The 72,089-nt window shown below is 44.0% G+C and overlaps 1 protein-coding gene across 1 annotated transcript; it reads right to left on the reverse strand.

The window, feature by feature from the left end:
* Positions 1 to 9,891: 9,891 nt before the first annotated feature.
* On the reverse strand, positions 9,892 to 33,638 carry LOC113017798 (beta-1,4 N-acetylgalactosaminyltransferase 2-like). Its single transcript, XM_026160903.1, has 8 exons — positions 33,584 to 33,638; positions 26,830 to 26,954; positions 24,965 to 25,135; positions 24,710 to 24,816; positions 24,088 to 24,125; positions 22,553 to 22,619; positions 10,296 to 10,409; positions 9,892 to 10,076 (listed from the first exon to the last, which is right to left on the reverse strand). Exons 2-8 carry the CDS (start codon positions 26,952 to 26,954, stop codon positions 9,892 to 9,894), a joined length of 807 nt encoding a protein of 268 aa, XP_026016688.1. The 5' UTR covers positions 33,584 to 33,638.
* Positions 33,639 to 72,089: the final 38,451 nt, after the last annotated feature.

Genomic DNA, 72,089 nt, shown 5'->3' on the forward strand with positions numbered 1-72,089 from the left:
CACTCATCAGCAGGTCCTCAGACTCCAGGACAATGTCCATCGTGCTGGAGGCCACGGACGCAGAAGGGAGCCGCATCACCATTCATCAACTGGCAAAAGTGTTGGACTCCCTGGTTCTGTTGAAAGAGGGGCTCTATGCCCTTGTGCTGGCGCAGGCTGACATTGGCCAGCTCAGGGTTGGCTCGCTGAGCCTCTTCCTCTGCCCAGAGTCGCCTAAATACACCTTTACGTCACGCACAAGTCACTTGCCCTCACTGCCTCAGATGGATCTCGCATGAGGTCAGATGATGAGGAGGTTGCTGCCACTACATCTTCAGCTCATGTGGCATCAGCTTCCCTTTCGCCCACTTCTAAGAGGAAACGTCATCTGCACCACAAGCGCTCCTCGCTGCGGTGGGAATCCTAGACTTCCCTTGAGTGCATGAGCAGTTACCCCCTGCTCGGAGGATGTAAAGACTGATACAACTGGGTATACGGGTCATGTGTATGTTGTGTGCAGCCATGGGCCAGTTGCAGACACACTGCTGGTCCTGTGCTGGCCCGGAACAGTTTCACCTCTGGCCCCAGATGTCAGCCTAATGTGTACCTTAAACAGTGCCATCATTGCCAGACCTGGCCCACATCTGGTTGATATACACCCTGCCATGACACCAGTCAGTCAGAAGTGCCAGCTTGATGCCGGATCCGGGCCAGACCTGTTTTCTATGAGCCTGGGCCACATAAACCAAACCACAATCAGGCCAGATGTGGCATGCCATCACATAGACAGTGCCATTTATGCCAGGCCTGGCCCATATCTGGATGACATACCATCTACCAAGCCAGAAGTCAGCCAGCAATGCTGGCTTGACACAAGATCAGGGCCAGACCTCTCTGCTATGCGGGCATCTATTACCTGCCACCTTTATATATATATAAAAACACCCAGCACGCCCATGCGGGCGGTTTTATCCTTCAAGCTCGGGTCCTCTACCAGAGGCCTGGGAGCTTGAGGGTCCTGCGCAGTATCTTAGCTGTTCCCAGGACTGCGCTCTTCTGGACAGAGATCTCCGATGTTGTTCCCGGGATCTGCTGGAGCCACTCGCCTAGCTTGGGAGTCACCGCACCTAGTGCTCCGATTACCACGGGGACCACCATTACCTTCACCCTCCACATCCTCTCGAGCTCTTCTCTGAGCCCTTGGTATTTCTCCAGCTTCTCGTGTTCCTTCTTCCTGATATTGCTGTCATCCGGAACTGCTACATCGATCACTACGGCCGTCTTCTTCTGTTTGTCTACCACCACTATGTCCGGTTGGTTAGCCACCACCATTTTGTCCGTCTGTATCTGGAAGTCCCACAGGATCTTAGCTCGGTCATTCTCCACCACCCTTGGGGGCATCTCCCATTTTGACCTCGGGACTTCCAGGTTATACTCGGCACAGATGTTCCTGTACACTATGCCGGCCACTTGGTTATGGCGTTCCATGTATGCCTTGCCTGCTAGCATCTTGCACCCTGCTGTTATGTGCTGGTTGTCTCTGGGGCATCTTTACACAGCCTGCACCTGGGGTCTTGCCTGGTGTGATAGACCCCAGCCTCTATGGATCTTGTGCTCAGAGCTTGTTTCTTGTGCTGCCATGATTAGTGCCTCTGTGCTGTCTTTCAGTTCCAGCTTTGTCCAGCCACTGGTAGGATTTCTGGATATCAGCCACCTCCTCTATCTGCCGTGGTACATACCGTGCAAGGGCCTGTCCTTCATGATGGTTCCTCGTCTCCCTCCTCTTTCTTGGGTTTCTGCTGCCTGAGGTATTCACTGAGCACTCGGTCAGTTGGGGCCATCTTCCCAATGTATTCTTGGATGTTCCTTGTCTCATCCTGGACTGTGGTGCTGATACTCACCAGTCCCCGGCCCCTTCCTTCCGCTTAGCGTACAGCCTCAGGGTGCTGGACTTGGGGTGAAACCCTCCATGCAATGGTAAGGAGCTTTCTTGTCTTTATGTCAGTGGCTTCTATCTCCTCCTTTGGCCAGCCTATTACCCCAGCAGGGTACCTGATCACGGGCAGGGCGTACGTGTTGATGGCCCGGATCTTGTTCTTACCATTCAGCTGACTCCTCAGGACTTGCCTGACTCTCTGCAGGTACTTGGTGGTTGCAGCTTTTCTAGCGGCCTCTTCATGGTTCCCATTCACCTGCGGGATCCCCAGGTACTTGTAACTGTCCTCTATTTCTGCAATGTTGCCGTCTGGTAGTTCAATCCCCTCAGTTCTGACTACCTTCCCTCTCTTTGATACCATCCGACTACACTTCTCCAGTCCGAACGACATTCCAATGTCATTGCTGTATAGCCTGGTAGTGTGGATCAGTGAATCGATGTCTCGTTCACTCTTGGCATACAGCTTGATGTCATCCATGTACAGGAGGTGGCTGACAACTGCTTCCGTTCCGTAGTCGGTATCCGTAGCCAGTCATGTTAATGATCTCACTGAGGGGGTTCAGGCCTATGCAGAACAGCAGTGGGGACAGAGCATCTCCTTGGTAGATCCCGCACTTGATGGTGACTTGTGCTATGGGCTTGGAGTTGGCCTCTAGTGTTGTACGCCACATCCCCATTGAGTTCCTGATGAAGGCTCTTAGGGTCCCATTGATCTTGTACAATTCTAGGCATTCCAGTATCCAGCTGTGGGGCATTGAGTCATAGGCCTTCTTGTAATCAATCCAGGCAGTGCACAGGTTGGTCAGTCTGGTCTTGCAGTCTCGGCTGATTGTTCTGTCTACCAGTAGCTGGTGTTTTGCGCCTCTGGTATTCTTGCCAATTCCTTTCTGTGTCCCGCTCATGTATTGACCCATGTGCCTGTTCATCTTAGCCGATATGATGCCTGACAGGAGCTTCCATGTAGTACTGAGGCAGGTTATTGGTCGGTAGTTGGAGGGGACCGGTCCCTTCTTGGGGTCCTTGGGGATCAGGACCGTCCGGCCTTCAGTTAGCCATTCCGGGTGTCTCTCGTTAACTAGCAGCTGGTTCATTTGTGCTGCCAGACGCTCGTGGAGTGCAGTCAGCTTCTTCAGCCAGTAGGCGTGAACCATGTCAGGCCCTGGTGCTGTCCAACTCTTCATACTGGAGACCCTTTCTTGGATATCTGCCACTGTGATGGTTACTGGACCCTGTTCAGGGAGGTCGCTGTGGTCTGCCCTCAGATCCTCTAGCCACTGAGCATTGCCGTTATGGGTTGCATCCTTCTCCCATATGCTCTTCCAGTATTGCTGGTTCTGTGGAGAACAGCTGGTTTATTCTCCTGCCTTCTATCTCTCTGGTGTACCTCCTCAAGCGGCTGGCCAAGGCTGTGAGTCTTTGCTTGGCAGTTTCCAAGGCCTCAGGTATGGATAGCTTGCTGTATTTCTTAGGCACCTTATTTGTCGCACGTTTCTGCAACTCCGTTAGTTGGCTAACCTCCCTCCGTGCTACTTTGATCTTGCCCTCTAGCCTCCTTCTCCATGGAGGGTACTGCCCCTTGTGGCTGTTCAACTTGTAGCCAAGCATCTCACTGATCACTGCTGCCGTATTGTAGATCAGCTTGTTAGTGTCGGTAATCGTGGTTGTAGGTATTGCCCGTAGTGCTGCATTAACATCATCTAGCAGACCTTCTGAGGGTACTTCACGTAATCTTGGTAACCTGCTACGGGGGATCCAGGTTTCAAGCTTGGCCATGATCCTATTTTTCAGGTCAGTTCCTCTCGCACTCAACGATCCTTCTCCTATCGCACTTGGGGCTATGTACCCAATCTCGGGTGGGGGTGATGATATCTCCCCCCTGACCTGGCGTCCTGACTCCTCCTTGCCATAGCATTTATGTTGTACCTCGTCAATCTCTAGCTGTGAGAGCAGTCCCTTCTTTCGAATGTTGGAACACTGAGCTACTAGTTGTTTCGCCGTCATTGTGGATGTTGGGTATCGAAGAATCCATAGGTCCCTCATCCTATTCATGTAGCCCCTTCCACCGGTGTTACTTGCGTAGTAGCATTCCAACAACACCCTGTTTTCGTCTCTTGCCCACCGATGCCTTCTTGTTCCAGTAGCCCACTTTTCGTCAGGGTGCCCTGGTTCCTCAACACCTGACGCGGACCTTGTTGATCCGGGCGACGTCCAAGCCGGCATGCCTTCATATTTATCTGTCTCGCTCATGTCTGCGGTAGGCTTGCTTAGCATAGGGGGTCTAGCCTTAGGACCCTTACTGGATACAGACGCCCCCAGGCAGGAATCGAACTTGCGATCCTCTGTTCCAAAGGCGTGTAGTTTAACCACTACGCTATCCAGCTGCTATATATATATATATATATATATATATATATATAAATAAAACCTGCCTCAGTACTACATGGAAGCTCCTGTCTGGCATCATATCGGCTAAGATGAACAGGCACATGGGTCAATACATGAGAGGGACACAGAAAGGAATTGGCAAGAATACCAGAGGCGCAAAACACCAGCTACTGGTAGACAGAACAATCAGCCGAGACTGCAAGACCAGACTGACCAACCTGTGCACTGCCTGGATTGATTACAAGAAGGCCTATGACTCAATGCCCCACAGCTGGATACTGGAATGCCTAGAATTGTACAAGATCAATGGGACCCTAAGAGCCTTCATCAGGAACTCAATGGGGATGTGGCGTACAACACTAGAGGCCAACTCCAAGCCCATAGCACAAGTCACCATCAAGTGCGGGATCTACCAAGGAGATGCTCTGTCCCCACTGCTGTTCTGCATAGGCCTGAACCCCCTCAGTGAGATCATTAACATGACTGGCTACGGATACCGACTACGGAACGGAGCAGTTGTCAGCCACCTCCTGTACATGGATGACATCAAGCTGTATGCCAAGAGTGAACGAGACATCGATTCACTGATCCACACTACCAGGCTATACAGCAATGACATTGGAATGTCGTTCGGACTGGAGAAGTGTAGTCGGATGGTAACAAAGAGAGGGAAGGTAGTCAGAACTGAGGGGATTGAACTACCAGAAGGCAACATTGCAGACATAGAGGACAGTTACAAGTACTTGGGGATCCCGCAGGCGAATGGGAACCATGAAGAGGCTGCTAGAAAAGCTGCAACCACCAAGTACCTGCAGAGGGTCAGGCAAGTCCTGAGGAGTCAGCTGAATGGTAAGAACAAGATCCGGGCCATCAACACGTACGCCCTGCCCGTGATCAGGTACCCTGCTGGGGTAATAGGCTGGCCAAAGGAGGAGATAGAAGCCACTGACATAAAGACAAGAAAGCTCCTTACCATGCATGGAGGGTTTCACCCCAAGTCCAGCACCCTGAGGCTGTACGCTAAGCGGAAGGAAGGGGGCCGGGGACTGGTGAGTGTCAGCACCACAGTCCAGGATGAGACAAGGAACATCCAAGAATACATTGGGAAGATGGCCCCAACTGACCGAGTGCTCAGTGAATACCTCAGGCAGCAGAAACCCAAGAAAGAGGAGGGAGACGAGGAACCATCATGGAAGGACCGGCCCTTGCACGGTATGTACCACCGGCAGATAGAGGAGGTGGCTGATATCCAGAAATCCTACCAGTGGCTGGACAAAGCTGGACTGAAAGACAGCACAGAGGCACTAATCATGGCAGCACAAGAACAAGCTCTGAGCACAAGATCCATAGAGGCTGGGGTCTATCACACCAGGCAAGACCCCAGGTGCAGGCTGTGTAAAGATGCCCCAGAGACAATCCAGCACATAACAGCAGGGTGCAAGATGCTAGCAGGCAAGGCATACATGGAACGCCATAACCAAGTGGCCGGCATAGTGTACAGGAACATCTGTGCCGAGTATAACCTGGAAGTCCCGAGGTCAAAATGGGAGATGCCCCCAAGGGTGGTGGAGAATGACCGAGCTAAGATCCTGTGGGACTTCCAGATACAGACGGACAAAATGGTGGTGGCTAACCAACCGGACATAGTGGTGGTAGACAAACAGAAGAAGACGGCCGTAGTGATCGATGTAGCGGTTCCGAATGAGAGCAATATCAGGAAGAAGGAACACGAGAAGCTGGAGAAATACCAAGGGCACAGAGAAGAGCTCGAGAGGATGTGGAGGGTGAAGGTAACGGTGGTCCCCGTGGTAATCGGAGCACTAGGTGCGGTGACTTCCAAGCTAGGCGAGTGGCTCCAGCAGATCCCGGGAACAACATCGGAGATCTCTGTCCAGAAGAGCGCAGTCCTGGGAACAGCTAAGATACTGTGCAGGACCCTCAAGCTCCCAGGCCTCTGGTAGAGGACCCGAGCTTGAAGGATAAACCGCCCGCAGGGGCGTGCTGGGTGGTTTTTTTTATATATATATATATACCTCGTCTGCGCGTGAGTCTGTTTCAAACATTGTGACAGAACTATCCAGCCAACATGGGCTCAGCGGGTCAGGATCCTGTGGCTCAGGCATTGGCTGCTCAGGAGGTGGCGTTAGCTCGTCACGAACAAATGCTAATGCAATTGAGGAATGAGATCGCTGCATTAACTCATGCTGCCGCCCGACTTACTCCTCTGGAGGCTGACGTACAGACAGGGAATCTCCCGTCTGCGAACGCAGCCCCTCCAGCCTCTCCGACTGCCGCTGCGGCAGCCAGTCCACCTCCGGGCGTTACACCTTCTCCGGAGGGACCCCTGCCTATGCCGGAGCCGTTCTCGGGTGAGTCAGACAAATGTGCCGGTTTCCTAGCGCAATGCTCATTGATCTTCAGAGAACAGTGACGTTTTCATAACAATGACGGAGCTAAAACAACGTTTTTCGTTCAACTGCTGAGAGATCGAGCACTGAAATGGGCTCAGGTCATATTGAATTCAGACCCTGAGATAACATATACAGATTTTTTATCTAAGTTTAAGACTGTGTTCTCCCAAGGCTCCGGCACTGAAACAGCTGCACTCCGCTTATTGAACTTCAAACAAGGTAAGCGGCGCATGTCTGACTATGCAATAGATTTTTGGATTCTGGACGAAGAAACAGGCTGGGGTCAGGAAGCGCTGAGAAGCGTGCTTTTGAACAACACATGGGAAGAATTAAAGGATGAATTAATCATGCGTGACCTGCCAACTTCTGTTAATGAATTAATGTCTTTATGCATTAAGGTGGATGAGCAGCTGCGGGCTCACCGGATGCAGCGACACTACACCTCCCATGAGGCACTGGGGCAACTGGGAGCGGGAGCTGCGCCCGAATCTGTTTTTTCCTGAGCACCTAGGGAGTGGGGGCAGTGAGGAAGAACCCATGCAGATAGGCAGCTCTCATCTCTCTGCGGCCGAGCGCATCTCTCTGCTGCCGAACAGAACTTTATTGACTCGGAATTAGGTCAATAGCTCTGTCTGAATCTGGACCTCTTGCCTCATGCCCTGCGTGTCACCATTTTGTCAGGACAGTGTCTTCCCGACATCACGCACGTTTCCGAACCTGTAACACTCACCCTGTCAGGCAACCATTCGGAAGAGATTTGTTTTTTTGTCTTCCGAGCCACTCAAACTCCGCTGGTTTTGGGGCACCCCTGGCTTCAACAACACAACCCACGTATCAATTGGCAGAAGGGATGTATCACTAGGTGGGGGGAGGAGTTCCACATGACTTGCCTAAGAGCTGCCTCGACTTCCAGCTGGGTGGCCTCTCCATCCGAGCCGCCTGTGACTTTCGACTTAGCCAATGTTCCCTCGGTTTATCATGACCTTGCTGAGGTTTTTCAGAAAGACCGTGCACAGTCACTCCCTCCCCACCATCCTTATGACTGTGCTATTGACCTGCTCCCCGGCACTCCGTTGCCAACCAGTCGTTTCTATAGCCTCTCCCTCCCTGAGTGAGAGGCTATGGAGAAATACATCTCTGAATCCCTTTTTGCCGGCATAATTCGCCCTTCCTCCTCTCCTGTTTCCGCGGGGGTTTTCTTTGTGGAAAAAAAGACAAAACACTCCGACCATGCATCGATTACCGCGGGCTGAATAAAATCACCGTCAAGAACAAATACTCGCTGCCCCTTCTCACCTCCGCCTTCGAACTCCTTCAGGGAGTAACCATTTTTAGCAAGTTGGATTTGAGAAACGCTTACAATCTGGTCCGCATTCGCGAAGGTGATGAGTGGAAAACTGCCTTTAACACCCACCTGGGGCATTTCGAGTATTTGGTTATGCCCTTTGGCTTAACCAACGTCCCGGCAGTTTTTCAGGCATTAGTTAATGATGTGCTTCGGGATTTTATTAACCGCTTCGTTTTCGTCTACTTAGACGACATTCTGATCTTTTCAAAATCCCATTCAGAACACAAAAACCACGTCAGGCAGGTTCTACAATGCCTCCTTGAGAATCGACTGTTTGTCAAGGGAGAAAAATGTGAATTCCATGTCTCCACAGTTGCCTTTCTAGGTTACATAATCGACCGAGGGAACCTCCATCCGGACCCAGCCAAGGTAAAAGCTGTTGTGGAGTGGCCAAAGCCTCCGAATCGACTCCAGTTGCAGTAGTTTCTTGGATTTGCAAACTTGTACAGGAGGTTTATTCGGGACTTCAGCTGAGTTGCCTTGACTCTCACTCAACTAACCTCTCCAAAAGTTCCTTTTAAGTGGACCGACGCAGCCAGTCTGCTTTTTAAGAACTTAAGAACCTGTTCTCTTCAGCACCCGTCCTGGTCCAGCCTGACCTCACATTACCATTCGTGGTCGAGGTCGACCCCTCTAACTCAGGCGTGGGGGCCGTGCTGTCACAGCAACAGACAGGTAAACTTCATCCATGTGCTTTCTTCTCCCACCAGCTATCCCCAGCGGAACGAAACTACGACGTTGGAGACCGAGAGCTGCTGGCAATAAAACTCGCTTTGGAGGAGTGGCGGCACTGGTTGGAGGGCACGGCTCAACCCTTCGTCGTTTGGACCAACCACAAAAACCTGGCCTACCTGCAATCTGCCAAAAGACTCAACGTGTGTTGGCGTGGTGTGCCAATACCTAGTGGATTGGGAGGGGTATGGCATGGAAGAGCGTTCTTGGGTCCCGCGAGCGGCCATTCTGGATAAGCGCATGCTGCTGGAGTTCCACCTTTCGCATTCGGGTAAGCCTGGTGCTCCCGTTGAGGGGGGTACTGTCATGGTCCCCGTGCCTCACTGGCTGACTCTGTGTTTGGCAACATGTTTTGTTTGTTTTTCCTTTGCGCTCTCTCTCCTCTGCCGGGGCAGTGCTCATTACGGGCTTCCACCCCTGGCCCACGCACCTGTGCTCACAGTCACACCTGCAGCCGATCCCAGCTGATTTGGAGCACTATTTATGATGAAGGACCTGTGTCATCCTTCACTGGATTGTTGAGCCATCAGCGTCAGTCGCTCTGAAACAGAATCTGTTTCTGAATCGGTATCTGTGAGTTTGAGACTATCCCTAACCTGGACTTCTTTCTCTGTGTGTATATAGGTCTACCCTGGACCCGAGCGAGCGTGTGTATGTTTGGAACCCACTGAGAGCGTGTATTGGATTAATCCCTGTTTCTCCCTGGACCCTGGAGCCCCAGACCCTTTCCCCCGCCGCACTGTATATATATCCTCACCTGGTGTCTCACTGTAAATAAACGCACTTTCTCTTTGCCAAGGATACCTGGTCTGCGCGTGAGTCCGTTTCAAACATTCTGACATAATTATTATATTCTTGTGGATTTCCTACATCTTTAGGATGATATTTCTAACTAATCAGTTACTAGTTCTTAACTAAGCAAAGTTTTTCAGCTGGAAACAACTAGGAATGAAGAAGAGTTTTGAGAGTATAGTGTTTGTTTGTTTGTTTGTTTGTTTGTTTGTTTGTTTTGGGGGGGGGGGGTTCCACAAGTGTAGGTTAATGAGAAAATGACAATGATGGAAGGAGACAATAATTCTGCCTCAACATAACTAATGTTCTTAATTGTATGCAATGATAAACAAGATGCAAATAATAAAGAAGCATTTAAATGAATATGGACTTGGCTTTTGACCCCTGATGAAGAGTACACTTCTACCTGTTCCCATGTCATACAGGACTGGTACATGAGGCTGCTGGATGGTAATGGGAAACACGGCTTCATAGTTTTCAAACTGGAAAGTGACTGAACACAAAAATAACATTTGTTTAGGTTCAGAACAAGCGGGACTTTTGTTTGAAGAAAAATAACAAAGAAGCAATTCAGGACTCATTATTTCAGTTATTTTAAATATAACACACAGGACTCATACATTAATGCTAATGTAAAATGCACACGACATTTTGCAAATTCAATTGTCATTTAAAAATGTGGGTTATAGCTCTTCACATTTTTGACACATACCAAGGTCTCCAGTGTTTATATGGTAGATGGTGCTGGTATAGGACACTTTGGCCAGCAGGTCATTGAGGACCGACAAGGTGCTAGACTCAATAGTCAGTTTTGTCTCTCCAGAACCTGTGAATTCAAACCAAACAACTTTACATTAGCTTTAAAATGAAGTTTAATTGCTTATGGCTAAGTGCCAATAGATGTGACAAATTATATATTATTCACAGTAATATAATACTGCTGGTAATTTCTCTGAAAGGACTTATAATATAACAGGAGTAGTCTTTAATTCAGAGTAATTTATTCTGACTAATTAGGAAAGTGGTTTTCCTAATTAAATTATTCACCCATCCATTCTCTTGTGCTTATCCTTATTGGGAGAACAGGGTGGGTCGCCACTCCGTCGTAGGCCTAACACATACATATAGACAACTATTGGCACTCACATTCACAGGCAGTTTAGAATCACCAGTTAACCTAACCTCATTAACTGCATGTGTTTGGCTTCTGGGAGGAAGCCAGAGTATACAAGAGAACCAGTGAAAACACAGAGAGAACATGCAAACTCCGCACAAAAATACAGTAGATGGTGGAGATGAATTTAGGACCTTCTTGCTGTGATGCAACAGTGTTAACTACCATGCTTCCGTGCTGTCCAGCCAAAATACATTAGTTACTGATAATTGACAATGAGAATATGAAGTCCTGAACTTTACTAAATAAGATTCATGTAAAACCACCAATGCTACGCTGATTGAGGAGACACAATGTCTGAAATTGTATGGAGCTATGGAGGCAAGTTAAAGGGAAAACCATTATAACTTAAAAGGTGTAAAAAAAAAAAAAGTTTTGCAGGGTAGGATTTTTTAAAAGGTGTCAAGATACCTTGTAAGTAAAAGAATACATGTATATGTCTTTGTCTTCTAACTTTTATCAGTCTTTTGAGATTACAATTTTTATTTTACACAGATGTTATCTAAAAAAAAGTAATATTGGCTAGCTTAATGTGCTACTGACAGGACTCACTCAAGTTAATCTGATCTTTGTGTTTAGTCAAGACTCTTGCCCATGCAAAAGATCACTCGTGTTTTGTGTTTGTTCAAGTCGAATTAGTCACTTGCCACAGTTTAAATTATTTGTAAATATCTCCAGATTGAATTAAGTTTTTAACTGATTATTCTGCTTTGTTTTGCCTGGGTCCCGCACTTGAGTCATGTTTAGGGCTGGGTATCGTCACTGATATCTAGAATTGATTAGATTCCGATTCACAAGGTCCTGAATAGTTTCGATCCACAATTTGATTCGATTCGATTGTAATCAGTGAAATTTTGCCTCAGTCAGAAATATTATAATTCTGATCAACTATCAGTACATTTCCATATTTTTATATGTATAAAAAGAAAGCTGACACTTGCAAGACTTAATCAAAGGTGTAAGCATCACAGCAGATGCCTTTGTGTCAAAAACACAGAAAAAGATGAAGGCGATTTTCCTGGCCTGGGATCTTATAGCAGATAACCTTATAAATATTCTGCAATAGATCAAAAACGTAAGAAAGTCATTAACATTTGAATATTACCTGATTCTGCTGAAGTGAAGCAGAGCAAAGTTACAGAGGTTTTATTAGTGACACAGCTAAGCATTTTGCAATTTTGCATATTTTTAAAAAGTTTAAATTTGTTCAGTAGCCTATTGAATAGCATGAATGACGTTTTCTTTTCGGAAGTAAGTAAAAGAAAAAAACTGTGGCCGACATCGCTGTAAACAATGGTAGACGCAGTAGCGGTTTTTGATATGGGTGACACGGGCGGTTGCCCGGGGCGGCATCATGGTGGGGGGTGGCATCACGGGCATCGGCAAAAAAATAAAATTGCTCGTACTCATGCTGCCCCGACGTCAGCCAGCGCATACTGGAGATGACACAGGGACTGATCGGTTTTCTATCGCACATTTGCTGAGAGTAAGGGCGCCCTCCGTTTGCGAGGTGCACCTGCTGCTTGCGACACAGGGAGGAGAGGGCGGGGCTGCAGACTTATAATTTGGAACTATGTTTTTTCGAAATTCTATATGCGAAAAGTGAACGCGAGAGCCCTGAAGTCAAAGTAAACTTTATTGTCATCTCCGCTACATACAGTCCAGTATATAGAGAGACGAGGCTCCAGTTACAACAGTGCAAGTAAACAAACAATAAATATAAGAAGAGTAAGAAAATAAATATACACTTTAGGACACGGGGTAAAGGGATCAATAACAATTTAAAATTTATAATTTACAGTTTGATGATTTAAAGTCTCACACACAACCCGTCGAAAGGGGAGGGGGGCGGCTGCTTCCAAATAGAGCACATTTCATTCATAATGTTGTAAATCCAAGTCCATTATGTACTCACGATCTGAATCCTGGGTTGTGTGAAATCCCAGAAATACACCTTAGACAAAGTGAATTTGTGAACTAAGATGTAGGTCTATTAGGTTAAGTTGTGGCGATCCTCAAGTTGTGTTCATACTGGAGTGCAAAATTAAAACCAGGAAGATGGACAAGAAAAGTTCAAAGCCATCAGTTGCTCAGTTTAGGAAAAAAAAATAGAAAAGGCAAGGCGGACAAACGAGCAAAAGATACAGGTAAGCAGATATGTCGTTGGATAATGGCAGGTCATCCTGAAACAATCAGCATCAGAATACTTTACTAATCCCTAAGGAAATTATGTGTGTTACAGTTGCTCCAAGAAGAAATGGTAAAAATAGTAACAGTAACAGACTAAACTCCAAACAATACATTATGTTACAGATGTTAATATTAATTAGTCATTGTCAATTGTTGTTTTGTCCTGTTCTCGTTGTATGACGAATTATGATGGCTGTTTGGTAGCCGTTTGCATACAATGCATACTCTCTCTCCCTCTTCATGGCCCCTGCCCCCAGCATACCCTCACCACGTCTGTCCAGAATTTTCTGCCACAACTGATCACCAGGTGGCGCAATTCCCAGCACTCCACCCAATTAACCCAAGAAGGCTGAGCACTCATATGGGCAGTCCAACATAGCTGGACTGGCCTTTGGGCATACTGGGCATTTGCCCAGTGGGCCGATGGTGATTTTTCATTTTTATTTTTGTTTGTTTGTTTGTTTTTGTAACAGTATAAACAACGATAGCTGGTGGATTGGCCAGATACTGGCCGATGTGTAAAAATAACTCAGTTGTTTGGTAGTGGTTTCTACGGCGGAGCTTTCACAGAGGCCAGCAAGTGAATGAGGGAAAGGGAGGGAGAAGGAGAGACCCGAGGCGGCTGCCCCGGTCCGAGTGTCAGGTGAACTAAACTGCAGGTAAGAAGTTATGACCTGCAGTCTATCTGGGTCAAATATAAACCAAGTTTAGGTGGAGTTTATTTTCGTTGTGCTGACTTTTTACCGTCAGTTACAATAACTTATACTGCGTTCTAGCTAGCATGATGGAGTTTCTATACAGCTGGGTGGGTGCTATGATGTTACTGATAGTGAACTTTATTTTATTCACAAGGTTAGTTAGTAGAGTTGCCAATCGTCCCGTATTCAGAGAAAATATTACACGTTTCGTATTGAGCTGAAAAGGAACACAGTATGTCCCGAACTTCAGCTACAATGGAAAAAGACACAAAGCTGGATTTATTGTGCATCTTTACGCTGCACAGCTGCCTCTTCTTCTCTCATTCTCTCCCCTCCCTCTCCTGTTCCTACTTCAATCATGAAACTGATCAATGATCAGCTGATCGGCTTTTCTCTCTTGTTTGTTTATCGCCCACTTTGCGCCAGAAAGAGGAAACCAGCGGCTGTCGCGTTAAACAACAGCAGCACGTTTGATCAGCTGTTGTTAGAATGTATTTAATATTACTTTCTAGTATCAGCTGATGTTTGTAAAAGCTGCTGGTCATGATATCGGTTTGGTTATCTGGTGAGAGGGAAACATGAAGATGAAACCAGGAGATGTCCTTACTGAATCATCAGAGCTGAGCAGGTGATGGAGAAACAGGTTTACCTTTTAGGTGACATTAATGAGTTGAAGGGAAGTTATGACCTGTTTCTGAGAGACAAATAACACCAGGATCCTTTTATTACATAGCTGACAGCTGGTAACTGTGCAGGGGCGGGTCTAGCAAAGTTTTGCCAGGGAGCCAGTTAGGGCATTAACAGGGAAAGGGGAGCACAAAGAAATAGTTGTCTTTCTTATCTTCATTTAAAACGTCTCGCTTTTAATAAATAATTATCTGAATATATATATATATATATATATATATATATATGTATATATATATTAGGGGTGCAACGATGCTCGTATCAATGTTGAACCGTTCGATACAGTGCTTTCGGTTCGGTACGCATATTTATCGAACAATACAAAATTTTTAATTTATTTTATCAACTTTCCTTCTGACGATGCTGTCTGTGTTGAGCGCTCAGTGGATCTGCGCTTGACAGTGCGGCCTAGGCGGAGTAGTCGATCACAGATTCACTGAGCGCAGGGAAAGATAGCCTGTCGTTGCAACTTGGCAAATTGAACCTCCCCCACCCTAATTCAGAGGTGGCGTTTGGAACTATTTTGGTCTTCATGTGACGTATGACCCTGAAGGTAAGCGCGGCATGGACTAAAGTAAAACAGTATGTTGGATGTGCCACGCAATGCTCAATTACATTGGTTGGAACTAGTGTGTTAGCGCAGTTAGCTCGTTAACGCGTTGGCCGTCCAGCCCCACGCACGGGGCGATCCGCGGTAGCTCGTTAACGGAGATTTGCCGTGTTGTGGCTTTAACATCATTTCAATTAGATTAACGCTGACAGCACTACTGGGAACACAACGAATATGACTGCACATTTACGCCGACAGCATCCTAGTGCAAAGACAAGTGGAAGCAGACAAAAACAACAAGCACGCATGCTACAAACTTTACCCGAGTCATTTAGACAGCCGTTAGCACATGATTCTCCTTATGGGGACCTGATATGTTTAATATGCTGCTGAGAATATAGCCCAGGAGAAGCGTATAGTATAGCTTTTATTTTGGAAAGAGACATTTCTCTGTAATAAACTCTCTTTACAAAAGATGAGTGATTTCTCAATCAGATAGATTTTTTTTTTTTTTTATTAATTTGTTGTTTCAGCAACATTAAATTTAAAAACTGTACTTTTGAGTTAAAATATATATTTATAATTTTAATAAATGACAAATTAAAAAGTCATGAACATTTTTTTTTGTATCGAAAAAATATCGAACCGTGACACGAAAGTATCGAACCGAACTGAACCGTGAATTTTGTGTATCATTGCACCTCTAATATATATATATATATATATATATATATATATATATATATATATATATATATATATATACATATACAAAAAACTTGAATTTTACAATGTTTATTTATCGGCCAGAAACAACAGGGGAGTCCAAATTCAGAGGCTGTGTCCACCTGAGGACCCGGCCTTCGCGATCTAAGTGGGCCGGGTCCTCCGACTGCCAGGTAGACCTCGAAATGAGCCACTGTGAAATTGGACAGTCTAGCCTTCAGAATTACGTCACCGTCTGCTCCTTGCTGTCTAAATATAACCGGATGCTGGCGTAAATTTTCGACCATGTAACACTTCTGTTTAATCAGTTTTCTGTTTGACGATTATTCAGCTGTGTGAAAACCCAGGAGGAACCCTCCCGAGGGATCAATAAAGTTTTATCCAATCTAATCTAACAACTTTAATCTCTGCCAAACCGATTTACTCACAAACAAATAAAACACTGACACAGGCCAAACAATAACATTTTTAAGTTAAGTGACTTAAATATCATGTTTAACCTGAGTAGCAAAAGACCGTGGGGGTTTGAAAATCATTTGCCGGGAGTTTGCTGTTCTTGTCGGCTCAGATATTTGAAGTTTACACAGCTACATTGTCACCTGAAAATATGTTAAAAGTTTATTTTGCGACCTAGAAAGAGTAATAAGAGTAATATTAAAACTAGGTAGCTGCGGTAATAGTAGCCATTGTTGGAAACTGGAATTGGCTGGACCAATCTGGGATATGGTTTTTCAATTTTGTTGTCCAGGTGGAAAATCGGGAGAAATTCGAGAGAATGGTCGCCAATGTTCCCTCTAATTTTTCATGTGTCTTAGCGAACACACAAACTCCCTGAGCGATCCCTTGGACCACTGTGACCAACAGCAGACTTGTGCACTGTGGTCACGCCAGCATCAAATCCGTCGAAGTTACATGGTTTATTAAAATAATCAAATTACAGCATTTACATTTATGTTAGACTACTTTTAATTAACTGCTTTAGCCCACTTACAATAAAAATTAATAAAAAAAATCTTGTTCATGAGCTGTGTAGTATGTTAACACTATTGGAAGTAAAAATAATTTGAACTCCAATTTCGAAAACACAACTTTTTTTTATTATTTTTTTATAAAGCTCTGATTTGTATTATGACTATAAGTCTGTGGTCTGGGAGAGAGTCCTGTAACTCTCTGTCTGCAAAATACAGTATACAATGACCAATGTTGAGCAATTAATTACATAGTTACTTCTTCAAAAAAGTTACTGAGTTTTGCAAACAGCAAAGTTTTTTGCACCTGTTTACCTAAAAATGCAGCCAAGACATTTTTTAAACAAACATTTCAAAATATTTACAGAACAATCAGCTGTTCTGCATCAAATCTGATGCCACACAAATTATTTGTGCCACTCCAAAAAATAATTTCTGTCCACTATGAGATAAAGGAGAACAACAGCCTGATACCTGCAGGCCTGACAACAGGAGATGTAGCACTCCTGTAACACCTGTAAAATTCAGCAGTCGCCTCATTGTTCTGACACACACAACAAAACTATTGACTACACTACACACTAACTAAACAAGATTTGCGCTAAACGTCTCAAATCACTCACATCTCAAAACACCGCCGTCACTCCTAAAACTTCCTCCCATTTCTTAACAACTAAATGCCATATAATTTTTTGATTTGACATGGTTCATTTTTCGACCAATAGGAAAGGGTGGGGGTTTTTTTGGTTTTGTTTTTGCAAAGGTGGAGAGTGCTTTTGAGCGTTTTCCTTATAAAGCGCCGTTTGTACCGTTTCTTCCCGCAGTAAATATAAACAACCAGGGCCGGACTGGGACAAAAAATTGGCCCGGGCATTTTGACTAGAGACCGGCCCACCAGGTATTACAGGAAAAGCCATAAAGCCTTTGGATGAAAGCAGATGCTGTTGTGACAATGATGTACACTGTCTTCTTGTATATTTAAGATTTCTATACATTTTACATCAGATAATGTAAGATTCAGATAATTATTTAATAAAAGCTAGACATTTTAAATGAGAATAAGAAAGAAATGTATAGAAAAACTTTGGTAGATCCGCCCCTGCACAGTTACCAGCTGTCAGCTACGTAAAAAAAGGATCCTGGTGTTATTTGTCAGAAACAGTTCATAACTTCCCTTCAACTCATTCATGTGACCTAAAAGGTAAACCTGTTTCTCCATCACCTGTTCAGCTCTTCATGTTTCCCTCTCACCACATATCCAAACTGATATCATGACCAGCAGCTTTTACAGCTGTGGCTCCAGCAAACATCAGCTGATACTAGAAATTAATATTAAATAAATTCTAACAACAGCTGATCAAGCTTAAATGTGCTGTTGTTGTTTAACGCGACATCCGCTGGTTTCCTCTTTCTGGCACAAAGTGGGCGATAAACAAACATGAGAGAATCAGCTGATTATTGATCAGTTTCATGATTGAAGTAGGATGTGAGAATGAGAGAAGAAGAGGCAGCTGTGCAGCAAAGACACAGGAAAAACTGCAGCTTCGTGTCTTTTTCCATTCTAGCTGAAGTACGGGACAAACTGTGTTCCTTTTCAGCTCAATACGAAACGCGTAATATTTCTCTGATTACGGGACGATTGGCAACTGTACTAACTAGCCTTATGAATGAAATAAAGTTCATTAACATAGCACCCACCCAGCTGTATAGAAATTTCGTCATGCTAGCTAGTACGCAGTATGTGTTACTGTAATTGACAGTAAAAAGTCAGCACAATGAAAATAAACTCCACCTAAACTCGGTTTATATCTGACCCAGATAGACTGCAGGTCATAACTTCTTACCTGAAGTTCAGTTCACCTGACACTCGGACCGGGGCGGCCGCCTTGGGTCTCTCCTCCTCCTGCTTCCCCTTTCCCTCATTCACCTGCTGGCCTCTGTGGAAGCTCCGCCATAGCCACCACCAAACAACTGAGTTACTTTTACACATCAGCCAGCATCCAGCTGGCCAATCCACCACCTCTCATTGTTTATACCGTTATAAAAAAAAAAAATCATCGGCCCATAAAGACGAAAAATCACCATCGGCCCATCAGGCAAATGCCCGGTATGCCCAATGGCCAGTCCAGCTATGTAAACAACGATAGTATTCAGGAAGAAAACCAAACATTGCATATATTTTTTTATCATAACCTTGGTTTTACGTGGCCTATCAACACAATTTAAAAACTGGTATAAAGTCCACACTTTTTCTGTCAGTTGTTCCGTCTGTCCTGCTCACATCTCCAATGGTTGTACACATTGTCATTAAAACGGTTTCACTCCACATCAGCCACACCGCTTTTCCAGCGAAAACACCGGTGTCAGCACATAAGGACGCTGTCATAGCCTGTCAACGACGTTGATTAGCTGCATATATACGAATGTAAATCACGTGATTGACTGGAGTATGGGATAAGGTGGCATCGTTTTAATCCCGGGAGCAGCCAGTCACTTACTGACTAACACTGCAAAACAGAATTGTAAAAGTTTTAATTTTAATTTAATTTCAGGATAAAAACGCAGATTTTTTGTGCGCAGAGACCGTGCCAGCAGTGCGCAATTGCGCACACGGGCAGCTTAGAGGGAACATTGATGGTTGCCCCGGGAGATTTTTAGGAGGGGGCACTGAAATTCGGGATTCTCTCTCGGAAAAATCAGAAGGGGCATGTACAGCGTTTGTTTTCATTCAAATGCTTTATAGCTTTTCCTATAATACCTGGTGGGCCGATCTCTAGTCAAAATGCCCGGGGCAATTTTTTTGTCCCAGTCCAGCCCTGACACAGACAAATGATAGTCAGGACCTTTTCCCCAACCCAAAGGCATAGAGAAGCAACTTCTGATCCACTGGATCTCAAAGTCTGGAAAGAAAACCTGGTGGAGGGTGGAGGATTCAAGTATACTCCCCCCATAGGTAGTGGGCCACCGTGGTTCAGGTGGTTGGGAAGCTCCTCTGTAACTGGAAAGTTGCTGGTTCAATACCCCAGCTCTCTCTGTCCTGGTCGTTGTGTACTTGGGCAAGACACTTTAACCTGCCGCTTACCAATGTTGGCCAGAGGGGCCGATGGCTTCTGTTAGTCTGCCCCCAGGTTACAACTGTGGTTTTTCTGTACCAGTGTGTGAATGTGAGAGAGTGAGTGCTATATAAATGCAATCCATTATTATAAGTGGATGGACCCATGTACAATAGGATGCAAAAGTTTGGGCAACCTTGTTAATAGTCATCATCATTTTCCTGTATAAATTGTTGGTTGTTACAATAAAAAATGTCAGTTAAATATATCATATAGGAGATATGATATATATATATATATATATATATATATATATATATATATATATATATACAGTGGGGCAAAAAAGTATTTAGTCAGCCACCGATTGTGCAAGTTCCCCCACCTAAAATGATGACAGAGGTCAGTAATTTGCACCAGAGGTACACTTCAACTGTGAGAGACAGAATGTGAAAAAATAAAATCCATGAATCCACATGGTAGGATTTGTAAAGAATTTATTCGTAAATCAGGGTGGAAAATAAGTATTTGGTCAATAACAAAAATACAACTCAATACTTTGTAACATAACCTTTGTTGGCAATAACAGAGGTCAAACGTGTACTATAGGTCTTTACCAGGTTTGCACACACAGTAGCTGGTATTTTGGCCCATTCCTCCATGCAGATCTTCTCGAGAGCAGTGATGTTTTGGGGCTGTCGCCGAGCAACACGGACTTTCAACTCCCGCCACAGATTTTCTATGGGGTTGAGGTCTGGAGACTGGCTAGGCCACTCCAGGACTTTCAAATGCTTCTTACGGAGCCACTCCTTTGTTGCCCGGGCGGTGTGTTTTGGATCATTGTCATGTTGGAAGACCCAGCCTCGTTTCATCTTCAAAGTTCTCACTGATGGAAGGAGGTTTTGGCTCAAAATCTCACGATACATGGCCCCATTCATTCTGTCCTTAACACGGATCAGTCGTCCTGTCCCCTTGGCAGAAAAACAGCCCCATAGCATGATGTTTCCACCCCCATGCTTCACAGTAGGTATGGTGTTCTTGGGATGCAACTCAGTATTCTTCTTCCTCCAAACACGACGAGTTGAGTTTATACCAAAAAGTTCTACTTTGGTTTCATCTGACCACATGACATTCTCCCAATCCTCTGCTGTATCATCCATGTGCTCTCTGGCAAACTTCAGACGGGCCTGGACATGCACTGGCTTCAGCAGCGGAACACGTCTGGCACTGCGGGATTTGATTCCCTGCCGTTGTAGTGTGTTACTGATGGTGACCTTTGTTACTTTGGTCCCAGCTCTCTGCAGGTCATTCACCAGGTCCCCCCGTGTGGTTCTGGGATCTTTGCTCACCGTTCTCATGATCATTTTGACCCCACGGGATGAGATCTTGCGTGGAGCCCCAGATCGAGGGAGATTATCAGTGGTCTTGTATGTCTTCCATTTTCTGATGATTGCTCCCACAGTTGATTTTTTCACACCAAGCTGCTTGCCTATTGTAGATTCACTCTTCCCAGTCTGGTGCAGGTCTACAATACTTTTCCTGGTGTCCTTCGAAAGCTCTTTGGTCTTGGCCATGGCGGAGTTTGGAGTCTGACTGTTTGAGGCTGTGGACAGGTGTCTTTTATACAGATGATGAGTTCAAACAGGTGCCATTCATACAGGTAACGAGTGGGGGACAGAAAAGCTTCTTACAGAAGACGTTACAGGTCTGTGAGAGCCAGAGATTTTCCTTGTTTGAGGTGACCAAATACTTATTTTCCACCCTAATTTACGAATAAATTCTTTACAAATCCTACCATGTGGATTCATGGATTTTTTTTTCACATTCTGTCTCTCACAGTTCAAGTGTACCTCTGGTGCAAATTACTGACCTCTGTCATCATTTTAAGTGGGGGAACTTGCACAATCGGTGGCTGACTAAATACTTTTTTGCCCCACTGTATATATATATATATATATATATATATATATATATATATATATATATATATATATATATATATATATATATATATATATATATGACATTCAGTTAAATATATCATATAGGAGACACACACAGTGATAAGTGAAATGAAGTTTATTGGATTTACAGAAAGTATATATATATATATATATATATATATATATATATATATATATATATATATATATATATATACTTTCTGTAAATCCAATAAACTTCATTTCACTTATCACTGTGTGTGTCTCCTATATGATATATTTAACTGAATGTCATTTAACTGACATGACCTTTATTGTAGCAACCAATGATTTATACAGGAAAATAATGACTATTAACAAGGTTGCCCAAACTTTTGCATTTCACTGTAGCTTCTTTGAGGCTGAGGCCAGCTAGCCCCCATGGGCAAAGCCCTGGCTATCAGGTGTGGCTAGAGAAATTGAACTCAGAACCTTGAGTCTTACAGTCCAGGCCACTAAACTAAACCCAGTCATATTTCAAGAACACTGAACAAGAGGTATCCAACATCCATCCAAGCTCTGCACTGAGGTAATACTCATATGATCAAACTTCCTGTATTCAGGGGTTGGTCCCACAGATCAACAAGTGCAATCCCCTACCTTCCCTCTCTTTGTTACCATTCAAATAAACTTCTCCAGTTTGAATGATATCCCAATGTAATTGCTGTAGATGCTGTATTGGCATGGATGAGTGTATCAATGTCTCGATCAGTGTATCAATATCACGTTCACCCCTTGCATATAGTTTACCTATGTTTCATCCAAAATAATTATATAAATATTAGCATTTTCTGTACAATGTTGATCCTTCTATCGGGGACATAGGAACAAAAAACATTGAAACAAAGAGAAAAAAGCAAGCTAATAATATGGTTTAAAAAAAAACAATATTAATTTGGTACCAGTGTATATATAAATTTACCTTTGACTTGGAAACTCACCTTGAACAGTGGCCTCTGCAGTTGGAGTTTCTGTTGTTAGGACACCATTAGACACAGTTAAGAGAACCTAGAATAGAAACACATGAATAAACTAAAAAGTGCTCTGAGTAATTTTAGCAATACCAACATTACTACCATCTCCACAAAACTGCACCACCCCTTAAGCTGTCTTTTTAAACCAGAAGAAAGCTTTAAAGTGAGAAGGCATCAGACATTAGTCCCACCTTTTAGAGAACCTGACGCAAATACATATTTTTCATCATTCATATAGTTTTATTTAAGATTCAGTGCATATCAGATACATTACACAGCCCAAAGGTGTGTCATCTGTCTTGTTAAAGTGCAAACTAGTGGGAGATGCAAGTATGCAACGCTTCTTTATTATTTATTCTTGTCTGGTCTCGAGAACTAACAGCTATAACAACTCTGTTGCTCATGTCATACATCTCGTATCACAAATCTGGTGATTGCTTCTGGTTTTGACAAACCAGCAGGACAACTATGAATACATAGTTGACAACTATGCCATGGTTATGTGGTTCGGTCAGCTGAAAAAAGGGTGGAGTGCCCACTCTGGGTCAGGGAAGAGTTCCTGCCCCAAGTGGAGAAATTGAAATATCTTGAGGTCTTGTTCACGAATTAGGGGAGAAGGGAGCAGGAGATCGACAGAGTGATTGGTGCTGTGGCTGCAGTGAGGTAGACACTGTACTGGTCTGTCGTGGCCATTGGAGGGCCGGCGCCAGTGCCAGCACCCATTCTGATGGGCGGTCTGTTCCTCTGGCTAAAAGGCTCTCCTTTAACCCTGGTCGGGTTCCTACCAGAGCTTTCCTAGTTTCTCACCCTTCTCTGTACTTATGCTTGCTATGCCATGCCAGCGACATGCATTACTCCTAACGTGCATATTCTTTTCCCCAGCCAGGAGAACTGTAAGATGTTTGTTATTTTGGGGTTCCTGCTCTAATCCCTTTCACAGCTGGGGTTCCTTTCTGCTGAGAAAGGCCATCGTAGTCTAACCGCAAAACACCGACCTATATTCTTTTCATCAATAAATCAAATCTAATTATCTCTCCTTATTGAATTCACATTCAGGGAATCTGTTGACTCTACTAGGTATGTAACACACAATAACTTAAACTTTATTATACTTGGTTGGTTGGTTAATAATGCAAATTTTCATGTCAGTTTTAAATTACTGTACATGAATAACTTGCACAGATTTACATATATCACTAGCCAATACAGTGTTACCTGGTGAAATATAGGGTCTACTAAAATAAACTGACTGAAACTGAATAACAATGTGTTATGAAAGCCAGTACTGACTATGTAGATTGTATATCAAGCCTCGTTTGCCACACATGAATGCAATAATACTTTTTTTGATAGTTAGTATACAGTATACAAATTAAACACACATATCTTTGAACTTTAGAAACATTCAGCAGCCATCTTTCATAAATCAGCCAACCTCTACCATTCAGTCAGGCAGATCTGGGTGAGATCTGCCTGTTTCTAATCTGTGATATCAGACCAACCTTATAGCTGTTTCCTTCTTCCGCATGCAGACCTAAACCTGAAATTCAAAAATTACCTTCAGTGTCACTTAGTCCTTCTACTGAAATACACATATTCACATCATATTTTGAAATTACACAAGTGTTGCCAGGTGAGTTCTTGAGGACACCTCAGCTATCTTTCACTCAGGTTTTTCTCAGTGGGTGAATGCCATAGGCATTCAACCTATTGTGTTCCTGTTTCCCTATATTTTTAATCTTCTTATTATTCTAGTTGCTCCGTTCTTTGTCCTTTGACTACTCCCACAGTTCTCAGGCTATTTTCACCATTCAAATTTTAAAAATTCTGCCATTTCTGTTCTTACCTGCTATATCTTTTGGTGTCGTTACTTTGTATTTTTGAAAATATTAAGCTTTTTGTGCTGTTTTTGTGTCCCAATGACATGATTGGGACCAATTCGATCTGACTACTGACAGCATACTTTTATAAAAAGTACTATGATCACTTTCATGTTAACAGTATCTTCATAAACAACTGTGAACCATGGCCTTGTTGCCTTCCTATTCTATTTGCATTTATATTTTTATAGGAACATAAAAACTAAAACACTGGTGACTGAAGCATATATTGAGCTTGAATTACCTGGTATTGCAGTTGCAGTCAAGGGTCGTACTATAACGCCCTGGATAGGATACTGCAGAGGAGAATTAGGCAAAGCAAAAAGTAGCTTGGATAGGATTGAATTAGTCCTGTTGAGGAGATGGAATTGGGAAAAATTACACAAAAGAATTTTGAGTACTCAGTAACACACATACACACACACTTTAAATTATTTTATTACTGAACTGTGAGTCTAACAGTTCCCGGAAAGCTCCCACCCATACATCCATCTTCTACCTGGCTTTGTATTGCTGGAACTCTTTAGCTCGTCGCTGCATTAAATCCTCATACTGGTCTTGTGGGATGTGGTCTTTGAGGATTGTAGAGCCATCAGGACAAGTGCATGGACCAGGTAAACGGTGTTGTGTGGGCAAAGATGACTTATAACTTAGAGAACCTGAAGAGTGCCTGTAATATGGAAGTCCTGAAGAGTCACAATTCAACATCAACATTTAAATGAACTACTACAGTCAAGTATAAAAGAAAGTATATCCTTATTGTAACGTGCGGTGGAGATGAAGCCAGCCATGGAGGTGTGCAGGTGGATAGCGAATGAGCAACAGCTTCTGACTTTCCAAAAAGTACTCATTTATTTACAATATCAAAAATAAAAGTGCTACCTCTACCACACATTACTAAAGAGCACACTAGTCCGCGTACACACGGGAGCATCCATTACAGGAGGGGTGCGAAGAAGAACAAAAAGGGGGTGACACCAGTCACCAGTCGTGAGCCGCCATGTGGTGATACACTGCATTACAATAGCAACTGTTACATTATGTAATGTGATCCTTATGGCAGCCTCAGCATGGCCATCCTTTTCATCATTGGATTCCTTCTCATCAGTCATTTCTTGGTCTAGATTGCATGGATTATATTCCGTGCCACCTTCAGATGCAGACAATTTCTCCTCTAATGCATCTCCACCATCAGTTTCCTGGCCTCTCTCCTCCTCACCAGTGTAGTGATCAAATAAGTAGTAAAGAGCCTCACTTAGGTTATATATCACCTTGTCATGGTGCTGACACCCAGTGACCTGTGAGCAAGGCCTCAAAAAAGCATTGTACACCAAATCTACGAGAAATGTTCAATGATACAATGATACTGCCAACAGAGGAGTCGTTCTCTTGGAAGTGAGGCTCTATTGGGCAAACATTTCCAGAGTAGTTGCTAGGGAACCCATTGTGTGTGTGTGTGTGTGTGTGTGTGTGTGTGTGTGTGTGTTTACGACCATCTGAACTCAGTTATTTACACTAATTGTTGTCTCCACCATTCATTTCTAGTGATTGGTCATTATTGACCGGAAACAGTAAGTGTACAAATGTTGAATAAAATGAATTAGAGATCATTCACGAATCTCCCAGAACATTTCTAAACATATATGCAGTTCTCTCTACAATGATCGTGACAAAGACAGTATCAAAAAATACATCCATCCATTTGCTTCCGCTTATCCTTTTCAGGGTGGCAGGGGGCACTGGAACCTATCCCAGCTGTCATAGGGCAAGAGGCGGGGTACACCCTGGACAGGTCGCTGGTCTGTCACAGGGCTAACACAGAGGCACAGACAACTGTTTGCACTTACATTCACTCCCGCATTCACAACTATGGACAATTTAGATTGTTCAGTTAACCTATCCCCACAAACTGCATGTCTTTGGACTGTGGGAGGAAACCATAGGCATTCACTCGGGGAGAACCAACGCAAACACGGGGAGAACAAGCAAACTCCACACAGAAAGACCCCGGCCTGATGGTGGAATTGAACTCAGGACCCTCTTGCTGTGATTGAAACAGCACTAATCACTGTGCCACCGTGCTGCCCCCACTATCAAATAATCAATACATAATTGATGTGCAGACTATCAGGGTTTTACAAATCTTGTGCACTGGTCATTTTCAGCACAGCACTGTTTTAGCTACATCAGTTTATCCTTCTCACTCAGTTGCTTCAGTCTATTTGCCATGAAAAGAAAAATGTGTACCATACATATCATATTTTTATGTCCACACACACACACACACACACACACACACACACACACACACACACACACACACACACACACACACACACACACCAGGATACAGGAATACTTTACCTTTGTTTGTTGTAGGCTAGCGCACTTGTCCCATTACACAAGTTCCCGAAATAGAATGCAAACATAATGATCAGCACGCCGACAACAGCAATCACAAAAGGCTTTGAGCTTGTACAGACAGACATCTGTTGATACACACAAACACACATTATAGTAGATTAATTAACAAAAGGCAAAATCTTTACCATCTAAATAGTTACATTTTGCAAATCAGTCATATAAAACATGTTATGTCTTGACTCACATCTTAGATATGATTGAACATGTATAAAATGAACAAATACTTTCTTTTTTTTTTTACATTTTTACATTTTTTTTTACAATTATTTCCTTTGCCTCTGTAAAAAGTTCATCCTGCCTTTCATGTCTCTCAGTTGAAGCTCTGTGTGTTATTGCCAAAAAGTAATTTCCAGTACTTGCCAGTAATGTTTAAGCTGTTGTAAATGACTTGTCAACATTTAGATGTCTTTTATTTATTCGGGTGAACAGTCTCATTTACATTAGAAATGTGTTTTTGAAGAGTGAGCAGACCAAGGGGCCAGCAGAAATTGAAGAATAATATAGCAGTAGCATAACGATAGTGGGCAGAAAAGACCCAATTGAATAAAATTTAGACACAATATCATGGAATCAGACATGATATTGTCTGTTCGGCTGGAACGTTGTGGTAAATGCAGACTACAGATACTATGGCAGTGCCAGGATTGTGAGTGATTGCTGAAAATATTGAAATGTATTCACTCACTTTTTATTAATATTTGTAAATATGTGTACAAATGGTTGGGGTTTTTTTGTACTGTTTTTATCAATAAATCTCAGCAACATGTGTTTTGTGGACTTGGAGAAGGCATTCGACCGTGTCCCTCGGGGTGTCCTGTGGGAGGTGTTGCGGGAGTATGGGGTGTCTGGCCCATTGCTACGGGCCATTCGATCCCTATACAACCGTTGCAAGAGCTTGGTTCGCATTGCCGGCAATAAGTCGGACTCGTTCCCGGTGGGTGATGGGCTCCGCCAGGGCTGCCCTTTGTCTCCGGTTCTGTTCATACTTTTTATGGACAGAATTTCTAGGCGCAGCCAAGTGGCGGAGGGCTTTCGCTTTGGTGGCCTCAGAATCTCATCTCTGATTTTTGCAGATGATGTGGTTCTGTTGGTTTCATCGGGTGAGGGCCTCCAGCTCGCACTGGAACGGTTCGCAGCCGAGTGTGAAGCAGCGGGAATGAGGATCAGCACCTCCAAATCTGAGGCCATGGTTCTCAGCCGGAAAAGGGTGGAGTGCCCACTCCGGGTCGGGGATGAGTTCCTGCCCCAAGTGGAGGAGTTCAAGTATCTCGGGGTCTTGTTCGCGAGTGACAGGAGAAGGGAGCCGGAGATCGACAGACGGATTGGGGCTGCAGCTGCAGTAATGCGGACGCTGCACCGGTCCATCGTGATTGCTCTCCCCCTGCTTCAGGACACCTACACCAGGAGATGCCGGACTAGAGCAGCGCAGATACTGAAGGACCCGTCCCATCCAGGCAACAAACTGTTCCAACTTCTGCAATCTGGTAGAAGGTTCCGCATCTTCCGGGCAAGGACAGAGAGACTCAAGAGGAGCTTCTATCCCCAAGCCATCCGTGCCCTAAACACACACACCCGCCCTCTCACATCATCTATAATTGACTGAGACAGGACTCTCTTCCAGACACTCTAAACCAAGGCACAATGTACATTTCAATTCCTTTAATTTTAAATATGTTTATATTGTCTATCCTGTAAAATAGTCAGATGTCTATTCATATTAATGTACAGAATTCACCTGCTTGCTGCTACTACTGCACATTCACCCAGTGTATATACTATATATATTAGGGGTGCAACGATATTCGTATCGATATTGAACCGTTCGATACAGTGCTTTCGGTTCGGTACGCATATGTATCGAACAATACAACATTTGTAATTTATTTTATCAACTTTCCTTCTGACGATGCTGTCTGTGTTGAGCGCTCAGTGAATCTGCGTTCGACTACTCCGCCTAGGCTGCACTGTCGAGCGCAGATCCACTGAGCGCTCAACACAGACAGCATCGTCAGAAGGAAGAGTGCAGGGCAAGCTAGCAAGACAGAAGTTAAGCTCTCCTTCCAACATGGACCTCCCCCACTCTCATTCAGATCTGGCGTTTGGAATTATTTTGGTTTTCATGTGACGTATGACCCTGAAGGTAAGCGAGTCATGGACTAAAGTAAAACAGTATGTTGGATGTGCCATGCAATGCTCAATTACATGGGTGGGAACTAGTGTGTTAGCGCAGTTAGCTCGTTAACGTGTTGGCCGTCTAGCCCCACGCACGGGGCGATCGGCGGTAGCTCGTTAACGGAGATTTGCCGTGTTGTGGCGTTAAGGTCATTTCAACGAGATTAACCTGAAAGCACTAGTGGGAACACAACGAATATGACTGCACATTTACGCCGACATCATCCTAGTGCAAAGACAAAAACAACAAGCATGCTACTAACTTTAGCCGAGTCATTTAGACAGCTGTTAGCACATGATTCTCCTTATGCTGCTGAGAATATAGCCCAGAAGAAGCGGATAGTATAGCTTTTATTTTGGAAAGAGACATTTCTCTGTAATAAACTCTCTTTTCCAAAGATGAGTGATTCCTCAATCAGATACAGGGCTCGCAATATCGCTAGCCCGACATCCTGGGGCTAGCGATTTTTTTCAGACGGGCTACCCTGCCCGTCGGGCTATTGTAGGAAGGAAAAATATATGTCAATGCTTTTGCATTCTTTCAGAAATGTAGCTGGGTAATTATGTCATTGGCATCGGTGAGCCACTGTCAATATGTGACATATTGAAATCGCGTTTGAATTTGCGCTTGTTTTTTTGCTTTCACTTTATAATCGTGCAACTGTGTATAGAGAGCGACAGCACTGATCTGTGAGTGATGATAATTTGTGCACCAATTCCTCTGACATCGTCTTATTAATCGTTAGCTTACTATGCAAACATGACAAGTGAAATCTCCGCAGCAAGCTTAAACATGTGAGAGGTTGATCACGCAGAGAATCGCTGAGCTTATGTGAGTCGGTGTGTAAAAGCAGCAGGATATATATTTTAGTTCTGCTGAGCCAAATAAGAGAGGTCAGGGTGAAGAAGTGACAGCCAAAGAAAAGCTTACCACAAAACGGAGAAGTTATGACAAATGAGACTATAAGGCAAAAAGAAAGTGCAGCTTTATGGTTTCATGGACAAAATAATTTCTGTGGCTGCAATATGACGAGCTAAATAACCAGGGCTGCACATAAGTGGTCCGCAGGTGCGCATTAGCTGTCAAAATAAAAAACGCGCACAAGGGTTAGGGTTAAATTTAAAAACTGTACTTTTGAGTTAAAATATATATTTATAATTTTAATAAATGACAAATTAAAAAGGCATGAACATTTTTTTTGTATCGAAAAAACATCGAACCGTGACACCAAAGTATCGAACCGAACCGAACCGTGAATTTTGTGTATCGTTGCACCCCTAATATATATATATATATATATATATATATATACATATAAAAAATGTTCTTCCTCTACACCCCCCCCCCCAATTTTTGCACATGTCGAGGAGCGTGTCAGGCTACATTTCACTGTGTGTTATACTTGTATAACTATGCATGTGACAAATAAAGAACCTTGAACCTTGAACCTTGAAGAGGGAGCTGAGTGTAAAAGCGAAGCTCTCAATTTACCGGTCGATCTACGTCCCTACCCTCACCTATGGCCACGAGCTGTGGGTAGTGACCGAAAGAACGAGATCGCGGATACAAGCGGCAGAAATGAGCTTCCTCCGAAGGGTGGCTGGCCTCTCCCTTAGAGATAGGGTGAGAAGTTCGGCCATCCGGGAGGGGCTCAGAGTAGAGCAGCTGCTGCTCCACATCGAAAGGAGCCAGCTGAGGTGGTTTGGGCATCTGACAAGGATGCCCCCTGAGCGCCTCCTGGGTGAGGTGTTCCAGGCATGTCCCACCGGGAGGAGGCCCCGGGGCAGACCCAGGACACGCTGGAGAGATTACATCTCTCGGCTGGCCTGGGAACGCCTTGGTATTCCCCCGGACAAGCTGGAGGAGGTGGCTGGGGAGAGGGAGGTCTGGGCCTCTTTGCTTAGGCTGCTGCCCCCGCGACCCGGCCCCGGACAAAGCGGATGAAGATGGATGGATGGATGGATGGATCATGGAATCATAAAGATACTTGCGACACAAGTTATTTCTTTATTTTATATGTAAGCCTTTTGTAAAGTCTATTATCTACAATCGGTTTACCAATATAAACAGATATATTACACATGAAAAAAAACACACATTTTGACAGTTTATTGCCTGTATCTTTCAATACTATAAGTCCTTTTGGCTGCCAAGGGGCTCATGGGATTGGAAGAGATTAGTCCATTAGTCCAGGCAGTATGTCAGAATTAGCGCCATCTGCCTGTGTTCAGACAGACTGCAATTTTAAGGCGCAATTCATTTTTGCTTTGTCTGTTTGAAAATAAATAACTGCAATAATTTGAACTAAAATAATGTTGTTTTTATCATTGCAAACTAGGTCTGCACAAGTAGGATCAAAATGATTATTTTGGAAAAATGTTGAGATCAGAATACTTAATTTACCATTGATTTTAGTAACATTAATGTTTTTTTATTATTATTTAACTGTTATGTAAACATAATACTGCTTTCACATCTTAATATTGCTACAAACATTGCTTAAAAACAGATAAACTGTTAAACAATAGAACAGTAGAGCTTAAAAACTTGTTTAAAGCATTTGTGAGTATGAGTATTCTCAGCAGTGTCATCAATGTATCATTTATTTTGCATGAGTCACCTTGGCACAGGTAGTCTCACTGCAAGTTAGGTATGTGCCAGTCTTACCAAGTTTTACACGACGCTCAACCCAGACCTGTTTAAGAGTTCTTAATTTTATTATGCTTTTTACGAGGGAAACTGGTTGGTTTTTCAACCTCTTATATGTGGTTAGAGGACTCACGCGTGCACACACACACGCACACACACACACACACACACACACATACACACACACACACACACACACACCTGTAAGGCAGTTTTAAATAGGAGATTACAATGTAATCCTATATCTTCAGTGACTGAAAAAACAAGTATTTGCTAAAGAGGTGTACCTTTTTTTGTTCTTGTTAATACGTTTCTGTATGCACTCATAAGAAAACATATGGAGACCCACAGGCTTTAACCCTCTGACATCTTTTTAAAAATACTCTAAGAAATATATAAAATACTCCAAGTCTCCACAGATGAGGGAAACAATAATGATCAAAATAATTTACACACAACAAAAACTATTTACAGTTTTACTTTTTTCTGTGCTCAGAAAAAAAACGTGTGCCTTGACCCAAAACATTTAAAACACACCATGATATTAAGGTAAAAAAAAAAGAAGACTTTCATTGGCTGCATATTTAAAGACAGAGTACAGTTACCTGGAGTAAGATTATTCATATGACATAACGATCCAGAAATTTAGTTTTAAGGTGAAACCTCAAGGGAGAGCCACTATCTCTTGCTTGCCTCAGTGATACAACGTTTTATGTGTAGAGTTGGTCAATCAGCATTTTCTGAAGCTTGTTTTGACCATGTTTACCTGCCTAAAAGCCTGAACACATGGGTTAAATAGCTGTCCAGCAGGTGTACCTAATAAAATATATAAATATAAAAGTATGGGCTTCTTTCCCTTTTTGTGGTAAAGGACTATTTACTTCAAAGACAAACTAACCGGTTTTCATTGTAGCCAACAGCTTTTTTTTGAGTCAGGCGTCAGTTGTTCCCCTGACAGTGTGACAGTAAAGCTAGTTTGACTAGATGGCTATGTGAAATTTACAGGTCTTGTGGTGCAACAGTAAACACGAAAGACTGGAATACTCAGCATGCACACTCAGAAATTAAAGTACAGAAATGTACCTATAGGGGTACAATGTCTTGTCACTGGGGTGGTACCCTCTAAGGTACCGTTCTGTACCCTAAACTGTGGGTACTGATTTGTACCCTTGTAATTTGTACCTTTTACACGTCAAACCTGTACTTTAAAGGGCAAAGTTGTACCCTTAGTATAAAGTACAAAAAAGAACCCTTAAAAGGAGTACAAAAATGTCTTTCTAAAGGTTCAGTCTCTACACACAGATTTCCTATATTTTTCCTCTCAAGATTTGAAAAATTGAAGATAAAGTCAAAAATACTTGTCACATTTATTACCTTCTTAAATACATTGCTTAAACAAAACTAATGAAAACCTACAGCGCCAGAATCAGAAAGTATCGGAAAATTTTAAATTACATAACTTATTTATGTAATTTCAAAGATATTGGGTTTTTATTCTTGTAGTATGACAAAAGTATAGAAAATAGCTCATTTCCTACCTCTTCTCCCTGCTGTTTATGGAGCCACAATAAGAAAAAGTGATGAGCGAGTGACGAAAAGCCGTTCTTGAAAAACTTGAACAACTTGAATATAATTGTTGAAAAGTTTGCACACTATGAAAGGTGCGGTGTTCTTCTTTTCAGGTAACTGGTGTCACAGAGGACAATATAGTGTTACGATGAGGTACGATAAGGAGGCGGAACCACTGAGCAAGGTTAAAAACAGCAGAAAAAAAGCTCAACCAACTGTTCTGATACATCCACACAGCTCCATGCTTTACCGACAGAAAAAACCCAAACAACAAAACCAAAGTCTGAATAATATGTCATTTACCTTTTCTTGTATTTTTAGATAATTTGTGGATTTTGGTCCTTGTGTAGCAGTATGTAGTATGTGCATGCACCAAGAATAGCAGTACAAATAAGCAGATATTTCTCTCTCAAAACATTTAGGTAGATAAAGGTAGTTTCCAGCATAACCAGTTTTCATTGTAGCCAACAGCTTTTTTTTTGTTTTGAGTCAGGCGTCAGTTGTTCCCCTGACAGTGTGACAGTGAAGCTAGTTTGACTAGATGGCTATGTGAAATTTACAGGTCTTGTGGTGCAACAGTAAACACGAAAGACTGGAATGCTCAGCATATAGGTAATGTCAATATTGTTTGTGTAAGAAAAAGGAGAAGCTGTCATGGTCCTGGGTCGTTGACCCAGGGTTTTGTGTTTATTCTGATTTGTATTAGTTTGGGGTTGAACCTGAAGTTGATGTATATTCAGCCCTACCTGTGTCTGTCCTTGGTGCTCTGTTCATGTCTCCGTGTTGTGTTGCAAATCAGTCTGTGTTTCCTGCTTTACTTTGAAGGCTCGTGTTATAGATTTCCTGTTTTGTTCTGAAAGTCTGTTTCTGTTGTCATTGTGTTCAGCTTGTCTCCTCCAGTCCTCATGTGTATTACGTTCAGCTGTTCTTACCTGCTGTGTGTGATTACCTGATTGCCTTGTGTGTGTATATTTAGTGGGTGTCGGTCTGTGTTCGTTGTCGGCTCGTCTGTGTTTCTTGGTATCCTGTTCCTTAGTCTGGGTCTCTCTGCTCCGCTCTCCGTTTTGTAGATTTCAGGTTTGCTCTTTAGTTTCTCCCAGTTTAGGTTTGTCATTACTCATGCTTTATTGCCTGTTTTTGCCACTGCCACCGTGTAAATAAACTTCACTCGTATCATCAGTTTGCTGCATTTTGGGTCCTCCTTTTCCTCCACTCCACACGGCTCACTCCGCCAGCCGTGACAGTACGAGCCGACCAACATGGACCCAGCAGCATCCGCGCCGTCCCAGGAGTTTCGGGAGGAAGTGATCGACACAGTTTCCAGGTTGGTCAACCTGTGGCTCGAGCATGAGGAGGAAGAGCTTCACCACGCTGTAGAAGCCAGGCTACAGCAGCTCATCTCTGCTCACTCCTGGCTGCTGGACTCTCTTCACCCGCTCGCACAGGACTTCATACTCAACGAACTGCACCTCCACCCTCCAGCCGCTACCGCTTCCCAACCCAGCCCGGCGGTGAAGATTTTTCCCGGCCCGCCGGAGGTTTCGCCGGCCTGCCGGAGGTTTCGCCCGGCCCGCCGGAGGTTTCGCCCGGCCCGCCGGAGGTTTCGCCCGGGAGGAAGCGATGATCACGCCGTCGGCACATCGCCCCACAGCCGGAGATTAGGACTTCGGAACTGCCGGCTGTGGTGAGTGAAAAAGACACTGTTGTGACAGCTCGTGTGACTGTTTATTCCGGGGCTGTGTTTGTTGAGCCAGCTGCCCAGCCGGTAGCTCGGTTAGCTGCCCTGCAGCCGCTACCTCAGTTAGCCACTCAGTCACCCCCATTACAGTCACAGCCAGACCTATAAGACACTTGGTTACAATCCATAGCTCAGTCAATAGCTCAGTTGGCAAGAGACTCATCAGCCTTATCATCACCTATTCAGCCATCATCTTCACCAACTCCTCCTGCACAACAAGTTAAGTCCATCCAACCTAGAAAGAACTATTTTTCACCTGTTCATGTCAAGCAGAGAGACACACCACATACTGTAGTAGTCAGTCCGCAACAGCTGGCCAGCCCAGAGACTGTGACGCACTCCAGGGCCTCCCCAGAGGCTGGGTTCCAGCCCCCGGCCGACTCTGGACCCCTGGAGGTTAAGAAGCCAGCTGAGGACTGTATCCGGCTGTCGCTGCCTGAGCTGAGTCACTGCTCTGTGCAGCCGCAGTCCGCTTTGTGTTCGCCAGAGGCCCGTGCGCCTGCTGGTTCCGACCCGTTCCTGCCAGAGGCCCGTGTGCCTGCTGGTCCAGTTCTGTCCCTGCCAGAGGCCCGTGTGCCTGCTGGTTCTGTTCTGTCCCTGCCAGAGGCCCGTGTGCCTGCTGGTTCTGTTGCGTTCCTACCAGAGGCCCGTGTGCCTGCTGGTTCTCTTGCGTTCCTGCCAGAGGCCCGTGTGCCTGCTGGTTCTGTTGCGTTCCTGCCAGAGGTCTCTGCACCTGCTGGTTCTGTTCTGTGTGTGCCAGGGGCTCCAGTGGTTCTGAGACTGTTTTTGCTGGGGGGCCCGAGGAGCCCGTCCAGCCATCTGCCTCGTCAGCTGGGGGGCCCGAGGAGCCCGTCCAGCCTTCTGCCTCGTCAGCTGGGGGCCCGAGGAGCCCGTCCAGCCACCAGCTGCGGTCTCATCACCAGCTGCGGTCTCATCACCAGCTGCAGTCTCATCACCAGCTGCAGTCTCATCATCCTCGTCTGGTCCAGCTCCCGCATCACCTGCAGTGGCATCCTCATCAGCTGCTGCTTCGCCTGGTCCAGCTTCAGCATCCTCATCAGCTGCTGCCTCGCCTGGTCCAGCTTCAGCTTCATCAGCTCCGCTTGGTCCTACCTCCTCATCAGTGTCATCAGCTTCGCCTGGTCCGGCATCTGCTTCAGCATCCTCCTCGCCTGGTCCAGCGTCTGCTTCGGCTTCATCCGCTTCGCCTGGTCCAGCGTCTGCTTCATCCTCGTCTGGTCCAGCCACTGCTTCATCCTCATCTGGTCCAGCCACTGCTTCATCCTCATCTGGTCCGGCTCCAGCCTCCGTGTCTTCAGCGTCGCCTGGTCCGGCTCCAGCCTCCGTGTCTTCAGCGTCGCCTGGTCCGGCTCCAGCACCCTCATCAGCATCGCCTGGTCCGGCTCCAGCACCCTCATCAGCATCGCCTGGTCCGGCTTCTGCTTCAGCTTCGCCTGGTCCGGCCTCTGCTTCTGCTCCAGCCTCCTCATCAGCTGCTTCGCCTGGTCCAGCCTCAGCTTCTGCTTCAGCCTCACCTGGTCCAGCTTCTGCTTCTGCTTCAGCCTCGCCTGGTCCAGCCTCCGCATCCTCATCATCCTCATCAGCGTCGCCTGGTCCAGCCTCCGCATCCTCATCATCCTCATCAGCGTCGCCTGGTCCAGCTTCAGCGTCTTCAGCCTCGTCTGGTCCAGCTTCAGCGTCTTTAGCCTCGTCTGGTCCAGCTTCACCTGGTCCAGCCTCTGCTTCGGTCTCGTCTGGTGCTACGAAGGCCACGCCGCCATCGGGTCCCGGACTGCCGCCTCGACATCAGCGGTCGTCTGTCAGGCCGCTGGTGGAGCGTCATCGTCGATATGGACGACCTCCTAGACGCCGCCGTTGCTGTCCGCACAGTCAGCCACCTGAACGGTTTCCCAGTCGCCGCCGCTGCCGTGTGCACGGTCGGCCCCCTGAACTGCCTCCACTCCGCCACCGCTGCCTTCCGCTCGGTCGGCTTTTGGATCTGTGTCGCCGACGTGGCCGGCCTCAGAAGATGAACTGTCCTGGACTTCTGAGTTGTCAGCCTCCGGGCCGGCCTCCTGAACTGTGTTTTGTTCTCGTACTCCGGCATGTGTGTTTTTGTTTTGGACAATTCCCTTGGTTCGCTGGAGCTTGTTTTTGTTCGGTGTTGGTCCCTCCGTCCTGGGCCCCCCGCCGCCCGCCCTGGGTTGGTCGTCTGTTTTTGTTTTGGGCTGTCTGGAGCCAGCCCTTGGAGGGGGGGTACTGTCATGGTCCTGGGTCGTTGACCCAGGGTTTTGTGTTTATTCTGATTTGTATTAGTTTGGGGTTGAACCTGAAGTTGATGTATATTCAGCCCTACCTGTGTCTGTCCTTGGTGCTCTGTTCATGTCTCCGTGTTGTGTTGCAAATCAGTCTGTGTTTCCTGCTTTACTTTGAAGGCTCGTGTTATAGATTTCCTGTTTTGTTCAGCCGTGACAGTAGCAAAAATATGTGTGTGGGTCTGTATGTGTGTGTGTCTTCCTATACAATAGCAAGACAATAGAGTAACACTCCTGCATTTATTCATAGGTTTCTCAAAGAGGAAGCACAAGAAGGAAACTTGGGTCATGGTCCTGGGTCGGTGACCCAGCGCTTTTAGTTTGTTATCATTTTCTAGATGATGATTGTTTAAGTTCTGTGTTATATTCGGTCTGCCTCTGAGTCTGCGTCTGTATCTGTCTGTCTATGGTGTCACCCCATCTGTTTGTGAAGCTGTCTGTTTAGTTCAATGTCTTGTCTGGTTCCATGTGTCTGAGTTTCCTGTTTTATTGTGAAGGTCCGTGTCGTATGTGAGTGTGATCAGTTTACGTTTCCCCTGTCCCGTCAGCCCAGATTCCTCCCAGCTGTGTTGCCCTCCTGTCTCTCATCCCCTGATTACTGGTGTGTGTATTTAAGCCCTGTGTGTTCTCCTGCCTGTTGCCGGTTCGTCTGTATTACTCAGTGTCAGTCTGTGTATCCACCGTGTCTTCTCCCTGTTGTTCATCGTCATCCCCCTCTGCTCGTTTTCATTCAGGTTTGTGCTCTGTAGTTTAGTTGTTTCCCAGTTTAGTTTAGTTCGAGCCCCGTTTGCTGTTTGTCCACATTCTTTTTGTGTTCAACAAATCACCTTCACTTCTCCACGACTGCCTGCGATTGGATCCTCATTTATTCCACACGGCTCGCCTCGGCAGCCGTGAAGGTACGAACCAGCCACTATGGACCCAGCAGCAGTCAACCCACCCGAGGAGCTCCGGGAGGACATTATTTACTCGGTAGACAAATTAATTAACTTATGGCTCGAGCATGAGGGGAGAGAATTCCGCCAAGGCATAGCTGTTCGGCTACAGCGCTTAGTTTCTGGTCTCCCCTATTTGCTCAGCTGACTTCACCCGCTCACACAGAATTTCGTTCTGAACGAGCTTCATCTTCTCCCCCCTGCTACCACCCACCCCACAACTCATGCTTCACTCCCTGACCTGACGGAGAGTGTCCTGTCCGGCCCGTCGGTCCAGCCTTCAAATGGGAAACGGCACTTACGCCATCGACGCCCCTCACCACAGTCGGACCCCAGGATATCAGAGCGGCTGACTGTGGTGAGTAAAAAGGATAACAGCTCCAATCTGAACTTTGAGACTTTTTCTTCTGGGGTTGTTCGGGGTGTGTCAGTGGGAGCTAATTCGCAAAGCTTACCTACCTTCATGATAACCGATCTCTCCCAGGTTGGCATTTTTAAGACTTCAGTGAAAGCAAAGGGCTGTTGTTCTTCTGAACCTGTTAAACCCATGTCAGCTAACCCAGGGTCTGCTAAAACTGTGGCATATATCCCAGAGGCAATTAACACCAGCTCTGATAATACCAGGACTGTTTATTCTTTTGAACTGCAACCGGAAGCTCAGTTAGCCGCCCGGCCTCAAGCTCAGTTAGCCGCCCGGCCTCAAGCTCAGTCTCCAATTCCACCACCGCCGTCATCCCAACCATTGTTTCAGTCATCCTCGGTTCAGCCTCCTGTTCAGCAGCCACTAGCCCTGCACCCTGTGTCACTTGCTACTCTGGTACAACAAGCTCAGTCAAATCAATCTAAAAGGAACTGTGTTTCATCCGTTTGTTCTAAGCAGAGCGTCAAACCTAATGATAATGTAATCATTCCTAAAAAGCTGGCCAGTTCAGAGACTGTGACGCGCTCCAGGGCCTCCCCAGGGGCTGAGTTTCAGCCCTCAGCCCACTCTGGACCCCTGGAGGCTAGGAACCCAGCTGAGGACTGCACCCGGCTGTCACTGCCTGAGCAGAGTCAATGCTCTGGGCGGCTGAAGTCTGCTATGTGTTTGCCAGAGGCCCGTGCACCTGCTGGTTCTGTTCTGTCCCTGCCAGAGGCCCGTGCACCTGCTGGTTCTGTTCTGTCCCTGCCAAAGGCCCGTGCGCCTGCTGGTTCTGATCTGTCCCTGCCAGAGGCCCGTGCACCTGCTGGTTCTGATCTGTCCCTGCCAGAGGCTCGTGGGCCTGCTGGTTCTGATCTGTTCCTGCCAGAGGCCCTTGTGCCTGCTGGTTCCCATCTGTTCCTGCCAGAGGTCCCCGCACCTGCTGGTTTTGTCCTGTGTGTTCCAGGGGCCCCTGTGCCCACTGGTCCTGAGACTGTTCTCGCTGGAGGGCCCGAGGAGCCCATCCAGCCTCCTTCCTCGTCAGCTAGGGGGCCCGAGGAGCCCGTCATCCACGCTTGCAGCAGCAGCAGTTTCATCCATGCCGCCGCCTGCTGCAGCGCCTCCCTCTCCAGCTTCCACGCCAGCTGCAGCCTCCGTGTCTTCATCCACACCAGCTGCAGCCTCTGTGTCTTCACCCATGCCGTCACCTGGCTTGGACTCTGCTGCATCCTTGCCGTCGCCTGGTCCGGCTTCAGCATCACCCACGCCTGGTCCGGCTCCGGCTTCAGCATCACCCACGCCTGGTCCGGCTTCGGCTTCAGCATCCCCATCAGCTGCTTCGCCTGGTCCAGCTTCAGCTTCAGCATCTTCATCAGCTGCTTCGCCTGGCCCAGCTTCAGCATCCTCATCAGCTGCTTTGCCTGGCCCAGCTTCAGCATCCTCATCAGCTGCTTTGCCTGGCCCAGCTTCAGCATCCTCATCAGCTGCTTCGCCTGGTCCAGCTTCAGCATCCTCATCAGCTGCTTCGCCTGGTCCAGCTTCAGCATCCTCATCAGCTGCTTCACCTGGTCCAGCTTCCGCATCTTCATCAGCTGCTGCCTCGCCTGGTCAAGCCTCTGCTTCTACTTCAGCCTTGCCTGGTCCAGCCTCTGCTTCTGCTTCAGCCTCGCCTGGTCCAGCCTCTGCTTCTGCTTCAGCCTCGCCTGGTCCAGCCTCCGCATCCTCATCATCCTCGTCTGGTCCAGCCTCCGTGTCTTCATCCTCATCAGCATCGCCTGGTCCAGCTTCAGCATCAGCATCGCCTGGTCCAGCTTCTGTTTCAGCGTCCTCATCAACTTCATCTGGTCCAGCCTCAGCTTCTGCCTCGTCTGGTCCAGCCTCCGCTTCGCCTGGGGCTGCAGGGGCCACGCAGCCTTCAGGTCCCCTACTGCCACCTCCATATCGTCGGTCATCTCCCAGGCCGCTTGTTGGGCATCTCCGCCACCGTGGACGCCTTCCTGAACGCCGCCACTGCCTTCCGCGTGGCCGGACTCCGGACTTGTTTCCACGCCGCTGTTGCCGTCCGCACGGTCGGCCCCCAGAACTGTTTCCACGCCGCTGTTGCCGTCCGCACGGTCGGCCCCCAGAACTGTTTCCACGCCGCTGCCTACTGCGTGGCCGGCATCCGGACCTGCCCCGCTGCCATTCGCATGGTCGGCCTCCTGAACTTCACCATCTGGGCCTTTTTGGACTCTGTCCCTCCGTGCTGGGCCCCCTCCGCCCGCCCTGGTCGGGTCCTTTTCTGTTTTGTTTTGGTCGGTTTTTGTGTTTCTGCTGGGCTGTCTGGAGCCAGCCCTTGAGGGGGGAGGGGGGGGGGGTACTGTCATGGTCCTGGGTCGGTGACCCAGCGCTTTTAGTTTGTTATCATTTTCTAGATGATGATTGTTTAAGTTCTGTGTTATATTCGGTCTGCCTCTGAGTCTGCGTCTGTATCTGTCTGTCTATGGTGTCACCCCATCTGTTTGTGAAGCTGTCTGTTTAGTTCAATGTCTTGTCTGGTTCCATGTGTCTGAGTTTCCTGTTTTATTGTGAAGGTCCGTGTCGTATGTGAGTGTGATCAGTTTACGTTTCCCCTGTCCCGTCAGCCCATATTCCTCCCAGCTGTGTTGCCCTCCTGTCTCTCATCCCCTGATTATTGGTGTGTGTATTTAAGCCCTGTGTGTTCTCCTGCCTGTTGCCGGTTCGTCTGTATTACTCAGTGTCAGTCTGTGTATCCACCGTGTCTTCTCCCTGCTGTTCATCGTCATCCTCCTCTGCTCATTTTCATTCAGGTTTGTGCTCTGTAGTTTAGTTGTTTCCCAGTTTAGTTTAGTTCGAGCCCCGTTTGCTGTTTGTCCACATTCTTTTTGTGTTCAATAAATCACCTTCACTTCTCCACGACTGCCTGCGATTGGATCCTCATTTATTCCACACAGCTTGCCTCGGCAGCCGTGACAACTTGTCCATAGACAATTTAGAGTCCATAGATTTTACACTTTGTTTTTGTTTTTTTTTACAAAACTGTAAAAGTAATTGGTCAAATCTGGTCTGAAAATCAAACATTAAAAAAGCTACTGGGGCTGCTTGAGCCACAGTAACTCCACTGGTGGTTGAGCTGTAAGCCAAGCTGAAGGCACAGGATGACTAAGAAGGCTGGAGGAGAAAGGAGGGGCACACTGAAAGCTGTGCAGGTCATAGGACAATGCTGACAGGTCCCATCTGTGAAAAACAGCAGTGGTGGTATGGTGGTTGGGGCATGTTTACTGTATTTTTCTTAAATATAAATATAAATGTAAAAGTTTAAAAGTTTAATTTTATTTTTTAAATGAGGTTTTATTGGTTAATATGGTCAAAACACTTTCTGCTGGCACTAAACAGCCTGCATGAGTTAATCAACCTGTGAGTGACATTTCTCTTGATAGGAGTGCCAGTAAACTCTACTGTGCTCTACTCAACTCATTGTATAAAATTTAAGAAGTTAAATTATAATACAAAAACAAAAGATTTAAAAAACTATCTATTATTATTATTATTATCATTATTATCATCATATACAACAAATTATAACCCAAATATTGAATCTTTATTTCTTTGACACCTAAATCTTATTTCCTGAAGATAAATTTGTGCACTTAATCAAAAGCCAAAAAATAAAGGAAAGGACTGTGTTTGCTTTATTTTAGACAAACACACCACCACACCTTAACCTACATCAGACGCCATTACCACAACCACTCCTGCTGATTCCTCATTCCTTTTCCATGTGTTGTTACCTGTTGGATCGGTCTGTGTTGTGGTTCTACTGGTGTTAGGGATTCTATTGGTGAGACAATGGCTGTGTCCCAATTCAGGGTCTGCACGCTTGAAGTACGCGTACTACGTACGGTGCGTACTATAAGTATGAGAAGTGCGGAAGTGCGAGGCTTGTGAAATGGGACGGTCTAGCCTTCGTAGCGCTGTTCAGGTTGCCTAGCAACCATGTTACTAACCGCGAGAAACGTTACATACAGCTTTGTTTGACAGAAATGAAGGAGAAAAAAATGTTTTGTTGGTCATTCACAAGCTGTATCAAACCCCCCCCCCCCAAAAACCCTACACCCTTTCATAAACACCTATAGCCTTCAGAAACCCCACCAGTTCCCTCACCTGTGCCCTACTAACCTCCAACACACTCTTCCGATTAAATTCCCCAATTCCCCGCTCCTTCAATCTATTCTGCAGAACTGCCTCTCCACATCATAACCCTTGCACCGCAGTATTACATGCTCTACTGTCTCCACCTCCTCCTGGCACACTCCACAAAGCCCCGCCTCATGTTCTCCTATCATCTGTAGTGTTTTATTTAATGCACAATGTCCCAGTCTAAGCCTGGTAATGACCACCTCATCTCTCCTATTACCCCTATACAACCTACTCACTGCCACCTCCTTATTAAGATGATACAATTGCCTGCCCGTACTCCCTGAATCCCACCGCTTCTGCCACTCCTGAACAACCTGCCTCCAGACAACACCTTTCGCTTCAGATCCACTGCTTGTAATTTCCATCTCAGTCCTATTTTTAGTCAACGCTCTTTTCGCCAACCTATCCACCTTTTCATTTCCACTGATCCCTACATGAGCTGGCACCCAAAGAAAGTGAATATTGCCACCACAACACCTTATTCTGCTGACAGTCCCCAGAATAGCATACAGCATGCCATGCCTTGTCTTCGAACTAAACGATTGTAGACTTGAAAGAACAGCTGCCGAGTCAGAACACACTACCACCTGCCTGATTTTTGAACACTCTACCCATTTCGGTGCTACCAAAATTGCTACCATTTAAACCGTGTATACTGCCAGTCCATACGAAGTGCGTCTGTGTATTCCAATATTTTTTGACGGAACTACTATTCCAAACCCTGTACATCCAGTAACTGGACTTTTAGCACCATCCGTGAACACATGAATACACTCAGGGTATGCAGTCAAGCTGTGAAAATGAAATGCTGAAAAAAGATCGACTCTGCCTTTCAATGTTCTCTTCAGATCCAGCAAGTACCAGTCCAAAGGAGGGGTCTCCAATAACCATGGGGGAACCACAGAGAACACTACTGCAGGACATATTTTAGGGTCATACACCTGACCACTGGTTCCCCACCTTTCCAAAATGAGCCTTCTGACTTCTTCCATACTCCCAGCATTCCAAAAGTACCTCCTTTGTGGGATGTGCGTCACCATGACCACCAAGAACCCAGTAATTCACCGACACTTGCTTCCTCCTAAGATCTAGGGGCATTTCTCCCATCTCCACCTGTAGGGCACTGACTGGAGATGTCTTAAAAGCTCCACAGCACACTCTAAGGGCTTCCGATTGCAGAACATCCAAACGTCTCAACACAGAAGGAGCTGCTGAACCATATGCCACACACGCATAATCAAAGACCGACCTAATTAATGCCTGGTAAAGTCTTTTCAAAGCAGAAGAGCTCGCTCCCCAACCCCTCCCACCTACACACCTCATAACATTAATAACTTTTTTGCATTTGGTTTCAATCCGATCAATAAGCTCCCGCCATGTCAGTCTCGAATCAAACACAACACCTAAGTACTTAAAAGAGCTCACTTTCCCAATTACCTTGTCATACAGTGTCAATGTCAAAGTCTCACTCACTTTTCTTTTGGTAAAGAACATCATTTTTCTTTTTTCCACCGAAAACCTGAATCCCCAGTCAAATCCCCACTCAACCACCATATTCACAGCCTCCTGAACCTTGCCCACTAGGTGCTCAATATTTCTTCCTTATTTCCATAACACACCATCATCAGCGAAGAAAGACCTCCCAATTCCCTCAGGAACATCAGAAAAAACATAATTGATCATTATAACAAAAAGCAGGGGACTAATCGCACCGCCCTGTGCAACCATGCACTGACTAGAAATTGTAGACCCAATTCGCACTTGGATCTTCCTACCAGATAAAAAGTCTTGGATTCAATTCAATGTCCTGCCAACAATACCCAACTTATGCAACTTGAGTAAAAGCCCATCCCTCCACAACATATCATATGCCTTTTCTATGTCAAAAAACACTGCCAAAACAGACTATTTAGTCGCCTGCGCTTTCCTAACGACATTCTCAAGTCTAACAATAGCATCAGTTGTGTTACGAGCTGTCCTGAAACCACTTTGGTAAAAGCCCCTTTTCTTTCCAGCTTAAAATACAGTCTTGCCATCATCATACGTTCCATTAACTTGCACACATTTGATGTAAGAGCAATTGGTCTGTAGCTATCTGGTTTAGATGGATCCTTCCCGGGTTTTCTTATTGGCACAATAACAGCCTCCTTCCAAGTACTTGGGAGCTCACCCTTAATCCAAACTGTGTTAACCAAACATAGCAGTTTATTAAGCGCTTTCGTACTGTGGAGATCAGGGAAATTATTTTGCTGCTATTGTTAATAATCATCATCATTAACATTGCACTAATAATATAATCTACAGCATTGATATTGCATTCAGATGTTTAAACAGTGTGTGTCTTTCAGAAAGACTAAGCCACAGGCTGACAGGAAATTGCAGGTTTGCAGAGTGTGCCTGTTAGGTTTTGTATTGTTGATTGTCATTTATTCTTAGAAATATTTAACCATATATGCTTAGAGGTGTATAATCAATTGTGTAGTGATAGGATATGTGATCTTTAGCAGGCTGCAAAGGCTCGGTGTGTATTCCACACTGGAATGCACACCTACATCCTGGGAGCATGGGAAGAGGTCGTACCTTGTTTTATTGTTTTATGGTAGGATAAACGTGGCTGTATCTGTTTTAGGCTAAGTGCCTTTTGTTTAGATGAACTGTTGGACTTCCAGACCAGCAGGTTTAGGGAAGTCACACACACACACACACACACACACACACACACACACACACACACACACACACACACACACACACACACACACACAGTATTCTTTGTTCACATGAATACCTATGTAAGATGTTACAGTATATGTTAATGACCCTATGCATATTCATGTAACCACAATAAAAGGAGTGCTATGGGGAACCTGGCTGAGAGTCTGACGGAGGTCAAGTGGTGGAACGACACTTGACTCCAGGCCAGGTCTCCCTCATGCATGAGTAACAAGAAGAACTTTGCCTACTTCATGTCTTGCTTGCTGTGTAATTATATTGTCTTCAACGTTCCAGCGAATAGGTTCAAGCTACAAACCTATCAGTGCCATTTGCAGAACTGAAACCTGTTATGGATTCAAATATTGGGGATGGATACAAGAGGAAAAACCACAATAACAACACTGGTCCGGCCGGGTTGAGTCAAACCATGATTTTAATGATCACACGCGTGGGAGATGGACACCGTACGCAGACAGCATCAGATCTCAAAATGGTGGAGCATTGATCAAACTCTTATAGCCTCTAGTGGTCCCCACCTAATCATAAAAGCCTAAACATTCACATTCTTTCTCTCACACAGTGCCTAAGCTACGACCTTGGCTCCCTGTTTATCTGCTCCTGCTGAGATGGGGCAGAAAACTCCAGTATGTTCTGTTCTCTTCTAATCAGACAAATAAGGCGATGACTTACTGCAAACAGTATTTCTTATAACTCAGCAGTATAATGCATCATAAAACAATATCATTCATTCACAATAAATCAGCAGTCTAATGTAATGCAAATCAGTTTAACTAATGCAATAGTTATCACCTTCTTCTAATTCAGGAGAATAATGCAAACTAAAACTACATAATAATACACAATCTTTAATTAAGGGTCTAACATGGCATAAAATAATATTATAATCCCACAAACCGAAAGCAGAGTCTAAGTGCAGGTTATTCTGAGGATTACATGCAAGGATGAGCCTCTGTTCTGGTGAAAGGTCAGAAGTGCAACGGGTGAGATGAGAGAGCATTTAAGGACGACACATCCACACACACACACACACACACACTCAGTTAGAGAGAATCATTGATAGGTCATCGGTTAATCATGTTTGCTTGTAACTGCGGGTTTGGAGAAGCGGGAGTCAAAAGGTTGACAGGAAACATCTGCCATGAAGATAGAGACAATGTTCCTTTTCAAACTGTGTTAAAAGTCATTGTGGTTTTGAATTGACGTATGCATATATTGTATCTGATGACACATGAGGGGGCGTCATTAAATTCAAACCCTGATGGTATAAAATATATGCTTATGCTTTGATTAGTCAGAGATCAGCGCTGTCTGCGAACGGAGCTGGTCCCCCCACGCGTGTATTTCATTAAAATCAATTGTTTGACCAAGTTCTTCTGGACCCTGGTTGTTTGTACTCTCCTTCCTCAATATTTGAACCTTAACATTTGGGGCTTCGTACGGTGGTTGGGGAGGGAGAGAGTTGGAGGTGTAGACGGAGAAATTTGGTGGTCCGTGGTGGTCAGACAGGCAGGCGTGATCCGGCAACCAAACTGAGGGGACAGGCGCCTTTATAAAAGAGGTAGGCACAGGCCTGTTGATTTTATCCGAAGTGTGCTGAATTGGATGATAAAATTAAATGTGTATTCAGTAAAAGTTGCCGGTAAATGTCTGTTTTGTTTTTGATGAAAATCTCATGACAGTACTGAGGATTTAAATGACTGAATGCGGTTGGACCGCTAAAGGATTTAATACGGTTGGACCGTGTAAAGCAGTTGGACTGCTGAGTGATTTTAGTATATTAGGGAATTTGGTTATTGTTTGGGGTTAGGGCCCCTATTGGTTATAAGGTTGGACCTGCTTCAGTCTTACACTTTTTTTTGGGTGTTTTACTGTTGTTCTAAAGTATTATAAATTATTCAAGAACGTCAGTTGGACTGATAGGAAGCACATAGCCCGGAGGTTACGCTCCCTCCTTGTCGTGGACGCGCGACATTGACCTCTCGGCGAAGAGGGTTAGTTCAGTGTGGCTTAACTGTGGGGTACAGGGCATCCTCGAATAAGCTAGTGGTTGGACCACTTTACCGTTTGGAAAGGTAGTCTGCGCTTTTTTGGCCAGCAGAAGTTGGACTTCGGGCGTATAACTTTAACTTAAAACTTCGGGGTAAGCCTTGGCTGTGAAATGCCAAAAATAGAGCTTCAGGCAAAGTTTGGGTTGGTTGACGCTTTTAAATTGAGTTAGGGATTTTAGAGATGAGGCCAGAAATTGTTGGACAGATACTGGTTAATTGATCACAAAAAAGTTGAACTTTATCGGTTGGACCGTTAACTTAAATTTGTCGAAATTGTTTAGGCGCTAAAGCTGACAGATCTGACAGTGGTTGTAAATATAAGACGTCTTTGTAATATAAAATAAGAGAGTTTAGTGTGAGAGGAGGCTGTGTGTCGAGTCAGTAATGCATTGACTGTCTGCTGCTATTTTTAGATGGTGTGTGAAAATGCAAATGAGTAAGCAGTGAACTGTTTAAACCACAGTTGGTTTTACAAATACTGCTGCAAACATTGTTGAATGTGTGTTTAAGACGCCATTTATGTTTATTAGAGGGTTATAAATAAAGTTTTGAGTTGCCGTAGTGGATGTATAGTAATTGACTGAGTTTGTTTTAAAAGAGTGACTTAGGAGTGCTCTGGTACTGAGTGATCAAAACTAGTGATCACTGTAGAAAGAAATAAAATAATTTAATAAGTTGGTAATGTTTAAACATATGTTTCTCTTGTTACGGCAACTCATTGAGATATGACTCAGTATGCAAATTAGTTAGAGTGAGTGGTGACGAAGGAGCTTCCTGTGTGCGTGTGACTGAGGCTTTCAGGAGAGGAAGCGTAGCAGAAAAGAGGAGTGCAGATTTGGATAGGAAATTTATAGTTTAGTGTTGTCGTAAGGGGGTTAATATCTTATACTGAATCTAAGTATGTTAAAGTACATAAAGGGGGTGATTGTTGTGTGCAAATTGTGTGGTTTTAACAAGATTTTCGGTGTATTGAGGAGGTGAAATTATGTCAGTTGACCTGGGAGTGTCAGTGTGTTTAAGCTTTTTGAGGTTGTTGTGGTGAGGGGTTGATTCTGTAAGTTAGGTTCGGGTTGTTTTTGTTTTTTGTTTTTAATAGAGGGAGTTTTATTAAACATGGACATGTCTAGAATTGGGCCCATTATTTTTGTAACAGTGCACTTAGAAAACCTGTCAGGTGATTTTGTTTTGTGCTTTGATGAGCTAATAATCAGCTTGCTTTTTCTCATTTTTGTTCTAAGCAGGCCTGCAACAGTGAATAACAGCGCTGAAAATTCTCGGGAGAGCAAATATAAGGTGGGCTTTCCAGATTACAACTGTCTGAGGAAAAAGCTACTGGAGGGGGACTGATCAGGTCGTAAGTCCCTGTCTAAAAGGATTGTAGCAATTCAATCACGTCCAAAAGCATAAAGAACTATTTTACTATGACAAAATAAAAAAAAAATAAATGAGCTAATTTTGCCGAGGGTGGAGAATCTGATCACTTGCGCGGGAGGCTCCACTATTAGCAAAAAATATGGTGTGAATGCATGTGAGTGAATGTGTGTGACTGGACTAAAGTTGGGATGATTAAATGTGGACAAACAATTGGCCAGAAAGAGAAATGGTATACTTTTCTTTTACCAGAGAAAATTTCTGTTTTATTGACTGGGGTTAGATTATGGTATTATAGTATATTGTTGGGAGAATGCCTAACGCAAAAGAGGAAACATCCAGGTTGTAGGAGTAGAAAAGGTTTGATTTCTTTTTGGTTTCTAGAAGAAGTGGTTATTGTCATGGTCCTGGGTCGGTGACCCAGCACTTTTAGTTTATTATCATTTTCTAGTTTATTATGATGATGATGATGATTATTGTTGTTTGAGTTCTATGTGAGTCTGCCTTTGAGTCTGCGTCTGTGTCTCTGTCTGTCTATGGTGTCACCCCGTCTGTTTGTGAAGCTGTCTGTTTAGTTCTGCGTCTTCTTTGGTTCCCCGTGTCTGAGTTTCCTGTTTTATTGTGAAGGTCTCTGTCTGATGTGAGTATGTTCAGTTTATATTTCCCCTGTCCCATCAGCTCTGATTCCTCCCAGCTGTGTTGCCCTCCTGTCTCTCATCCCCTGATTACTGGTGTGTGTATTTAACCCCTGTGTGTTCTCCTGCCTGTTGCTGGTAGTGATGGGCAGATGAAGCCCCATGAAGCACTGAAGCTTTTCATCCAATTGGTTCACCCCAACGCGAAGCTTCATGAAGCTTCATTTGCTCTAGCAGGACACCTACTGGACGTAAAAATAATAGCTGGCATGAATTTGAAGAGTGTGGCATTTTGCACACAGCCTGTAAATGTCAACAACAAAAGGAGTGTGTAAAACATGTATATTGTAGTGATGGCAGTATACTGTGTATATTTATAGTGGCAGTATGGGAAATGATTATTTGGAAATGCTTGAAATGGAAATGATCATTTACTGTGAGGTGAGGTGTGGTTGGGGTGTGGACAGTGGTTGTGCTTTTGTAACGTTGAGGTATGGACAGCTACACACTGCCTGTTCACATTTTATTCTGTAAAAACTAAATTTTCACTGCTTTTATGACCTTTTTAGTGGGGAGAACATAGCTAGGATTTAATGATTTAACAAATCTTTTGAATCCTTTGTCCTCCACAATGCTAAATGGCTGGGAGTCCTCAATCACCATGCTGACCAGGTCTTCATCTATTTGAGATTGTTCTCCTGAGGAAAGACAATAAAGATAAAGCACAAATATAAATATCACATACGTAACTTATAACAGTTGTATAATATTGTTATATCATTTAGTAACATTACTGCATCCTATATTATCATTGCATTTGATGGCTCACCTGGTCTTGCTCCACAATCGGTGTCCCCCTTATTCTCATGCAAAGCTCTGTAGTGCCTAAGCATGGATAAGGTGTTGTTGTTGTTATATCCCAGCTCCCTGGCACATAGAAAACACTTCACCTTGTACAAAAGTCAAGACAGCTCAACATAAATTGTATTGCACCATCAGTATCATGAAAATACATCTTCTGTAGAAATTTACATACCTTGTTGGGAGGAATAAGATCAAAATGTTCCCACACAGGGGAGGACATCCTCCTCTTCTTAGCTGGCTCCATTCTCTCCTGACTTTCCTCACTCTCATAAACCTCCAAACGGTCTCCAAACTCTCACTAACCGCAACTCTCCATCAAACACCCACATTTTTGAATGAAGTCTGAGGGGTTTATATCGCTGTCATATCTCGCGGCAAAGTTCGAACCACTTCATGAACCAGTCACGTGGTACAGCCGGGCAGCGAGGCTTCGGACGTCATCATTTTCAGCTCCTCCCATAAATGAAGCAAGCCTCGATACGCGCTTCGCGGAAACGCCCCCTCCATTACTCGACACACGCTCCGAAGCCTCGATACAGAACGTCCCATCACTAGTTGCTGGTTTGTCTGTGTTCCTCTGTGTCAGTCTGTGTTACTCGGTGTCCTGCGTGTCGTCTGCCTCTCTGCCCTTTGTCGTATGCTACCAGGTCTGTTATTTTAGTTCTCCCAGTTTAGGTGTCTTCAGTTATTTGTCCTCCCCCACTGCTTGTTTGCCACTACACCTTGTAAATAAACTTCACTAGCATTTTCATCCACTGCTTGCATCTTGGGTCCTCCTTCCTCCACACCACACGGTTCGCCTTCCTAGCCGTGACATTTATAATGTAGGCTTACAGATACAGATTACATAGATTTATTTTTAGGATAAAGGGGAGAGCTTATACGTAGAAATGATTTTTTTATACATATTGCATTTTGTGCCTTTAAAGGAGTTGTGGCTCAATTCGTCTCTTGAGGGTCACGAGCCTTTGGCTAGCACTATGATTAGCCAATCTACTGTGAGGATGATATGAGTTATTGAAGGATTGCACATGCTTAGAGAGTCCATAAACACACATGACAGTATTGATTCCAGGCAAAAGGCCTCAAATTCATTTAGCTTTTAACTGAATTTGAGCTGGCTCTGTAACAAGTGACAGAAAAGAGGAACTGAATAGGAGTTTCTTGCTTTAAAGAAGGACCAGAGGAAGGAAAGCATATATCTTGGTTAAGTCTGATAAACTAGAATTAGAAGGTATTGTTACATTAAAAGGAGCAAAATGAAGTAAAAAAAGGCTATATCAAAACAGGTTATAACATAGGAAATGTGAGTATTAAAATGAAGTTAGTGTTAACACACAGGAGTTGTTTCAAGGCAGCGTTTAGCTATGATGAAATGTATGCATGAGTAATTGCTTATATGTTTAAACTTAATTGATTAAACTGGCTGTTTTCTCTTTGAGCTTTTAACCCTTGTGTGTCCATCATGACCCCAGGGGTGTGGCCGGGGTGTTGGAATACCCCCGGTCGGGGAGACGTTGTTTTTCCTGTGTTTTTTTTGGTTTTTGTTATTATATCGCTTTTCCTTTTTGTTATGATGATGATGATGATGGTGATGATGATGATGATGATGATGATGATGATGATGATGATGATGATGATGATGATACTGTAACACATTGTCTGCTTGCCGAATAAATATATCTGAACACACCATCTGTGCAGCCCATGTATTTGGCTATTCTTTCTATTTGTGTTAGCCACGGCGTAGTAGAACATATATATATATATGAACATACCATATGTACAGCCCATGTATTTTTGGGTATTCTATTTGTGTGAGCCACGGCGTAGTGTGGCGTGCTAGTGGTGCCTGCCTGTCCTTTTCCTCTTGCAAAAAACCCAACACCGGAAAAAAAAAAACCACTCTCCGTTTGTCACGCTGGGGTCCGCGCGGACCCCTGCGTCACCAACACCCCACCTTCCCCCAGTTTGTTTCTTAGCCTCCTCTTTCCTTTCCTACGTTTCCCTTCTCGCCGGGGTCCCGAGAGACCCCCACTCCCCCGGGACAACACCACCGACACCGCCCCAGGGCCCTCGCCAGCCTGTTTCATTTTTTGTTCCCCTCCGTTCTTCCCGCTGGGGTCCCTAAGGACCCCTCGAGACAACGCCGACAACACACCCCGGTTTGGTTTGGTTTGGTTTTATTGGTTGTTGTTTTTTTTTTTGGGGGGGAGCTTCCCTTTCTGTCCTGCGCTCCGCTTTGCAACCACTGCCGTTGCTTCTTTCCCTAGATCGCTTGGGGCGCACAAGGGTTAATGGAATAGGCGCTTATAATGATTTGCTTGTTAAGGAACTTGCAACAGCGACAGTTTTGTGTACAGGATGTTGATGATCAGATAAGGCAAGCGACAGGAAACGTATGCAGGGACGTGAAAGCAGCGTTTTAAGAGTGTTAAAATGATGAGTAACGTTGAAGAATATATATAAATACAAGTCAATAAGTCAAGAACATAATTAGGATCATGCTTTTAATTAAAGAGTCCCAAACATGATGAGTTAGGGAGGTGCAGGAGAAGGTGTTTTGTTTCCTTTGCAGGAGATCTCGGCGACCACAGGGTGTGAGGATCCTGGAGGCCCGCAGCATGATGGACCACAAGAGAGGGAAAAAACCTAATATTACGCATGGAGTGTTCTCGAGTGGGAGCTGGTGTTTATTATTGGACCACTTAGATGACATGAGGTTGTTGTCTGATTTGCTCAGCAAGAGGATGGATGTCACAGAAATGAAACAAGTGTAGTGACCCTCTTTTTTTTTTTTTTAGGGAAAAAGAGGGTCAAAAGGGGAAGTGTGGAGATCAGAGAAATTATTTTGCTGCTATTGTTAATAATCATCATCATTACCATTGCACTAATAATATAATCTACAGCATTGATATTGCATTCAGATGTTTAAACAGTGTGTATCTTTCAGAAAGACTAAAGCCAGTGAGGATAAATTATCCCACGGCTGAGTAACAGAGCGTGACTGTGAGGTGGTGCAGCCCGGACTGGTTTGCACTGTTGCCTCGAAATATCCCTAGTTAGCGGCGTGCTAACTTGGCTAATCGGAGTTAGCCATAAAGGCGGACTTCGCTGGGCGTCACCTGACCTGCACAGAGTGGGAGGCTACTGACTGCCAAAGCGGGCCGATCAGGTTTACTGCTTAAAAGGAGTAAGCGTGCAGCTCAGCGACCCAAGGGACGGACCTCTCGGCGTGCCGTGAGTGTATTGTGGACAAAAGACTAAGGTTTCCAGGTAGGAGCACCATTTTGTTTTCTTTTAGGACCGTTGGTTCCTATGCACCCTAGCATCGATCCAGGCCTGCACCGAGGGGACTTGGGAAACTGGGTGGTGTGAGAGAGTGTGTGTGTGGGGCCCATTACAGTAAAGAACTGTGTAACTGTTATTATTGTTATATTTTGTCATTGCAAGAGACTTCTTACTTTATTCATTTATTGGATGTTTACCAGTTCATTCAGTAAACCTGCTTGGTTTAAACATAAGATTTCGTGTCTAGTACTGTTTCTTATCTATAGTTCAAAGTAAGGTAAAAGTGTATCTGTGTGTTATACGTGTGTAAATCAGGGGAACTGATGAGTTCCCCTGATTTGGTGTTTGCTCGCTCTGTGGTAGAGTATCACTTCCTGTTCCTGCTCAAACACAGTGGTGTTTCTGAGTAGCTTATTTGCTTAGAAATTTAATTAACAACTTTTAAATACATTCTTCTTTCATAGTATAATTTTCACGTGCTTCATCCGAAGCACACTTTCTGTGTACTCACTACCTAATTTATAGCCAAAGTATTCACTCACTGTCTCTGTACTGTTTCGCTAGCTTAGCTTAGCTCGTAGCCGACTCGTTAGCACCATGGCTACTTCACCTGTCCCTCCTGCACTTTCTTGCTCATTGTGTCAGATGTTTAGTTACTCCTCGGCCTCCTTTAGCAGTAATGATATCTGTAACAAATGTAGCATATTTGCAGCTCTGGAGGCCAGGATTACTGAATTGGAGACTCGGCTTTGCACCCTTCATTCACCTGTAGCTAGCCAGGCCCCTGTAGCTGGTGCAGCCGAAGATAGCATAGGCCCCGCTAGCTGTTCCCCGGCAGACCCCAAGCAGCTGGGGAAAGAGGGCGGCTGGGTCACGGTGAGGAGGAAGCATAGTCCTAAACAGAAGCCCCAGGTACACCACCAACCCGTTCATGTGTCTAACCATTTTTCCCCACTCGGTGACACACCCGCCGGGGGTCAAACTCTGGTAATTGGTGATTCTGTTCTCAGACATGTGAAGCTAGAGACACCGGCAACCATAGTCAATTGTCTTCCAGGGGCCAGAGCAGGCGACATTGAAGGAAATTTAAAACTGCTGGCTAAGGGTAAACGTAAATTCAGTAAAATCATAATTCACGTCGGCAGTAATGACACCCGGTTACGCCAATCGGAGGTCACTAAAATCAATATTGAATCGGTGTGCAACTTTGCTAAAACAATGTCGGACTCTGTAGTTTTCTCTGGTCCCCTCCCCAATCAGACCAGGAGTGACATGTTTAGCCGCATGTTCTCCTTAAATTGCTGGCTGTCTGAGTGGTGTCCCAGAAACGATGTGGGCTTCATAGATAATTGGCAAACCTTCTGGAGGAAACCTGGTCTTGTTAGGAGAGACGGCATTCATCCCAATTTGGATGGAGCAGCTCTCATTTCTAGAAATATGGACAAATTTATTAAACCCCCCAAAATATGACTATCCAGAGTTGGGACCAGGAAGCAGAGTTGCAGTCTTACACGCCTCTCTGCAGCTTCTCTCCTCCTGCTACCCCCCCAAAAACCCATCTCCATAGAGACTGTGTCAGCTTCCAAAAAGACAAAAACAAACTAAAAACCAGCAACAAACGACTTAAACATAAACAATTACAAAGAAAGAACAATACAGTATCCACATCTGAACCAAAGAGTAAAACAGTGAAATGTGGATTATTAAATATTAGGTCTCTCTCCTCCAAGTCTCTGTTAGTACATGACTTAATAATTGATCAACAAATTGATTTACTCTGCCTTACAGAAACCTGGTTGCAGCAGGATGATTATGTTAGTTTAAATGAATCAACACCCCCGAGTCATTCTAACTACCAGAAACCTCCAAGCACAGGCCGAGGGGGCGGTGTGGCAGCAATTTTTCACACCAGCCTATTAATTAATGAAAGACCAAGACAGACTTTTAATTCATTTGAAAGCCTGATGCTTAACATTGTCCACCCTAGCTGTAAAACTCAGAAACCAGTCTTACTTGTTATCATCTATCGTCCACCTGGGCCTTACACAGAGTTTCTGTCTGATTTCTCAGACTTTATATCTAATTTAGTTCTGAGCTCAGATAAAATAATTATTGTGGGTGATTTTAACATCCATGTAGATGCTAAAAGTGACAGCCTCAACATGGCATTTAGTCTGTTATTAGACTCAATTGGCTTCTCTCAAAATGTAAAAGAACCCACCCACCACTTTAATCACACTCTAGATCTTGTTTTAACATATGGCATAGAAACTGAACATTTAACAGTGTTTCCTGAAAACCCTCTCCTGTCTGATCATTTCCTGATAACATTTACATTTACAATAATTGATTACACAGCGGTGGAGAGTAGACTTTATCAAAGTAGATGTCTTTCTGAAAGCGCTGTAACTAAGTTTAAGAATATAATCCACCCACTGTTATCATCTTCAATGCCCTGTACCAACACAGAGCAGAGCAGCTATCTGAACGCTACCCCAACAGAGGTAGATTATCTTGTTAATAATTTCACCTCCTCACTACGTACGACTCTGGATACTGTAGCTCCTGTGAAAACTAAGGTCTCTAATCAGAAGTATTTGACTCCGTGGTATAATTCTCAAACACGTAGCCTAAAGCAGATGACTCGTAATCTGGAGAGGAAATGGCGTGTCACAAATTTAGAGGATCATCATTTAGCCTGGAGAAATAGTTTGCTGCTTTATAAGAAAGCCCTCCGCAAAGCCAGAACATCTTACTATTCATCACTGATTGAAGAAAATAAGAACAACCCCAGGTTTCTCTTCAGCACTGTAGCCAGGCTGACAAAAAGTCAGAGCTCTTTTGAGCCAACCATCCCTTTAACGTTAACTGGTAATGACTTCATGAACTTCTTCACAAATAAAATTTTTATCATTAGAGAAAAAATTACCAGTAATCATCCCACAGATGTAATATTATCTACAGCTACTCTTAGTACCATTGATGTTAAGTTAGACTCTTTTTCTCCAATTGATCTTTCTGAGTTAACTTCAATAATTACTTCCTCCAAACCTTCAACGTGTCTTTTAGACCCCATTCCTACAAAACTGCTCAAAGAAGTCCTGCCAGTAATTAATTCTTCGATCTTAAATATGATCAACCTATCTCTAATAATCGGCTATGTACCACAGGCCTTCAAGCTGGCTGTAGTTAAACCTTTACTCAAAAAGCCATCTCTAGACCCAGCAGTCTTAGCTAATTATAGGCCAATCTCCAACCTTCCTTTCATATCAAAAATCTTTGAAAGAGTAGTTGTCAAACAGCTAACAGATCATCTGCAGAGGAATGGTTTATTTGAAGAGTTTCAGTCAGGTTTCAGAGCTCATCACAGCACAGAAACAGCTTTAGTGAAGGTTACAAATGATCTTCTTGTGGCCTCTGACAGTGGACTCATCTCTGTGCTTGTCCTGCTAGACCTTAGTGCAGCATTCGATACTGTTGACCATAATATCCTATTAGAGCGATTAGAACATGCTGTAGGTATTACAGGTACTGCACTGCAGTGGTTTGTATCATATCTATCTAATAGACTCCAATTTGTGCATGTAAATGGAGAGTCCTCTTCACACACTGAGGTTAATTATGGAGTTCCACAGGGTTCAGTGCTAGGACCAATTCTGTTTACATTATACATGTTTCCCTTAGGCAGCATCATTAGAAGACATAGCATACATTTTCACTGCTATGCCGATGACACCCAGCTCTATCTGTCCATGAAGCCAGATAACACACACCAATTAGTTAAACTGCAGGAATGTCTTAAAGACATAAAGACCTGGATGGCCGCTAACTTTCTGCTTCTTAATTCAGATAAAACTGAGGTTATTGTACTCGGCCCTGAAAATCTTAGAAATATGGTATCTAACCAGATTCTTACTCTGGATGGCATTACCTTGGCCTCCAGTAACACTGTGAGGAACCTTGGATTCATTTTTGACCAGGACATGTCCTTCAAAGCACATATTAAACAAATATGTAAGACTGCTTTCTTCCATTTGCGCAACATCTCTAAAATTAGAAATATCCTGTCTCAGAGTGACGCTGAAAAACTAGTTCATGCATTTATTACTTCCAGGCTGGACTACTGTAATTCATTATTATCAGGATGTCCAAAAAACTCACTGAAAAGCCTTCAGCTAATCCAAAATGCTGCAGCAAGAGTACTGACAGGGACTAGAAAGAGAGAGCATATTTCTCCTGTTTTGGCTTCCCTTCATTGGCTTCCTGTTAAATCCAGAATTGAATTCAAAATCCTGCTCCTCACATACAAGGTCTTAAATAATCAGGCCCCATCTTATCTTAATGACCTTGTAGTACCATATCACCCTATTAGAGCACTTCGCTCTCGCACTGCAGGCCTACTTGTTGTTCCTAGAGTATTTAAAAGTAGAATGGGAGGGAGAGCCTTCAGTTTTCAGGCCCCTCTTCTGTGGAACCAGCTTCCAGTTTGGATTCGGGAGACAGACACTATCTCTACTTTCAAGATTAGGCTTAAAACTTTCCTTTTTGCTAAAGCATATAGTTAGGGCTGGACCAGGTGATCCTGAATCCTCCCTTAGTTATGCTGCAATAGACGTAGGCTGCCGAGGGATTCCCATGATGCATTGAGTTTTTCCTTTCCAGTCACCTTTCTCACTCACTATGTATTAACAGACCTCTCTGCATTGAATCATATCTGTTATTAACCTCTGTCTCTCTTCCACAGCATGTCTTTTATCCTGTCTTCCTTCTCTCACCCCAACCGGTCGCAGCAGATGGCCGCCCCTCCCTGAGCCTGGTTCTGCCGGAGGTTTCTTCCTGTTAAAAGGGAGTTTTTCCCTCCCACTGTCGCCAAAGTGCTTGCTCATAGGGGGTCATATGATTGTTGGGTTTTTCTCTGTATCTATGAAGCGCCTTGAGGCGACTTTTGTTGTGATTTGGCGCTATATAAATAAAATTGAATTGAATTGAATTGAACTTTCACTGAGGGCAACTAAGTAAGTTTAAGATAACTAGAACTCAGGGCGTACCCGGCTATAGTGGAGTACACAGTCAGGGGCGCTACATAAAATGGAGGCACCACTGGGATCTTTTGTTGTTTCAGTCTGAAGTTCCCAAGCACATGTATTTTGAGATAAAAGCAGTAACTTTGATATTGTTTGGTCATGGATGTTCAAGCTATGCACTCTGAGTTGTTCAAGGAGCTTCAGGAATGGAGTCGTGGAGAGACCTTAGATGAGGCTCACACACTGATGGTGCTTACTCCCGAAGGAGTGGAGATAGACCAAATAGAGCACACTCTGGAGAGTGTTAAAGCTTTGGGTCGAGTGCGGGTCAGAGGCCGGAGATACAACAAAGCGCTTGATAGGCTAACTGTCCTGTGTGAAACCAAAGAGACAGTAGATGCCACAAGAATCCCACGGGGGCTGGTGAGCCGTGGTCCATCATAGTGACAGCTGAAGCTTCGCCTCGTGAGGATTTTTCCCAGAGTAAATCGAAACGCGGGGCAGAGGCACAGGAGAATGGTAACTCTGCAGAGTCGATAATCCGTGCTGTGGGCGATTTGTTGGCAAAGATGGAGAGACCCTCCAGTGAAGGCAGTAGTTATCGTAGACTCAGAATGTTCTCAGGCACAATACCAACACCAGTTGGAGAAGAGACATTCGAACAGTGGATTGAACGAGCACACCTAATGGTGGAGGAGAGTGACAGTTCTGCTAAAGAAAAGAGGCGCAGAATCATTGAGAGTCTTAAATTATGAAGTTTGTTTAGTCACTGATGTCTGTTTCTCCGACCAGTTGTTATTTTTAGTCTCTCCCCCCCTCTTCATATCTGACAAACAAAGTCTTTAAAACAGGTTTGTCGTGAGTGGTGTGTAGAGTTTTGAACAGGAAGAATTCAATTCAATTCAATTCAATTTTATTTATATAGCGCCAAATCACAACAAAAGTCGCCTCAAGGCGAAGAAGACACATGCAAAGTCTGTTTACAATTTGCATAGGGTGATGTTTAAAAAAGGTAAGAGGTGGAGATCACCTCATTGTTTGCACCTAAGATAAAATGAATGTTAAAATGAAAGCAACGTGTGGGTACAGCGAACAGCTGACACACAGCAGACAGTGTCTGCACCAGTTTCTCTGCTTGATTTAGAGAAGTTGGTTGTACATGCAAAGTGCTGTAGTTCCCTGAACAATGTTGTTACTCCCCACTTTCTCCAAAAGGTATTTCCTACCATTGGACCTTACATCCTGAAAATTATCAATACTAGTCTGTTAACCAGTCAAGTTCCTAGTGGGTTATGCAGTCATAACCCTTAAGAAACCTGGCCTTGATAGTTCTGTTATGTCAAATTATAGACCTATTTCCAAGCTTCCCTCTTTAAGCAAGATCTTGGAGAAATACATTTGAAATGCAAATCAGTCAAACATCTGTGATGCTGTTTTGACAAACTTATCCACCACACGAGTCTCTCAGTTTGTAGCCTCTGAGCACTTGGAGTAGCCGTATTTGTGTAATGAGGGAAAATAAGAAGGAAGGAAGGAAGGAAGGAAGGAAGGAAGGAAGGAAGGAAGATGGAGGTCCTCCTCTATCAGGTGGATAATTTAATATCAGATAATTTAATAATAAAACACAAACTGATAACAGACTGAGTTACACTGCTACACTCTTCACTCCCATCATTGTGATAACAATATCTGTCATGCTGACTGTTTGGTCTGACAGCGAAACTGAACTGTGAGGCAGCATTAGTTTCTTTTTTTCATGAATGATGTTCCAGTGTCTCCTCTGCTAAAGGAAACATTAAAGGAAGCAGTCGAACACCTTTTTGTATTGTTTGGAAAATTCAAAGTGAGAGAGGGACAGAGCGACTAACAGCTTTTATTATAGTTTTTCTGAGTTGGAAACATTCCCGTGTGTAACACAGGACCCACGCACACATGACTGAGTTGTGCTTGAACTGTCCTTTATTGAAAAATAATATTTTTCCTTTTGTGGTTTTTGGCACCCGCCTTGGACGCAGCCTCTCCGACTCTCTCTCAGCTCTCGCTCCTTCTCACTGCGGAAACATAAGACAGGTCTCCCTCATTTAAACAGTCCCGTTCCCTCCCTGCCTCCATGCCGCCCTGTGAGCTCACTGTGGCACTCCTGCTCATCAGCAGGCCAAAAAACCAGTTAGTTTTATATAAGTGGAACAAAAGAAGCTGAGTTTAAAAAAAAAAGAAATGCAAAAAAGTCCTCCTCCTCAGCTCCTCTTAAAGAGTGCACATTCTGCATGTCTGGACTTGATCACAGTGATACCATAATCACTTTAAAATATGATCTCTACATTAAAACTGGTGTTGAGGATCATAAAGAGTCCAAACTGTGTGAACAGTTTCATTTGGATAAATTAAATTAGAGGCACTGTCACAGAAAATGATCCATGATAATATTCAGTTTGATTTTTGGTTCAGTTGACTGAACTTTAGTTCAGATTACATGTTTGCTCAGTGCGTTTGTTTTACTGTGGACTGATTCCAGATCAGATTATTCCGTTTTATTCATGAAACACCAGGAAACAAAAAACAACAGACAACTACAGAAAATTCATCTGTACAGAAAAACTCACTCATTTTATCATTAATAATAACATAAAAGAACAAAATCTGTAATATAAATAAAGAGTTTCACAGTACATGCAGTGTTCAAACTCACATGAATAAAAGCTGCATATATTACACACAAACACACACAGATGTATGAATGATGTGTCGTCTATTTAAACTACAGAAACATACTGAGGCTCCAAAGCAATATCATGTTTGCTCACAAACTAACAAATTCACCGTGTTGTTTACCGAGCGAGGGAGCAATGGACCAATTAAATCCAAACTCCTCACCAATTAGCTGTATAGCTCGCTCTACTTCAATGCCAAACCATAGTACTATGATTAGCTTTATTCAAATCAAACCTATGTTTCAAAGCCTTTCAAACGCACACCCACACACACAATTTCAACCACGCACTTTCAAGCACACATTTGTCTCCTTTAAATCTACTAATCGCTTGGAAGTGAAAAGCTCCGTTCTCCTCCCAGCCACACGCTCATTTGCATGTTCACACCGTCTAAAAATAGCTCGCAGCGCTGCAGCTGCGCTCTCATCACACACAGGGTCACACAAAGCTCAGATAGAATTCTATTATTTTATATTACAAAAGACGTCTTATATTTACAATCACTGACAGGCCTGACAGATTCAGCACCTAACAAATTTCGACAAATTTAAGTTAACGGGTCTCACCGAAGAAAGTTTCACTTTTTTGTAATCAATCAAACGGTATCTGTTACTTCTGGGAACAGTTTCTGACCTAACTTCTAAATCCCTAACTCAATTTAACTTTGTCCAAACAAGCACATGACACCGTTTTAAACGATGAGGAGACTCGGTAACTCCTAGCTTATTTCAGGATGCCCTGTACCCCACAGATAAGCCAAACTGAACTAACCCTGTTCGCCGACAGGTCAAGACCGCGCGTCCACAGCCAGGAGGGGGCGTAACCCCCGGGCTATGTGCTTCTTAGCAGACTTCTGGGCTGCCGTCCTATAATAATTTTAACCTAACCGATTTTGAAAAATTTTACCATAACGGGTCTCACCGAAGAAAGATAACTTTTTTACGACCAATTAAACAGTCTCTGTTACTTCTGGGAACAGTTTCTGTCCTAATTTGTAAAACTATTAACCAGTCTCTGTTACTTCTGGGAACAGTTTCTGTCCTAATTTCCCTACCAAAATACCTGAGCCTTCAGCTCAATATCCAGGGACTCAAACCCAACATTATTACTTTCATATTTCTTCAACTTCATTAAATACTCTTAAACAACTTTAACTGCATAACACACGGTGATTCTCATCAAAATCAAAACAGACACCCACCAGCAACGTCAGTGAGCAAACTTTTAATTTAATGCAGCCCAATTTGGCACAATTTGGGAATCAACTCAACAGGCAGTGCCTTACCTTTAGAAGCACCCGCGGAGCTCACTCACATCAGATCCCTGGTCCGTGCCTGTCCGCTCGACAACCTCAGACCGTCCACACCTCGCACGTCCACCCCAATACCACAGGACGAGCCCCCAAAATGTTAAGGTTCAAAAATATTGGGGATGGACACCAGAGGAAAAACCCACAATAACAACACTGGTCCGGTCGGGTTGAGTCAAACGATGATTTAATGATCACACACACGTGGGAGATGGACACTGTATGCAGACAGTCTCAGATCTCATCTCAAAAAACACATCACCATAGTTTTATGAAATCAGGGTATTAGAACGCCCCCTCATGCGTAGTGACAGGTGTAATACAATCAATGTTGACAATTTTATTTAACACAAAGAATAACATTGTCTCCTTCCCGAGGGCAGACGCTAACTGCCCCCGTCTCCTGGAACCGTCTGTACCCTGCTAAGACACAACATGGCAGCTACAAGGACTCTTTCATTTGTTAAGACCATCAGTGTGTATTGCTCTAAATCAAGTATATAATATTAAATGAATATTGCTGGATCAGCTACTTCTACTTAAAACATATTAAAACATGACTAAGCACAAAATCACCAAGAATAACATCTTATAAGTGCTGTGTAAGCGCGTGCGGCCTTCCAAGCTCAAAGCCTTTGCCCTCCATAGATCAGCCAGACTCGCGCTGGCTGTAGCTTTTAACCTTTAATTACCTTGAGCACAACTCTAGAATAAGCAACAAACTGCAATGTGTATGGAATGATCATGGTTACATCTGCAATGGAAAATCATGTTATTATTCTGGTACCTGTAAGAAAAGATCAAACTAAAGTTATCACCATCACTGTAATGCAAAGAATAATGTAAGATCAAAAACTTCAATTCATGCTTAATGCAAAGCTGGTTATATACTTCTAATGAACTAATAATGCCATATTAAAATATTAAATGATAATGAGAAAAACATCCCCTCCTTATTCTACAACTGTAATCTGATTACTTTTTTCAAGTAACGAGTAAATTAAGGGATTACTATTGCAAAATCGTAATTAGATTACCGTAACTTTCCCGTAGGAACGCTGCGTTACTAAAACCGTGATTTTTTTTTTTTTTTTGCGAGAATGTCTCATGACAGTGACGTAAGCAAGTGCACTGTTAGTGACAACAGCTGTGTGCAGATCGACAAGGGATCATATATCGATTGTGGGTGAGAGTATGAGCGTGCAGCGTTTAAAGTGTGGAAGTACTGACCTTATTTTGAGTTTGATTCCATAAAAAGTGACAAAAACATTAGCGTCCGTTGTGCGTGGGAAGAAAACTTTTTACAGCGAAAAAAACCCCTAAACTTCCAAGCAAGCACCGAGTGCACAACGACGTAATGGGAAATTCACAGAGAAACTCGCGGATTCTTCAACTGACAGCATGTCTGACTGCCTGTTCAGCATATGCAAAAATATATGAGTTTAAGCATGTGATGACTAAGGCCTTCCATTATGGTGTTTGTCATCACATGTCACAGATATCTGGATGATCATTTGGAATAAACAAAATACTAAAAACTTGTTACTTCATCTTATCTTTATTATTATTATTATTATTATTATTATTATTATTATTGTTCTTATTTTACATTGTTAGGCATTAGGTTTATTTGTAGTAGTCCTTTCCAACTTCTTTCCCTCTTCCATGTTACTGTGGCAGCTTGTCAGCATCTATTTGGGGTTGGGAGTGGAACAGAAAGTAAGGAAATCCAAAGTGCCATTAAAACCAGGAGAGGTTCTTATATTTCAGAAGAAGGGATTAATTCAAAAGAAATGACCTCAATGCCATATTTTATTTAGGAACCCTAGAGAGTACTTTGCAAAATAACACATTCTTATAATTTCACCCTCAGATGAACCAAGCTACGACTGTCAGGGAAGGTGATGTAGGTACAGAGCATATGAGAGTGGGTAAGTTAATGTCTCTTGTCTAGATGAAGGCACAAGAGGGATCAAATTCAAATTCAAATTCAAATTCAAATTTTATTTGTCACACACACACAACCATACACAGTATGACATGGGGGTGAAATGCTTGTAGCTGTACAATGCCCAACCATTAAATGACAAAAGAAAAGTTTTACAATATTTACAATTTACTACAAAAATTTACAAATTAACTTAGGAATTTACAGTAAAGAATGTGCAAATAGCAGAAGAGATTATAAAGATAAGGATTATAAATTATAGGAATTATAGGATTATAGGAAATGTGTGGTGGTGCGTGTGGTGACGTGTGTGAGAGTCCAGTCTTATAGTGACGTGTTTGGGAGAGTCCAGTCCTACACCTGGTTCAGGGCCCGAATAGCCTGGGGGAAGAAGCTCCTCCTCATTCTCTCTGTTTTGGCCTTAAGGGAGCGGAAGCGCTTCCCAGTAGAGGTCTGCATTCCCGCGGCTGTCCCGCGGGAGCCGCGGGACCCGACCAGATTTCTTGCGGCGCGGGAATAAATTTCCAAATAAAATGCGGTAGCGGTCGGTAACTCTGGTGTAATTTGAACGGGAGCGGGCGGTCTGAAAATATAGCGTGCCCGACATTTTTTCGGAACAGCATATCTGTGATTTCCTCATTCTAATTGAGCACTGGTACAGCCAGTGCTCACGCCTGATACACGCACTGAGCGCATGGATCAGTGCTTTTTGCAGTAGGCCACAATGCTGTATTCGTTTTTATTTATTTTATTTTTGCAACACGTTTTCCATGTTAAAAGATAAATGTTGCATGTTGACAGATAAATGCATCTTGTTTAAGAAAAATAAATACAATCATTGCACAACCTGCAGTTTTATCTGTTATCTCTATTTTTTGGTGGTACCCCATTTAAATGTGAGATTTTGGAAACCAGATCTAAATTTAGTGGGAACGGTCGGGTCGGGTAGAAAATTATTCTAAGCGGGCAGCGGGTGAACAAAGACTGAATATACAGCGGGAGCGGTCGGGTGCGGTACAAAACCTTGCGGGAGCGGGCGGGAGCGGGACTAAAAAAACATTCCCGCGCAGACCTCTACTTCCCAGACCTCAACAGTGAGAAGAGTCCATTGTTGGGATGGGAGAGGTCCATCATAATCTTCCTAGCTTTGGACTTGCACCGCTTGGTGTAGATGGACAGCAGGTCAGGGAGCTCTGATTGAATGATGCGTTCTTAGGATCAATGGCAAGGCGTAGAGATTCAGTATCTTCAGTCTTCAGTGGACACTCCATTTCTGGCACAAAACACCTGTAAAAGATGGTCGATTTAGGAGGTGACCCGACAACTTCAGCCTGTCAAACATAGTAATGGAGCAGTATGTTTAAAAAAAAAAAATCTAATTAAGCATGCACTCAGTACCCTAAGAATTATTATGGTAGTTAAACACAGTGATAGTTGTATATCATATTATATCACTTCAAACAGAGGTGATCCAGTAATGCTGCACTAATGAATTAGACTAACTATTCACTTTAGCTAAAGTTATTAAGTTAACTAAAGAGTTGGGATGCTGTGTAAGACATAAAGCTAAAATACAAAGGTTTGGACACCGTTTTGCATGTTTCCCTACTGTAGGGGTCTCTGCAAGCATACAGAGCTCTGAGAAGGTACAAGATGAAAACTTTGGAATTCTACTAGAAACAGTCGATCATATTTGTTGTCAAAGCTGAATTCAGGGCAAACTACGCAAAATTAGCGTTTTTAGCTAACAGCTACAATAAGCATAAAAGTTACCTTACGGCTATCATTTGTTAACATGACGCTTGTTCTTATACATGTAATACATTTATTACCAACCTGAGAGTTTATCCGCTGGTCATTCGACATGACGAATGACTTCTGAAGTCTTAATTCAGCTCAAGATGCAGTAGATTTCCGTCAGTAACACTTTCGGTCTGCTAGTAAAACGTAGTTCTATTAATCTGCGCTTGAACCGGAACCAGATGTATTTTGGAACTGAAATTGAATTGTAGAACTGAAACTGAATGGTGAGAAGTGAAACTGAAATTATTCGAGAGCTGAATTTTTAAAGGATAAAATGCAGTTTCAAAGCAAATCAATTCATTTTCAAAATATAAAATTCAATTTCAATTTAGTGATGATCATTTTCAAACCATAAATTCAATTTCAAATTAGACTAATTCAAATTCAGTTTTCAAAAGCATTTATTCAAGTTACAATTCAGATTCAATCTGAGGAATTCAAATTCAAATTTAACTTATTCAAATTCAGTTTCTGATGGCACAGATTTCTGCCCATACATTTGGCTTCTGCACAGTCATGTAGGATCGTTTACTGTTGTCCAAAGACCTGTGAATCACTCAAAGACTGCCAAAGCGCTCTCATGCACAACTGGCTGAAATGCATTTAGATCATGTAAAGGCATGTTTGCTGTGTGTGTGTGTGTCCAGGCCGGTTGAATGTTTGTGTTTCTCTTAATTTTCCACCAGTGCAGACCACATTCCAACACTGTCATTAACAATGACCAGTGATGAGCCAAAGAGAGAAAACACTTCCTCTCTTTCTGGTTAAATTATTCACAGCGCCATGTCTCCATAAACCTGACAAGTGGGCCCTAACTTCTGGCTGAGGACAAGGAATGGTGTTATTTAAGGTGGGAAATCAAAATTTGGGTTAGCAAATTTGGGAAAGAGAAAACTGACTGTTTAAAGGGAAAATTGTGAAGGAGTCTGAAACACTGAAAAAAGAAACATATACGAACTCACACACACAAACAGAAAATGCATTAACCTTACAAAGACAAGACAAGCTCCTAATGATTAATGCATAGACATTGATTAAACCCGGCTTAGAACACAAACATACGCAATGAAGATCAGCTTGCTATTTGTATGAGTGATAGAATGGTGTGAAAGTTTAATAAAATACACTTGAGTTTGAAGCTGAGGAATAACTGAAAAAGAAGCTATATGACAAGGGAGTGAGTTATGGGAGAGAGAAAAAAGAAAACAGTGATTAAAGTAATTTTAAAATTACTTTAAATTTTAAAAGATTGACTTAGGAGTGCTCTCGTACTGAGTGATCAAAACCAGTGATCACTGTAAAAAGAAATAAAATAATTTAATAAGGTGGTAATGTTTGAACATGCATTTCTCTTGGCACGACTACTTCTTGAGAGATGACTCAGTATGCAAAGCAGTTGAATGACTCGGAACAGGAAAAGAAAAAGGGGAACTTGGGTTTCCTGTCTGACTGTGTGAGTGAAGCTTGCACTGGAGGAGACACTGTGACTGTGTGGCGTTTAACAAGACTTTCTGTGTATTGAGCAGGTGAAATTATGTCTGTTGACTTCGGAGTGTCAGGACCCTGAAGAACTTGTGGCAAAATTTTCTGTGTTTAAGATTTTTGAGCTTGTTGTGGAGATGGATTGATTCGGTCAGTTTGCTTTGGATGGTCTTGTTATTTTAATGGAGGGAGTTTGATTAAGCATGGAGCTGAGCTGTCTGACAGGGGCCCATTATTTTTGTAACAGTGCACTTAGAGAAAACCTGTCAGGTGATTTTGTTTTGTGCTTTGATGAGCTAATAATCAGCTCTCTTTTTTTCTCATTTTTGTTCTAAGCAGGCCTGCAACAGTGAATAACAGCGCTGAAAATTCTCGGGAAGAACAAACATAAGGTGGGCTTTCCAGATTTCAACTGGCTGAGGAGAAGGCTACCAGTGGGGACCTGATCAGGTCTAAGTCTCTGTCTAAAAGGATTGTAGCGATTCAATCCAGTCAAAAGCATAAAGAACTAGTTTCCTAAAAAACCCCCCAAAAAAACAAAAAACAAAACAAAATAAAATAAAACAAATGAATGAGCTCATGTTGCTGAGAGTGGAGAATCTGATTATTTGCACGGGGGTCTCCACTATTAGCAATACCTGGTGTGAATGCGTGTGAATGGATGTACAACAACAACAACAACAACAACCTTTATTTATAGAGCACATTAAAAGCCTAGGCATACCAAAGTGCTTTACATAAAAGAAAAAAATTAAAAAAAATAAATAAATAAAATAATACAGTTAAGAGCATTAATATCAAATTAATAAGAACAGCAGACAATGTTCACAGATAAGAGCCACTAATAGAATAGACTGCAGCACATAGGTTAAACAGACTCTATGCCGCCATGATAGAGAACAACAAGAAAGAAAGAAATAATAAAAATAAATGCAATGAATCGCAGCTAACAAGTCAACATTTAACAAGTAGTGAAGGCAAGTTTAAAGAGATAAGTTTTAAGCCGTGCTTTAAAGGAGTAAATGGAATCAGACTCCCGGATGCCAATCGGGAGGCTGTTCCATAACACAGGTGCAGCAACAGCAAACGATCGATCGCCTCTAGATTTCAATCGAGATCTAGACTGAACTAACAATGACTGCGAGGATGACCTTAAAGTCCTAGCAGGGGCATAGGGGGTTAAAAGTTCCTTAAGATAAATTGGTGCTGTATTATTGATAATTTTAAAAGTAAACAGCAGAATTTTAAATTGAATACGGTATTTGATAGGTAACCAATGCAGTTCAGCAAGAACAGGAGTAATATGGTCAAACTTCTTGGTTTTAGTTAGAATACGTGCCGCAGCATTCTGAACTATCTGTAGTCTATGTAGAAGGGTAACATGGAGACCAGTATAAAGTGAGTTACAATAATCTAATTTCGACGTTACAAAAGCATGGATAAGCTTTTCTAAGTCATTATACGGGATATAGTGTCTGGCCCTGGAGATAAGGCGAAGCTGATAAAAGCTAGATCTGACAACAGCAGACACCTGTTTATCAAGTTTAAGGGAGCTGTCAAACATGACACCCAGATTCCTAACAGTATCAGAAAAAGAGCTAGTAAGAAAGCCAAAGGCATCTTGAAGTTTGGCGCGAAGAGCATTACTGCCAAAAATAATAATTTCAGTCTTTTTTTCATTGAGGATAAGAGTATTTGCCAACAGCCATTTCTTGACCTCACTCATGCATTCACAAAAGTTATTTAAAGACAAAGCAAGATCATCAGATAACTCAAAATAAATCTGGATGTCATCCGCATAGTAGTGAAAAGCAATGTATGTAAATGGACGGTGACTGGATGGACGAGGTGAACTAAGGTTGGACCGATTGGACACTGAGATAAAGACTGGACTAAGGTTAAACACATGTGCCGGAAGGCCTGCAAGGAATAGTAATTCAAAGGGATTATTCTGTTTCTCATAACCCTGTCACCATCTTCCTAGGTCCATGGAACATACTGCCTAAAGCCGAGAGCCTGGGAGGCGTATTCTATCTGGTAATCGGGGTGGACATGTCAGGAACAGATTCGTTTGGGGTAATTAGGGTACACTTAGTTTACCCCAAAGCCTGAGTCGCACTTAAAAACTCAATGACAAATCTAACTGATAACCTAATAATCTCGGCACCAAACACGATAGGGCAAGCGGAGAATGCCAATTCATTTATGCCAAAACAAGATAACTATACATGTTTCAAGTTTTCTAAAGATAATGTAAAGTACCAGGTGGGAGAAATCGACCCTACTTGGTGTGCCGTCACACCCACGGGAAGGACCACGAATAATGTGAGTGACCCAAGCACATTAATTGGAACATGGGCAAGAAGTGGGTTGTATTATTATTGTGGGCAAAGCACCCTTTTGGTTCGTGTCCCAATGGGAAGCGTAGGGACATGTGGGATGGTGCAACTGGGAGCTCCACTCATACTGATTGGAAATCAGGTAAAGACTATTCAGCAACACAACACACGTACCTTAGCAGCCAGACATAAGAGACACATTTTGGCAAAAAGAGGGACCCAGGGTATACATGCATATGACCCCCGGCTAAAAACTCTCCGACTTGGATAGACTCCATAGGAGTGCACATGTCACAGGGCCGAGTGGCCTGTACTGAATAGGACTCAGGTGCAGAAACCCAGAGCAGAGACAGCAGATGATGTAACAATTTATTAGGTTTAAGTGCAAAAAAGAAAACGTAGCAAAGACAAAAAAAACCCCAATAAGACGTGGAGTTTGACGAGGCGTGGCCTGGGGAACGTGGCTAGGGCGAGGGAATGAGGCCTGAAATGCGGAGTGGAGCTGAGCAGGGAACAGTCACACTGAAGAGAGAAGATAGAGGAGTTAGGGAGGTAGTGGAGGCAGCTCTGAAGTGGCCAGTTGTAAGAGTAGCAATTCTTACTTGCAATAGGGGACATGGAGTGTTGAGAGGGGGGTGATGAGAATCCAGGGGAGGCTGAGTGGTGTGGAAAGGCTGGCCTGAGATCCGGGGCTTCAGATGGAGTGTGATGGCAGGAGGGCAGGCAGGTGAGGCACAGAGAGATTTTCAGAATGATTGCTTGGTATCCTGAGTCCGGAGGTGGAGCGTGAGCCAAGGTGAATACAGCAACTGCAGCACAAGAGAGTCGTGTTAACAAGATAGATCACAGCAAGAACTTGAAGCATAAGGCCTGTTACCAACATGTGTTGATGACGAACTGGCAGTGAATGAACATCAACGTGTGGTTTAAATCCCTCTGGCTTGATTGCCTGCAATAGGCTCCAGGTGTGCAGGACCTGGAGTTGGCCCTGCCCAGGGGCGGATCCCAGGTCAGTTCAGGAGCCTTATGGAAATTCCAGCCACCCACCGCAGACCATGACAGCACAGGGGAGTTCCAAACGAGTATAAGCTGGCAGACCCAGTAGCTTCGGGGTTTGAAAGTATATTCCTTTGGATAACGCCTAATAAGAATGTTGACCGCATGTTTTTTACTTTTTTTTTTTTTGCTCTGGTTTACATCCCAAAATCCTCTAGTCTTATAGTATACGACAGCGGATCACTTGTAAACATCGGTGCCAAGATTGCACATCTAATCTTGGACACTTTTAAACCTGACCCTTCCTGGCCGCCAGAGATTCTACGCGGCGCGGAGAACAACAAAGGACGGGCCGCTCATCCGAGGCACAGAACAAAGAAGCGCCGGGGAAAACGCGCTGGTATTAGAAACAGACTGAGACAGCAGGCGCATCGCGCACCACTGCCCAGTATCCTACTGGCCAATGTACAATCCATGGAGAACAAGCTCGATGACCTAAGAGCAAGGGTAACCTTCCAACGTGACATGAGGGACTGCAACATTCTGTGCTTCACGGAATCATGGCTGACCCCCACCGTGCCGGACCAGGCCGTAACTCCGTCGGATTCATTCTTTGTGCTCCGCGCGGACAGAACGGCAGAGTCGAACAAAACCAAAGGTGGGG

The sequence above is a fragment of the Astatotilapia calliptera genome, unplaced genomic scaffold (assembly GCF_900246225.1).
Source record: "Astatotilapia calliptera unplaced genomic scaffold, fAstCal1.2 U_scaffold_20, whole genome shotgun sequence".
In the NCBI taxonomy this organism is placed as follows: domain Eukaryota; kingdom Metazoa; phylum Chordata; class Actinopteri; order Cichliformes; family Cichlidae; genus Astatotilapia; species Astatotilapia calliptera.

What these genes read in the sequence shown, in the direction of transcription:
- LOC113017798 (XM_026160903.1), bottom strand. Translation starts at nt 26,954, where the DNA reads ATGTCTGTCTGTACAAGCTCAAAGCCTTTTGTGATTGCTGTTGTCGGC. An exon ending in GACTGCAACTGCAATACCAG is followed by an intron (nt 24,126 to 24,709) that starts GTAATTCAAGCT and finishes TTTGAATTTCAG; the next exon opens with GTTTAGGTCTGCATGCGGAA. An exon ending in TATAAACACTGGAGACCTTG is followed by an intron (nt 10,077 to 10,295) that starts GTATGTGTCAAA and finishes TTTTGTGTTCAG; the next exon opens with TCACTTTCCAGTTTGAAAAC.